General features: G+C 29.2%; 3 protein-coding genes, 1 non-coding gene and 1 pseudogene across 7 annotated transcripts; 2 read left to right on the plus strand and 3 right to left on the minus strand.

Annotated features, from left to right (window-relative positions):
* Window positions 1–17,369: 17,369 nt before the first annotated feature.
* Window positions 17,370–19,768, minus strand: LOC149515058 (xylan O-acetyltransferase 1-like). The gene is made up of 2 exons (XM_089742900.1): window positions 19,152–19,768; window positions 17,370–18,194 (listed from the first exon to the last, which is right to left on the minus strand). The coding sequence occupies exons 1-2, from the start codon at window positions 19,515–19,517 to the stop codon at window positions 17,967–17,969; spliced, it is 594 nt and encodes a 197-aa protein (XP_089599026.1). The 5' UTR covers window positions 19,518–19,768; the 3' UTR covers window positions 17,370–17,966.
* A 2,506-nt stretch (window positions 19,769–22,274) lies between these two features.
* TRNAA-AGC (transfer RNA alanine (anticodon AGC)) lies at window positions 22,275–22,347 on the minus strand. The gene has a single exon. It is a non-coding gene; the product is annotated as a tRNA-Ala (tRNA).
* Window positions 22,348–23,162: 815 nt separating this feature from the next.
* Window positions 23,163–27,731, minus strand: LOC111294398 (xylan O-acetyltransferase 1-like). Its single transcript, XM_022887691.2, has 5 exons — window positions 26,138–27,731; window positions 25,847–26,018; window positions 25,092–25,291; window positions 24,836–24,994; window positions 23,163–23,861 (listed from the first exon to the last, which is right to left on the minus strand). The coding sequence occupies exons 1-5, from the start codon at window positions 26,764–26,766 to the stop codon at window positions 23,513–23,515; spliced, it is 1,509 nt and encodes a 502-aa protein (XP_022743426.2). The 5' UTR covers window positions 26,767–27,731; the 3' UTR covers window positions 23,163–23,512.
* Window positions 27,732–32,366: 4,635 nt separating this feature from the next.
* LOC111295038 (uncharacterized) lies at window positions 32,367–41,920 on the plus strand. 4 transcript variants are annotated; one of them, XM_022888386.2, is made up of 24 exons: window positions 32,367–32,698; window positions 32,904–33,034; window positions 33,205–33,289; window positions 33,502–33,555; window positions 33,758–33,849; window positions 33,969–34,072; window positions 34,395–34,470; window positions 34,881–35,340; window positions 36,006–36,341; window positions 36,460–36,669; window positions 36,782–36,880; window positions 36,979–37,051; window positions 37,600–37,727; window positions 37,835–38,129; window positions 38,212–38,426; window positions 38,511–38,635; window positions 38,783–38,900; window positions 40,177–40,232; window positions 40,549–40,642; window positions 40,720–40,909; window positions 40,988–41,059; window positions 41,139–41,242; window positions 41,317–41,379; window positions 41,541–41,920. In XM_022888386.2, the coding sequence occupies exons 1-24, from the start codon at window positions 32,642–32,644 to the stop codon at window positions 41,646–41,648; spliced, it is 3,345 nt and encodes a 1,114-aa protein (XP_022744121.2). In that variant the 5' UTR covers window positions 32,367–32,641; the 3' UTR covers window positions 41,649–41,920. The 4 variants fall into 4 exon arrangements, 3 of the variants coding, with proteins under 3 accessions (XP_022744121.2, XP_089599701.1, XP_089599702.1); XM_089743575.1 differs by having other exon boundaries at window positions 32,526–32,698; window positions 33,758–33,798; XM_089743576.1 differs by lacking the exons at window positions 32,367–32,698; window positions 32,904–33,034; window positions 33,205–33,289 and having other exon boundaries at window positions 33,521–33,555; window positions 33,741–33,798.
* Window positions 41,921–48,872: 6,952 nt separating this feature from the next.
* LOC149515059 (uncharacterized) lies at window positions 48,873–51,882 on the plus strand (annotated as a pseudogene).
* Window positions 51,883–72,089: the final 20,207 nt, after the last annotated feature.

The following is a 72,089-nucleotide window of genomic DNA, read 5'->3' on the forward strand; positions in this document are numbered from 1 at the left end:
ATGATTCCTGAAAAAGAATCATTATAAGTTTCTCAATATATATTTACATGTTCATAAATATTCATATACGAGTATAAAACAAGCGTTTAAATACTTACAAGATTATGCTTGACATTTGCATAACACTTTTTCAATGTCCGATAGTGATATAATTGTTGGGCATGAATGTTTTTTTGTTGTTATTTGATTTTGTAAAAAAAATAAATAAATAAGATAAATCACATATTAAGATATCGAATATATTAAACCAAATATTATAAACAATTAATAAACTAGGTAAGCATGTCGAGAATTCATTTAATAGATGATCTCAAACAAACTACGACCACTATTTATAACTGATAACATATGCATATGCTATTAGAAGATCAGCCGATAATTCAAAATTATCAGTGAATGATCAAATATGTTGGGTTATCAATCTACTTTTAAAGTTTTTAAATGTTTTTTCAGCTGATTGCAATACAAACTTTTTATATTTGGTTGGAGCGTCAAACAATTCCTAAAAAATTGAATACATTAAAATCAACACATTAATTCAATTCAATTAATAATTAACAAAAATTTAGATATTGTTGAATAAATATACGATAAGTGAATCCAATATACTACCTTTCTTATTATCAAGAACCATTTACCAATTAGGGTATATATACTGTCAAACGATAGCTCCAATGTGGTTAACCAACTTTGCACCTCCATTTAACATAGGTTGCCCATCTCGATTGAACTCGATGCGGATTTTCATCCCACTCACTTTAATTTGTTTGCTACATCTCATTAATTTTTTTTCACAACAGGTGTTCTTCTTCTTGTTCAGTAAAAAGAGACATGTTTTTCGGATCCATAATACTGATAATTTTGATCAAAATTATATGAAATACATCAAACTGTCTCTCTATATATCCCACATAATAAAAACAACCAATATCCAATATAGTAAATAGACCAATATACATAAAATAGAACAAAACCAATAATATTACATAAGGTACAAGCCATACTATGTTTCATCATATCATAAGAGTTCTATGAAAAAAAATTAGAAAAAATATAACAGCTATTTTTCATAAAATCATCAATCAAACAACAACAAAAAAAATACCATACGTGCAATGCAGGGAAAGTGTGTGATGTTAGTGACGGTGGTAAATGCTTATATAAATAAAAATAAATATATATATATATAGTAAAGAAGGAAAAAAATAACATAGATGGATGAATAAGCGTTGCATAAAAAGGATTAAATTCGCATATACTAAGTAAAAACTATGTGCGATGACATTGAGTGGTTCACAATCGATAGTGATGAGGGAGATAAAAAAACCAAAATGCCAAGTGAATAGGTTGATGTGTTTAGGGAAATACACGCGTTGTAGCTTTTATAGTTCAACTATATTAACCATTTGGTTTTTGAAGGTTTAAGAAAGGGGAATGAATTTTTTAAAATGATCAATTAAGGCATTTGTTAACACAAACGCCTTAATTGATCAATTTTAAAAATTATAATTTAGATCAATTAAGTCGTTTATGTATAGAAATGCTTTAATTGATCTAAAATATAATTTTTAAAACATATCAATTAAGGTATTTCTACACATAAATGCCTTAATTGATTAGTTTTATAATTTATAAGTTAGATCAGTTAAGGCGTTTGTGTACAGGAACAAACGCCTTAATTGATAATTGATCTAAAATATAATTTTTAAATTAGATAAATTAAGGCATTCCTAAATACAAACGCCTTAATTGATCCATTTTATAATTTAAAAGTTAGATTAATTGAGGCATTTGTGTACAAAAATGTCATAATTGATCTAAATTATAATTTTTAAAACAAATCAATTGAGGCGATTCTGTACACGAACGCCTTAATTGATCAATTTTATAATTAAAAACATCATCAATTAAGACATTTGTATATAGAAACGCCTTAATTGATCTAAAAAATAATTTTTTGATATTTAATAGATAAATATCATAACAAATTGATCATTTTAAAAACCATCAATTATAATTATTAAAATATATCAATTAAGGCATTTGGTACTTTGAACACTTTTATTGATATGTTTTAAAATTTTAAAACAGATCAATTAAGGCATCTGTAAAATCAAATGCCTTAATTAATTTGTTTTATAGTTTAAGGCGTTTAAAGTACCAAATGCCTTAATTGATCTTTTTTGTAAATAAAATTTACCCTATCAATTAAGGCGTTCATGTATATAAAACGCCTTATTGATAATATTTTATAAATTAAAACAACAATCAATTAAAATATTCATTTTCTTTTGCTACTAAAGATATCATTTGTCGTTTTGATGTTTATTATTAATAAAATAAAATAAAAAGTTGTCATCATATATGTCAAAAAGATTATGGTAATTATACAAGAATTAATATACATAGATTCTCTCCAATCAAATGAGTGAATCTGAATACAAGATGCCTTGAAAATGAAAGAAAATCTTAGATATCACACTTTTTCAGATATCACACTTTTCTCTGGAATTCATGATTTTGTGAACCAAACATTCATTTAGGGGTATTTTTGTAATTTGATCTTTTCGAAGTTGATTTTTTTCTAGGACTTTCTAGATCACACTTTTAAAATATTTGATGATTTTTGGTGAATTCAAAACCACTAAGTACCTTGGGAGGTGTGAAATGACCAAAATACCCCATTAGAGGTAATTTCATAATTTCACCTTTCCGATTCGAAATTTTTACGAAAATTTTAAGATCTTAATTCTATAATATTCCATTATTTTTTGGGCTTTAAAATGCCAAAAATGATTAAAGGAGCATTGATTTCTAAGAAAATGACCTAAAAGCTGAAAATTTTATAAAATGGCAAAATGGTCTTTTCATTTAATTTTAATGACTGTAAAAATTCAGCCTTTGATAGTGTGCATCCTGGATCATTGGATCAACTTGAGGAGCTTAATCTAAGGGTGAAAGTTTGCTCATTGGAAATTAAATAAGGGTGAAATATAGACCATTGCTAGGATTTAATTTTTTGAAGATATTTCATCATCTTCTTGGAAAAAGGGGTCATATTTTCTATAATTTTAGAACAAAGAAGAAAAGAAGGTTGGAAATAAAGAAAACTAAAGAGAGAAAAAAAAGAGGAAAAAAAGAGAAAAAATCTTTGTTAGTTTGAAGGTATAATTCATTTACTTGTTATCTTGCATTTCTTGCATTTTCAATACATTTTTCATAACATTTTCATATAAGTTTTTCATTTTATTTGTTTTCTTGAAAGTTCATAATTCATATTTTATTTTGCTCAAAACTTGAATCAAACTTTATTCAACTAGTTCATAGCTTATATTGAAGTTAGAAAATCAAGCAACAAAAACTCAAAGGCCATCATTGATGCCGTTTAGAGATTCGGCCAACCTCTCATTTTGGTTCCTTTTATTATTTTCTTGCTTCAAAAAGTTATTTATGATGATGATTAAATGATGAATTTGTTGATGTTTTACATGATCTTTGATTCGTTAATGATATGGTAGTGTTTCTTTTATGTCCAAATTGTTCATGATTTATTTACTATTTTTAGTTTGTTTTATGCTTGCTAAAATTCTTCTTATGATGTAAATGCCCTTACATGGTGATTTGGAAGGTAAATGATGTATGTTTGGAATGAAAATATGGGTGGAAAAATGCTAAGAAGATTCAAACATGGTGGTTTCTTGTTTGGCTAAACCTTTTTCTTCCTTTGGTAAATAATTGTTGCTTGATTTCACATGTTTGCTTGTTGTTTTTGTTATATTTACTAAGTTTTTAATGTGTTGGTTAATTTTTCAATGAAAAAAATGCTATTTAATAAATTGTTTGATTGATCTTGGTGTTTGTTTGGTTGGTTTTTAAAGAAAAAATGGTGGAACATCTATTTAAAGTTTGAAAATTTGTTATATATGATCCTTTTTTTTTTCTTGATTTCTCATGCACAACTTATTTGTAATTTAGTTTTGTAAGTACCTAGGTTTGAAATTAGTTTATCCTCATGTTATGCATTGGTCATGTGCATTTTTATGACATTTTTTTAATTTGATTTTGTCACATGCATTATCCCACGAAACCTTAAATTCTCATAAAACCTATATTCCATAAAACCTCAAACCCTAAAACTTAAACTTTAAACTTTAAACCATAAACCTAAATCGTAAACCTTAAAACCCAACCTTCCTTTTGGTTCCTTTCATAGTTTTTTTGCTTCTAAAAGTTGTTCATGATGATTAAAATGATGAATTTGTTAATGTTTTACATGATCCTTGATTGGTTAGTGATAAGGTAGTGTTTAATTATGTCCAAATTGTTAATAATTTCTTTACTATTCTTGGTTTGTTTTATGCTTGGTAAAATTCTTCTTATAAAGTGAATGCCCTTACATGATGATTTAAAAGTTAAATGATGTATGTTTGGAATAAAATATAGGTGGAAAAATGCCATGAAGGTTCCGACATGGTGGTTTCTTATTTGGCCAAACCTTTTTTCTTCTTTTGGTAAGTAATTGTTGCTTGATTTCACATGTTTGATTGTTGTTTTTGTTATGTTTACTAAGTTTTTAATGTGTTGGGTTAATTTTTCAATGAAAAGAAATGCTAGTTTAATAAATTGTTTGTTTGATCTTATTGTTTGATTGGTTGGGTTTTAAAGAAAAAAAAAAAGGTGAAACAACTTTTTAAAGTTTGAGAATTTGTTATGTTTGATCTTTTTTTTTCTTGATTTCTCATGCACAACTTACTTGTAATTTAGTTTTGTATATACCTAGGTTTGAAATTAGTTTGTCCTCATGTCATGTATTTATCACATGCATTTTTTATGGCATTTTTATAATTTTATTTTGTCACATGCATTATTCCGGTTTTAAAGAAAAAAAAAAAAGGTGAAACAGCTTTTTAAAGTTTGAGAATTTGTTATGTTTGATCCTTTTTTTTCTTGATTTCTCATGCACAACTTACTTGTAATTTAGTTTTGTATATACCTAGGTTTGAAATTAGTTTGTCCTCATGTCATGTATTTATCACATGCATTTTTTTATGGCATTTTTATAATTTTATTTTGTCACATGCATTATTTCATGAAACCCTAAATTCTCATGAAACCTCAAATTTCATGAAAACCTAAACCACAAATCCTAAAACCCAAAACCTAAATCTTAAATCTTAAACCTTAAATCCGAAACCTCATTTCAGTTCCTTTCATTTCCAAAAATTGTTCATGATGATTAAATGATGAATTTGTTGATGTTTGTTTTATGTATTTGAGTGGTTAGTTATATGTTAGTGTTTGTTTTATGTCTAAATTGTTCATGATTTCTTTAATATTCCTAGTTTGCTTTATGCTTGGTAAAATTTTTCTTATGATATGAATGCCCTTACATGGTGATTTGGAAGGTAAATGATGTATGTTTGGAATGAAAATATGGGTGGAAAAATGCCATAAAGGTATTTTCTTATTTGGTCAAACCTTGTTCTTCATTTGGTAAGTTGCTTGATTTCACAAGTTTGATTGTTGTTTTTGTTATAAGTTTTTAATGTGTTGGGTTAATGTTTCAATGAAAAAAAAATGCTAGTTTACTAAATTGTTTGGCTAATCTTGGTATTTATTTGGTTGGGTTTTAAAAAAAAAAATGGCGGAACATCATTTTAAAGTTTGAAAAATTGTTGTGTTTGATTCATTTTTTCTTGATTTCTCATACACAACTTATTTGTTATTTAGTTTTGTAAATATACCTAGGTTTGAAATTAGTTTGCCCTCATGTTATGCATTTATCACATACATTTTTAATGGCATTTTTGTAATTTGATTTTGTCACATGCATTATTCCATGAAACCCCAAATTCTCATAAAACACAAATTTCATAAAATTCTAAACTCTAAACCCTAAACCCTAAACCATAATATCCAAACCCTAAATTTTAAACCCTAAACCATAATATCCAAACCCTAAATTTTAAACCCTAAACCATAAATCCTAAACCCTAAATCCCAAACCTCAAACCTTAAAACCTAAAACCTAAACTTTAAACCCTAAAACATAAACCCTAAACCCTAACATATACCTCAAACATACTCCAAAACCTAAATACCCAAACCAACCTCTAAACCCTAAAATCAATCCTTAACCCCATCCATGCAGCTGCATTTCATTTTTATTTTGTCATACATTCTTGAATCATTGTGCATTCATATCATGTCATTCATGCATTCATTCATTTTTATTATGTTCATGCATACCATGCATATGTTTTCTAAATATGTTTTCAAAGGAAAAATGTTTTCAAATAAAATAATATCTCAACTAATTATATTATCAAGATTTGGCCTAACTATAGGAGGATTGTCAGTGGTTATTATTTATGTGAGATGTTATCTTGAGTTTTATGAGGTAATTTAGAAACCTTTAAATTAGAGATATTTTCGAAGCTCTACCTAAATATAGGAGAGTGAAAAAAAGTGTTTTCACATTTAAAATGTTTTCACTTTGATTCAAAAATAAAATGTTTTGTTTCCAAAAGATTAATTTACTTTTAAAAAAAAGAAATTCAAGTTATTGGAACAAAAAAAGAGATTAATTTCTAAACACTATAATAGGACCATGTTTACCAAAATTCAAGGATAGCATGTAATCAATTAGTATCATCTTTAATGGATGCTATAAGAATGCTAATTATTCCTCACGCATAACTGATTCCCAAACCTTAATCTGATTTCACAAATCATAAATTTATTCTTTTTATAAAAGTTTTAAATCTTTTAAATATTTATTAAGAGGACAAAACTTTTGATTGACCAATCACACTTTAAAAAAAGTTTAATGGTGAATACTTGTTTTGATTTTTACTAAAAATGTTTTTTAAGTCCCTCATTTTTCAAATTCCCCATTTACCCAACTTTCAAGTCACCCATCTAGGGTTCCAAGACGTTGCAACACATGTTGCCCATACAAAATTTTTATGTTTTCTTTATGATATGCATTAGAAAAGTGTTCATGCATTATCGCAAGTAAATCTGATAATTCGTGCATTTGCATTGTGTAAACTAGTAAAAATTCTTGTATCACATTGTGTTTTATACAAAAATTATGTGTCATAATTCATGTTGATAGAAAAAATATAAAATATATTTTTTGGTTTTTGTTAAACTCATATATGCTTTGGCCAAAATTTTAACCTATGTTATTTTCATATATTTTTTTATATTATTTTTGTGTTGTATCACCATATCATGTTTTAAATTGCTTGGTTCAGTTGCAACTCAAAAATTTTTTGTTTTGCCATATTTATTCATCATATTTTTGTTGCAAAATTTATCAAATTAAAAAGAAAGATGGAAAGGAAGAAAAAAACGGGAAATGAAATGCATATATCTTAATTGACCCATTTTTTTCATAAAATTAATCTAAAAAATGCAAAAAAAACAAGAGCAAAAAGATAAAAAAAAAAAAAGGATAAACGAAAAAAAGTAAAAAAAAAAAAACTAAAACTGAGTAAAAAAGAAGGTAATAAAGGGTGCTACATTACATCTAATATTGAGTTTAAAATATAAAATTCTTAAATTAAGATAAAAAATTACTTTAGTAATATAATACATATACTTATATGAAATGAAATTAATAATAAAATATATATTTTTACATACACCTCAAAATAGGTCGAGACAAAACACAATACACATGCTACCGACCCAATCTTTTATTTCTTTAAAAAATTCTTTCAATCTTAATTTAATCTCAATTTTAAAAAAAAATACCTCTTATCGAATTGAAATGGATTGAAACCCATGTGATACTTATTGTTTTGGTATTTTTATCAATTGACACATTGCTTTGCAAAATTTATTTAATTAAAAATTATAAAAAATAAAGGTAAAAAAATCAAATTGGTGCTATGTGAACACATCCATTATGTTTGTTACAAAATTACTTTTATTAAAACACAAAAAAAAAAAATGGTAAAAGCAAAAAATTAAAAAAAAAAAGATAAAGCAAAAAAAAATTAAAAAGGAAACAAAGAAAAAAAAAAGCTTATTGGGATACTATGTGGACATCCTAATTGAGTAGGACCCATTGATTTCAAACAATTTTGCCATTTTTATCAATCAACTCCTTTTGTTGTAAAATTTATCTAATTAAAAAGCAAATTGGGGTGTTATGTGAGCACCTATATTATTCTTTTTACAAAATTTAGCTAAATAAAAAATAAAAATATATAAAAAGTTAAAACTTCGAATGAGGATCAAATTTATATAATAGATGAATGGATTGATAATTATATCTTAATTATGCACAATATAGTATTTAATATATAATTTAATAAATAGTTAAGGCAGGATGAAATACCATAATTACACCTTTGCTTGACCTTAATTTTTTATGACAAAACTTTGATTCGATCCCAAATAAATAAAAAAAAAGCACCTATTAGACCCGGATATATCAAAACCTATCAAACATAAGTTGTTTTATTATTTACACCTTTATTAAAATTTTTCTTAAAAATTAATTTACCATTTGTTTTTTTTCTTAATTATATGATTAACATAAAAAACCAAAAAAGACAAAAAAATGAAATAGGGTGCCTTGTGTGCATATACATTGCTTTATTTTTTTTAAAAAAATTATCTAACTAGAAAACAAAAGAATGAAAAAAGGACAAAAATGAAAAAAATGAAAAAAAATTTTTTTAAAAAAGTTAAGTTGTCACACGACATTAGCAATAATGAGTTTTCCTTGCAAAATTTATATTTTTTTTTTTAATTTACTTCTTTTCTTTTTTATATTTAATATTTTTTGTTTATATTGTAATTTTTTAGAGCCAATTTGATATTATTGATTAAAAGTACTTTTTCCTTACACAAAAAAATTATAAAAATGGTCCCAAAAAAATCAAATCTAAATGCCATGTTGACACCTCCATTAATATGTTTTTTAACAAAATTATCTAATTATAAAAAGGAATAAAAAGATATTTTTAATTATTAATATAAAATTGACTTTATCTATAACAAAAAAAATATTAAATATAAAAAAAAGAAAAAAAAAAGAAAGGAAGAGAAATACTTATGAAAATGAAAAAAAAAAAGACGAAAAACAAACAAGTAAAAAAAAAGAAATTGAGTTGACAAAATATCAGTAATAATTATTTTATTTTTGAAAATTTTATCATCATAAAGAACAAGTCCAAAAATTCGCTAGACATAAGGCATGGAATCGTCACCAATTGTTTTTTATCAATGTGTGATTGATCATTTAATTGAATCTACTCTTTTTAATGATATTCTAAACTTGACTAAGGCTCTTAAAAGAAGTAAGTTTCAATCTATATGAAAACTAAGATTGGGAGTTTAGTTACATAGAAAAGGTTTTAACACCCTTATAACCCTCATCCAAAGATGGACCAATTTCTAAATTGATCTTTATTGAATATCTTTTTATCCTTAGCTTGATTATTTTCCAAAATTTTTAAGCAAATGAAAATTCCTTTTTTTGACAAAATTCGTAAATTATCTTCTCAATGTTCTTGGCAAAATCAATTTGAAAAAAAATGCCTCATCTAAGAATTTTCAAGGAAATAATCTTCGTGTTTCCCTCTTATTCCATCATTGGAGAATTTTTGCTTACAATTAAGAATTTAAATTTTATGAAAAGGGAAAGAAAAATTCCATTTTATTGGAACATTCTCAAATAATCTTTTCAACATTCTTGACAAAATCAATTTAAAAAAAATTTTCTACCTAGAAATTCTCGAGGTGATCATTTTCATATTCATCTCTTAATTCCATCAATGAAGATTTTTACTTACCATTAAGAATTAATTTAATTTATTAGCAAATAAATGATCATTCTTTTGTATGGGAAAATTTATAAAAATTTTCTCAACTTCTTGATAGAATTAATTTAGAAAAATTCCTCACTTAAAAATTAAAAAAAAAAAAACATTTATGTTCTTCTCTTAATTTCATTATAGAAAACTTTTATTTACCTTTAAATTTTATGTTTATTAATTTATTGGTAATGGAGAAGTAAATAAAATTTTTATATTGAAAAGTTCTTAAAAATTCTTCAAAATTTTTTGATAGAATTAATTTGAAAATTCTCAATAAAAATTTTTTAGAAAATCGCATTTGCGTTGTCCTCTTAATTCCATCCTTAGAGATAACTTTACTTATGTTTAAAATTAATTCAATCACATGTTAGAAATGCAAAGTCTTCTAACTTATCAAGCATATCATAATAAATTAGAATTTTGTATATAATCTTTTCTATGTGTGTGTTTTTTTATAGTTTTATTGTCAAATATTTAAATTTGCATGACATAAACAAAATAAATGAATAAACGAAAACCATATAAATAAATAAGATAAAAAATACCAAATGTTTGGGCTGGAAGGAAATCCAAGGCAATAGAGCTGGTTGAAGTAAATTTATTGGTTATGAAACCGGCTTTTTCAATCCTAAGTTACCCTCTTTCTTATCTTCTTTTTCTTTTTCAGTAAAACAACAAACCCCACTTCTAATGGGAACGCTGACAACTAAGGGTTTATTTAGATGAATGATAATATTAGTTTCAATAAAATTAAAATTAATGATAAAATAAGATTAATTATTATAATAATAAGATTAAAATTAGTAATAAGATATGTATTTGAATATAAAAATAATTATAACAATGAAGTAAATTATAGTGAAAATAAAAAATAATTATTAAAGATATTAAAATAAAAATTGTATGTAATAAAAAGTTTACATAATTGAATATTTATAAAATTAATAAAAAATTAAAAAATTAATTTTTATCAAATAATAATTTTATTGATAAATAATTAAAAATTAATAAAAAATAATATATCAAATAATATTTTTATTATATCACTTTAATAAAATTATTTATTATTCCTAAACAAAAATGAAAAGAAAAAAATTATTAAGAAAAGATATTTTAATAGTTATAATATTCTATAAAAGATAAAAATAGAATAAAAAAAAGTGGTCAGTTAGCCACTGAAGGTTCACTTATCAGTGACTAAAAGTCACAAAAAACACTGGATGTTTGACATCCAAATGGGTACGATGCTCAGTTGGTACAAATTTTTATAACTTGCCTTCCACTGGAGGTCCTGTTGATTCAAAACAAAGCCTAAAGTGCTTTTTTTTTTTTTTTCTTTTTGGTTCCTTGCTTCTCTTATTTGCCAAAATCGAACCTTCCTTCACTAAGCAACATTGGCGTTGCCTTTAACCACTATTCGACCACCTGTCGCCAGAAGACTCAAGCCTAAAATGTCCCAAAATCACCAGAAGAATCTCCCTTTCTCCTTTTGCACTCCTACCCAACCAGATTAACCAAACTCTTTTTCAAATTGCCTAGTTCTAAATTTCAGTCAAAACTGTTTTTGGCCAAAAAAACAAAGCAGAAAACTATTTTTGAACATTTTTACCAACTGCTGAAGTTTTCTCCATATAATTTCTACCTACTGCTTGTGTATTTTTTTTCTCTCCCTATTGTGTTGTGCGATGGGGCTTATATAGGGATCAGATTCGAACCAAGATTCCAAATTAGGCAGGAATTAAAAATTTGCTTTTATTTTTGAAAAATCTTATCATCTGCTATTCTTAAAATTCAAATGAGATCAAATCTTTTTATTTCAAACTATCTTGTCATGAACGCGATATACAAATTAATTTTATCTATTTAAATATATGTATAATGCATAAATAAATTTTATTTAATTTACATGTATAATGTACATATAAAATACATGTAATAGTTTAGGTTAATTTATTAAAAGTGAGATAATTATGAAAGAATGAAAATGTGAATTAAAAATATCAATTGTTAAAATTAAAAATATATATATTCATTTGCATTGTCTAATTTTCATTTAAAATAGAAATAATATAAATATGTAAAACAAAAATTTTAAGAAATTTCATTCACCCAAAAAAAAATAAAAAATATTATGATTCATAATTTATCAATTCTGTAACACTTGAATAAGAAGATTCACAAGTTTGGAATCAACATAAAGGAAAAAAAACTAGATATAATAGTCAACTTAAGAGCATAATAAAGAGGAGATTTAACAATTATAAACTAATATACTTATCTTTAAAAGATTGATTTGATGCAAAAATAAAAACAAAAAAATATATATCTTACAAAGTACACTACGATCTTTATTTAATGACAAAATTATAGTTATCTACGATTTTCATTAAAAATGAGATGTTGTTAATAATTCATAAATGATAAGATAATTTTTTTAAAAAAATTAATAAATGTATGTGATTTTAAATTGAGAGAGAATATATTTTATTTTAAATTAAAAACAGATAAAATAATTACTAATATTCCTAATGAATTTTACTACTACTTGAGAAATAATAATTTCTAAGATGTCTTATATATTATTTAAAACTACTATATAAATTGAAAGAATTGAATAAGTATATTTTTAAATTTCAAAAGTATTTAAAATTTGAATAATTGAATGAAAATACTTAAATGATATGAGATGCTTATAATTATCTAATAAAAAAATACAAATTTGAAGTAGTTTATTGTTCATTTAAGAAAGACCATATCATATATATAGCTAATATTTTCTTTTAACTTAAAAAAATTATAAATTTGACAGTAATATATGTAGCAACTATATCATTTCTTAATCAAGAATTTCAACATAAAAAAAAAAAAAAAAAAAACTTACCCCTTTCTCTATCGTAGCATGTTTATATAGAAAAAGAAAGTAATGTCTAGTTTATGTAGACAATTATTTTAATGAACTTCTATAAATATATATATATATAAATATATATATTTTACCTCGTCACTTATATCCCAATAAAATTTCCTTTTCAACCTAAATCACAACCATAAAAAGAAAGACATTATGAAGAAAAGCAATGAACGAATGAAAATGAAAAGAAGTGAAAATTGAGATAAAATAGTTAAAAGATTTGAATTAATCTAATATTTTTAAATTAAATAATTAATTGAATAAATTTATTTGTTAGAGAATTTAAATTATTATCCTATCCTATGTGTGAAAATTATAAGTTCTTCACGAAAACATCCATATGGCATACTTTATTAGGTATGCATGTATTTTGTAATTTAATATATATGCTATGATATGATATGATATGATATGATATATGATATGATTATTAAGAAATATATTTTAAAAGATAATATATCATCACATTTGAAATTTTTAAGTTTAAAAATATATATGTAGATTATTATTAAATTTATCTAAAAAGATATTATATTTCAATTAGATTATATAAGAATGGTCCACCCAAATGGATGGATAAATCCTACTTGATAATAGCTATATGTAGTGGTTATATTTTTGGTTTGAACCAATAAAAGGAAACTGTCATGGGCAGTTTTTAATGTATGCTGGTTTTTTTTAACTAAAACCATGAATACAAACTGCCATACTTCCCCACTTTCTCTAATATGGCAATTGACCATAACAAAAGTAAAAGAAAAATGGCAGTGGGTCATTGTATGAAGTATATAAAAAGGGTTCTAGTCGTGGTCTTTTCCTTTCTCGATGAGACATCGCATTCACCATTGTGAGAAACAAAAAGGACGAATATGTTCATCCAAATCAAGTATAAAATAAGTCTTATTTATATGGGACTATGTGATGAATCACATAAAAAACAAAAGAGGAAAAAAAAGAAAAAGGTCGGCATAGAAAAGGAAACTCTTGGAGGAATCTATTGCATTGGTGTTTAGAGACTTGTGTTATGGATAATGATTAATTTTTGAATGTGCAATCTTATCCCTAACCAATGAATGAAGTCAATGTTGCTTTTGTAACACTTCTGTAAAAGTGCTTTCACTGTACTTCCATAAAGCAAGTAAGTTTTCTTTATTATTTATGATATATGATATTGTTCATATATTATTATATTATCCTTTCGTTGTTTCAAAGCTAGGGCAGTTTGATTCACAGTTGTTTTGATGTTTGTCTTGAAACACCAAAATTGTTTACAAGTTCTTGAGTTTTTATCGAAATACATTCGAAAATCTATGAAAGTATTACACAAAAAGTGTATAATTTTATAGAACAAAGTCGTTATGAATGTTTTGGAACATTCAAAATGCAAGTTGCCAATGTTTGAAATATTTGAATCGAGTTTTCAATTTACAAAATTCATGCATTTGAATTCTTGACAAGGCATTGAATGCCCTAAGTAAATTTTTTAAAAATTAACTATTATTTTTTAAATAAAAAAGAGGCATTCAAATGCTTTTTAAGGTATTCGAATACCCAATATATATTTTTTGAAAACATGTTGCAATTTTAAAAAAAAAAAGGAAACTTTTAAAATTATTTTATCCTTGATTAATTTTGAAAGGTCAGATCACACAAAAATGATTGAGATAAGTCTTAATCATTTTTTGACTTGCGTTGACTTATGGATTCATAATTTTTTTTCTCATATTTTGTTACAAAAAATCATGATTATTTTTGTAAGAACTCCTATTGTTATAAATACTTAGGGCAATTGCTTTTAGAGTCATAAGGCTACTAATTGAATTATCGTTGCACCAAATGGATCCAAATTATGATGATATTATGTGTCATATACTTAAAGGTTAATGACATGATTAAAAAGTTGATCTTATGGGTTAACATGCATGAAAGGAGGATGTAAACATATATATGATATTAAATAGATACACTCTTTACACTTTGACAAAAAAAAAATTTCATAAATTTTTGATGTTGAATGAGAGGAAACATTTTAATGCTACAATTTTGATAAAAAAATTTATAATTTTTTGAGAAAAGGGCAAGAAAGAATGTGACCTTCTTTATTGGCTTAAGTCTCCATAGTGGCATTCAAAAAATTCTTGAATCTCTGTGTATGGCTAATAAGAATGTGAAAATTGTCATAGGAATTTATAGATTCAATCCTAGTCACTAGACAAGTGATACGTACTGATTGAGAACATAGTTTAATAAACAATACGTATGTTTAATAATGAAACTTGTTCATGTGTTCAATATGTACATACTTTATGAGACTTGTTATTTGAATTCAATCAATGTATGTTATTGATTGAGTTCTTCCTTGTGGTTAAAGGGAGTTTTAAGGTATTAATTAATTAGTTACCTTAGAATAATAAATTTTACACAATAAAATAGAATAAATGAGAATCAAACACATTAAAAATTAAATTTGATTGTGAACATAATGACTTTTTGGTTTCATTTTTATTTAAATGATTGTCATTATTTTATTTATGACATTGTAACAAAATAAATGTCTGTAATACTAGGCATTAATTAGTGCATGGATCTCTCAATATTGAATTATCTTTTGAATATGGTTTTTATATTTAAGTATATGTTTATTGAATGGGGATAATTATAGAATTTAGAATATAAAAATCTAGTATGTGTTAGAAGAACAAGAGATTTTTTAAATTCTTAATAGTCCTAGTGGAGTCTAAATATAGAAATACGTCATAAAATAGAAAGAACTAAGGGTTTGTGAAGCCTGGATAGAGAAGACTCCACTATTCATATTACATTACTAACTAGTATAAAGAATGATATCATGCATAAGTTTAGATAGCATGATATTGCTAAAAGAGATGTGGAGTGCCTTGACACTAAAGTTTGTTCAAAAAGGAGGTTAATCACACTTTGATAACTGAACAAGAGATTTAAGCTATAATTCAATCCATGCTAAATAATTAAAAGAACATAAAGGTGCACTTGACCCACAATGAGAGTATAAGACTATCAATGATGCTTCTCGTTATCTTCAATTAGAGGAAGATTGTATAAGAAGCATCTGAGCCTAGTGTTAATGTATATATGGCATACACATGTTTAAAAGAAGTTATGGGTTCAAGCATAGGCCATATGGTGAAAACAAGGAGAAAACTCCTAAAAAACCAAAGATTGGTTAAAGTGGCAAAGAAAATGGTCGCAAAGCTTAATCTAAGAAGAACACAATTAAATCAAGTGCGTTAATTGTGGTAAAGAAATTTACTTTGCTTGTGAATGTAACAAGATGAAGAAGACTCAGGAACCGCAAGCCACATACACGAAATATAAACAAAATATATTTATTTAGGAAACAATCAAATGATTGAAGTAAAGAGCATTGATAATTATAAGTTAAGTGTGTAGGTGGAAAAATCTCATCCTATATAATCTCTTGTTTGCTCTTTATATTTGATGGAATTCAGTTTCTATCATTGTTCTTCTTTGTTCAAGATTTGTTATGAATTTTAATAACACAAATATGGATTTATTTTTTAAAAAATAAATCATTATGGATCTGGATGTTTATTAAATGGTTTTGTGATGCCAATATCAATATGAATGTTTGGCATGCTATACTTGGTCATATGGGTCAATAAATAATAGATAAATTAGCAAAAGAGGGATTACAAGGTCTTATATGATAAGGTTAATCAACCATTATGTGTAACTATCTAGCAAGAGAACTGATAAGAAAACCATTTGATAAAAAACTACATTTGAAGGTCTATTACAATTGATACATTTTGATATTTGTATCCCAATGTATGTTAATACTTCATATCACATTTATTGATGATAACAAACTTTTCAATTTTGTCTACTTGATTTTCACAAGTTTAAAGCTTTAAAGTGCTTTAAAAAGTATTTGTACCTAGTAAAAAACCAATTACATAAAAATGTTAAGATGTTGAAAACTGATTATGGATGTGAGTACTTGTTTGATTAGTTCAAACAGATATGTGATGAAAATGGTACTGATAGGCTATTAACCATTCCAATGACTTCGCAATAAAAAGCTGTCGTAGAGATAAAAAATAAAACTCTTTTGAAATGGTTTGATCAATATTGACCCAAGTGAGTTTGCAAATTATTTTTAGGATGAAGTATTGTTATCAACCGTCTATATATTCAATTGAGTGTCATCCAAGTCAATTACAACCATTCCTTATGAATTGTGGATTAATAGAAAACTCAGTCTCAGTTACTTAAGAACTTAAGGTTGTACTGCCTATGTTCTTAAGTTCGCTCATTAACATGGCAAGTTAGGTCCATAATGCAAAAAGAGTATATTTGTAAGATACTCTAAACATTCTGAAAGGATATATGTTCATAAGTAAACAATCGAGTATAAGTGCAATTGAATTTTGAAACACTTTTTTGAAAAATAAATTTCCAAAATAAAAGTGAGATAAGTTAGGAAATATCTCTTTACAAGATTGGGGATGCAAATGATTTGGTAAGTTACAAATTAATTAATGCATATTCTTGATCAATAACCAACAATATCTAATCCAAGTGAGAGCATAACTAAAGTTAATGAATTTGTTGAATTTTTTTCACAAGAATCACAAGTAAGGCAAAAGAAAAGTGGATTAAAGGAATTGAAAAAGAAAGATAGAGTCTAAAGACTAAACAATGTATGAGAATTGATTAATCTATCCAACAAAACACAAATCTAGCCATTGTAACATGTTTAGATTTGTAGTTACATCATATGGATGTGAGAAATATTTTTCTAAACGAAAAATTGAAAGAGAAAATTTATATAGAATGACTTATAGGTTTCATTAATAGAGGTTAATTATACAGATGATTAACCTCTTTTTTTTTTCTCATGCTGCATCCTTTTATGTATAAAAAAATAAAATAAAATAAAATAAGTTGGCTTGCAACATTTAAATTGATCTAGCTAAAGTGTAACTTTCCTTTATTTGAAGGAATTAGCAGCCTTGAAAAATGCCTGGATTGCAACATTTTCTTCGACCCACTTGGCCCATCTCTTCAGAACTCTCCCATAAGTAATAGGGTGTTCGATTTCATCATATTCAATGGGGTCTGCATCAAATGATCCTCGCCTTCCCGTAGAACATCACGGTGAAAATGTATTAACGTCATGAATTATTTTAATGCTTTGGATTTTGCAGATAAGCTCATGGAAGAATCAAACAGCTGGTTTTAATACTTACAGGGCTTTCATGTGTCCAGTGTCCATCCACCAAATATGAGTTAAATATCAAGAAATCTACACCCTTCCAATATTCTCCACTATTCTTAATAAGTATGATTATACGATCTTTTATGCTGTGCCTCCATGGATTGTCTGAATTAGATTCAACCAGAAATGGTGCCCAATAGAACTCCACTGCGTTGTTGTATTCCTATGCCAGCATTTTTAAGAAATATGTCAAATCCACCTGTGAATGTTAATTGACAACAGAAACTAGCTCAAGGAATTACTAATGGAGTGTGGGTTCTATTTAAAAAGTGGTCATTTTCAATTGTCTCATTTCTTTTATGTGCACATCTTTTCATGTAAGTGCATTAAAAGATTTTTCCACCGGACGTGTATCATAATCATTTCAACATGGAAACAATCAGACAGTTGTCGGTAAGACAAAGTCCTCTTAAAGATTCTTCAACTGGTTTCTATTATTTCACTGGTTAAGCATGAATGATTTTGATTTTTGAGCAAAAACTATAAACTTTCCAAAAGATCTAAAACCCAGCATCTTAAACTGAATACAGAGTAACGAAGGAAGAAATATTTCTCGTTGCTAAAGATTAATTATATATAAAAAAATTATTTATAATTTAAATTTGATCGATATTTATTCAATAATAAAAATTTAACTAATATTTTTATTAAAAATGTTTATATAAAAATATATATATCAAAATTTATTAAATTTTTTTCAAATTTTATGCACTTAATTTATAAAATAAAATCTTTTAATTTATTCAATTTTATTTTTAATTTTTTTTAATAAAAAATTTTACAAACTTCACTTAAATAACTATATATATTTTTATATAAATATTTTTAATAAAAATATTGATAAAATTTTTATCATTGAATAAATATCAATCAAATTTAAATTATAAATAATATTTTTAATAAAATTTTTTATTTTTTATTGATCTTTATATTAAATTCTATCAATATATCAATTTAAATTTTTTATTAAAATTTTTATTAAATCATTTTAAAAAAATTTACAAACGTCACCAAAAATATTTTAGTTTTGTCCACGATAAAGTAGCTCAGTATCTAACTGATTATACCCTTTTTTTAATTCCTCAAGAAACAACTCAAAAATGTTACTAACAGAACTTACTTGGGCCCTGGGTTGCCATCTCCAATTCTGATAAAGAGAATCCTGTCTTCCATTCCTAATGCAACTCACTTGTTCTGAGACTGACAGAAACTTACATTCATCTTCTTTATACAAAGGATGGGTTATATTATCGAAAACCCAGTTCCCAGTGAAGAGATCACAGTCCATTGGTGGCAGCTTAACCTCCTCCTCATCTTCCTCCAGGATTCCTAGAGTTTTAAACCATGACAAGAAAATCGACCTTGCCACCTGTATAAAATCTCCTTTGTAGATAAACAATTTGACTAGAAGTAACAATATCAGGGAAACCAGAACAAGTACTTGATAGCTTTTACTTTTATGGCCGATGCTGCAGCTGTGCTTCATAGCTTGAAGAAATGAAAGGCTTGAAAGAGAAACGGACTAACCTGGAGTAGTTACCTTCAAGTAGCAGCTGGTTCAGCTATCTGCAAAAGTAAAGATTCGTCTTTCCCACTTTTTCTTTTTCATCGATTTCTGACTACATTCTTCATATCTGACAGAACCGAATTCATTCAGGATATGTTGATATCACTGCGGTGTTGGAGAAAGAATTCAGAATCTCTATGATTCTATTACACCACTTCAGATCAAGAATTCAAATTACGGACACGTTTTCGATGCTCATTTATCATGATTTATCGTAATTTTGTATATAACGAAGATTATTGCGATCATTACGGTTATTTTTTTTTAATTTCTTACAATTTATTATAAAATATAATAATTATAATTATAATAATAATAATAATTAATACTTATAATTTTTAAAGTAATTTATGATATTTTAATTTTTATTTATAAAGTAAAATAATTTTTTCATATTTTATAGTTATAATTTAGAACGAAAATGTATGTTATAAATGTTTTTCTTTATTATACGCATGAAGTTCAAAAACATAAATATTATAAATATATATGATGAAAAATATATATCTTATATGAAGTTAATAAAGATTATGATTAATTTAATTAAAAAATTAATGATGAATATTTTAGATATTTTTGTAATATATGTTTATTGGGAGAAGATGATAAACTATCTGATTGACTATAGATAAATATATTTTACTATTAAATCAAATTATCAAGTACAACATTTTAAATAACTAAATTAAACCAAAATAATATAATAGTAGCAAACTAATCTTTATTAATTAATAAAAATATACAATTAACAATAACATTAATAATATTAAAATTATTTAAAAAACTACTAATTACTTTAAAATGATGGCAAATAAAAATAAATTCACTAATTAATAGCTCACATTCCCCTTAAATTTTTATCAAAATCAATAAAAAAAATTTCTAAAATATTCAATTTCTTACCAAATCATTTGTTTTTTCCTTTCCATATTTTCACCTAAATAAGAAAAAACAAAATATAATGTACTTTTAAATATCACACGTACCTAAGAAAATAAAATACTATGATTGGTTGATTTGGTTCAGCTGAACCTAAACCTACCAAACCTTTCTCACATCCGTACATTCTTCAAATTTAACGATTAAATCTTTTTGTATTACACTCTATTGCTCACTCTCTTTTTTAAAAAATTGACAAGCATATCCCATGCTTCCTCTATCTTCTAACCTCTTCCAAGTTTCATCTACGCTATTTTTGTCTTCTTCCTCAACCCAAGCCACTGGCAATGCTACTATTGAACCTAAGCCTCTTATCTTCCCATTTTGGCAATTAAAAAATGTTTTGCTTCTTCTTAACTCTTAAGGTTTGAGATAGTTATTGATTAACTTCAACAATATATTATTTGATCTTAATTGAGGTTTGTATTTGCTGATTGAATCATAAATTTAAAGGTTTTTCTTGTTTAGAATGTAATTTTTTATATGAAACTCTTTAACTACTGAAAAAGAATAAGTTTTCGAATTACATTTTGAACTGAAAATGAAAATTACGGCTATAACGTCCTACAAAACAACAATAAGGAAGGAGAACTCACTGTTCTCCCATTGAAATTAGTGGAATAAGCAAGCAAAGAACCCAACCAAGTGCTTCTCCTTGACCCGACAAAGAAAAAAAGGAATGAACGGACTTCGCACCGGGCATAACTCCCTTTTCAGGAAACAAGAAGAAATGAAGAGGGAAGTCTGAGCTTTTCTACAAGCTCATGTCAAAATCTCTCTGAAATCTAGAACGAAAAAGAATGACCTACCTATTGGGGTTAGGAAACACCCCATCCGATCGAGATTGATCGACTGTAATGGTTGCTCGCGATCGTAAAATAAAAATGTAATAAACAATAACGACCCATTATAATCATTATTGTTGTTACACTGTTATTTTACGACCACGAGCAGTTGTTATGATTGTGAATTCCGTTCACAGCCCAATTTCGAGTATGTAACGATGACGGAGGTTACCGAAACCACAAAATAGCAACCACAATGCCACTACACAATTGCTATTTGAAACCCTGCTTCAGACTTGAGAACTATATGGTGGATACCTTATACTATATAATTTCTTATTAGTGCTTGCCTCATTCAATTCTAGAGAACCTTTAGAATATAGACTAATGCTATAAAAGTAAGGTCTTCACTCTTCAATGACCACTGTTAAGTCAATCTTTTATGCTTTTTTTTTTTTTTTGGAGATCGTAATCACTAGCCACTTATTTATTCCATGCCCTGAAAATATGGGGTATGGCATTTGGCGTGCATTAAACAATAAGATCCAAGTCTAGTGTTAAAAGTTCAAAAATTACCTGTCTTTCTCTATGTGTCTTTTCTTTATTTTTGGGTTTATTTTTACATCAGTCATTCACATATTGCTTCCCACGCCACAAATTAAGCGACCGTCCCTACTATTCTATGCCAACGTAGCAGGAGATCGTGCCTGCTTTCACTACAGTTTCCTTCTTAAAAATCAATGTTGGATGAGGTAAAAGTAAAAATTAAGTTGCACCATTTGAAGTCATTGCGGTAGCTGCAAGCTGAGCAGCTTTGCTTTCTTTTTGCTAATCAGCATGGCTCAAGTTTTCTTCATTTTTGAGAATAAAAAAAGTGTAGTCTCCAGTTTTCTTCCAGAGTTGAAATGCCATTGAAAACGGATATTTCAAGGATTTGAGAAAAAAGATCAGATGGAGATGCGGGGTATCGATCCCCGTACCTCTCGCATGCTAAGCGAGCGCTCTACCATCTGAGCTACATCCCCAATTGACGTGGTTTCATCATAAATATTATATTAGTATTATATTTCAACAATTATCTTCTTTTTTCCATCGTAATTCATGATCAACACATTTTTCAATATCAAACAAATGAGTATTATACTATTTCTACTGCCAAATCATCCAGAGCAAGGAACCTTTGTCTTTTCCTAAGAAAAAAATGAAAATTATGGAGCGCCGCTATGGAAATGGATTAATTAATATAGGTAATCTGTCAACAAAATGTGTGATTATAGTATCTTAATTGGTGAATCCAAAATTAAAATAAGGCTAAGAGAGATTAGTGGACGTCTTAACTTGATTATCAAGAATATTGTTGATGGTCAGATTATGAGTCGACAATGCAGTCATTCCTCTGCAAACTTAAAGGAACTCTTCCTGACCGACATGCTATCAAAAGGAGTCCTAGAAAGTAGGGAATAGAGACTGTTTTTCTTTTTCTTTGTTAATGGGCCAAGTTTAACATTATTAAAGCTTTTCGTTTTATCAAAGGCTGGTTAGTTATATATAAGAAACAACCTAGAAAATGTGACATGTTTTAACTAATGACAATGGTTTGTCTTAATTAGCCTATTATTTTCTTGTCCGTATAATTGCGGCTGATGAGGCAGTTTCTTACCATTTTAAAAGATTAGTGTTTTTTTTTTTTTTTGGGCAATGGGACTAATTAATCTTCATGGATTCTTGTTGGAGCGATTTCTATGAATTGAATTGACTCTATTGAGGTACAAGAAACTAGATGAAGAAGCTCTAGTATCCAAAGAAACAAAAACAAAGAAAAAGAAAGGAAGAAAAGCCAAGAATTGATAGTGAATGGAGAGGAAATTGTGCTTGTATAAACCTTTATTTCCTTTTTCAAAGTTTCCAACATATGCATTATACAATTTTGTGCATTGGCTTTGGCCAGGTTTTGCTCAGTGAGTGATGAAATTTGGCATTCTTGGCCCCCGCACCTTAGTCCCCATTAAATCAACAAAGGAAAAATAAAAATTTTTTTGATTGTCCATCCCCCTATGAAGCTACATCCGATCAAATGTTGAAGACTAAATTACAGATGCTTACAGGAAAACCGATGTCCAAGGTAACGAAGCCACACCAAAAAATAAAATAAAAGAAAGTAATAAGGATAATGTGAATTATGTCTACGTGTCACGAGCGAGCAATGATACGTGCGTAGAGGAATTCGTTCCACGTGTCCGGTAACCCGGGAAGGCACCAATGGATACAATCTGCATAAGTGGCTGGATCAGCCTGCTGTTCCGGGGTCAGCGTTTTGCCTTGGCGGATGGTATAGACTGAGGTATGTGCATCTTTTCTGTATTCCGAAAGACTTGTAATGTTAATAAAATGGACGACGACTTTCATGTTTTGAGTAATGTTGCTGGCTATGACAAAGAGCCTGCGGTCAGTGCCAACATTTAGGTACATTGACTGGTTGAGAATTGGGGTAGTCTCCAGGGCACATTTGATCCCATCTGGGTTGTTCCAATCCAAGCTCCTGCAGACATTGATAGGTTGCATATAATTATGTCACCTTTGAATAAAAAATGCATCAAAAGAAATATGCTTTTGATAATTGGATTTTATTTGTGTTTAATTCTCTTCTCGAACTATTTTAATAACACATGCATTCAAAATTTTATTTCCAAAGTACTTCTAAAAAAGGATTCTTCTTACCAACTGCACTAACTTTTCGTATGGGCCTTAAAAGAAATATTTTGGATTGAAACATAAGCTCTTAATAATTGAGAAACACATAAAAATGGTTGTTTCATTTACCAACCAAAAGATTAGGAGAATATTTTGGTCCAAGTATTGTTGGATGAGAGGTCATAGGCCAACTGTCTACCACTGGCAGACTGTACTAAGTTGGAAACTTTATCCCAACAACTATGTGAGTTAATGACAATCAGAAGAAGATAAAACACCTAATTAATTTCCTACAAGAGGACATTTACATTGGATTAAAAGTGCATGCACAAGGGGAATCTGTCGTATGCAAATGTGATACTGCATAAAATATACAATGCATAGCAATATTTTTGGGTTTGGTTTTAAGTAGTTCTTTTCATCAAAGAGACCGTGATTGGTTAAAAATTTTAAAAGGTTAGGTTATCATTTTGGTGAAGTTAGTTATATTTGCCAATGCTGTTAAAGTACTGAATTTTTAGTTTTAGTGATTAAAGTTTAATTTTTGACAATTTGATTATAAAAAAAATTAATTATATCTACTCAAAAATTATTAAAAATATTGTTGGCTCACATGTTTTCGTTATAATTAGAAAACAAAAAATGCAGTAATAAAAAATAAAAACCAAAACATATCAGCTGGTTATGAGTTTGATTCATTCATCAGGTGGAAAAAAATGGCACATCAGTTTTGCAAAATAACTTTTGACCAAACAGGGAATAGAAGGAAAGCAAGTACTAGAATATGACAGAAATTTAAAAGGATGGCAAGTGATTTATTACTTGATATGAAGAGGAGAGATGCTGCTGAAGAAGACAGTGGTTCGATTTGGATTCACGTTTCTATCAACCCATTTAGACCATGTATTCAATACTCTCCTATATGCTACTGGCCGATCGATCTCATCATATTCTGTGTCCCCTCTATCGAACGATCCTCGTCTGTTACATCAATCCGAGAACACCCACATCAGATCACTTCAATTAAAGTACAGAACATAATTAAATCAAACATTGGTTTAATGTTCTAATTACTTACAAAACTTTCATAGTGAAAGTGTTCATCCACCAGATATATGTGTTGAAGACCAAATAGTCCACCTCCTTCCAGTTCTTGCCGTGTTTCTCGATTGATTCAGGCATGATTATACGATTCAAGATGCTGTGCCTGTTCGGGTCGTCTGAATTTGATTGCACCAGAAAAGGGGCCCAGTAAAACTCCACTGTGGCATTGTAGTCCTGCAAAGTCGAATGTTCACAATCACAATTACTCCTTGGGACATTTTTTTTTTTTTCCATAATACGATCAGGAGCCTTGCCTACATCTAATCTCTTGGTCAAACAATCTTAAAAACACATTCTCTCGGCCTAATGCCTTTATGATTTTATTATTGAAGTACATTGATATTATGATATAGTTCTTAAGCAAACGTCCATGAACTTATTTTTCTTTCCGTTTTTGCTTTTCCTGGAAATGAGGGGAAATTTTTTTTTAAAAAGGTAAAATTGAAGCCTATCTTTTTGCTGCCACTGCTTCTGAGTAAACAAAATACTAAGAAAATGCTTAGTTTTTTGTCCAAATGCTTAAATATTCGGCAAAACTTGTATTTGACACATTCGCTCCCGAACTTTTATACATAAGTAAAGCACCCGTGTGATATTATTATGATTATTAATCATCACGAAACACAAATGCATGAACTTCAATTATACTAAACAAATTTTGTTAGAAAGATGAATGAATACGAGAAGAAAGTGACATCCAGCAAATCTTTGCCAAGTGGGAATTTTTACCTCAATTCTGAACACAGATAGGGACCCTGACTTGTTCAAGCTCTTCCTTCCAGGAGGGACAACAGATTGAACCAGACAAACCATGGATTCCCATTGATTTCTGTTCAATGAATCTCCAACAAACATAAGCCTTTTATTCCTCAGCTTCTCAAGCAATACTCTTGGTTTGTACCTTGTAACAGAAAAACATGTCAGAATCACCAACATCTTCAAATTTTAACAAAGAAATAAGAAAAAAGTATATATAATTACATTTCAAGAACTCAAAAAAAAAAAAAAAAATGGTCTTACTTGGGTAAATTACAATCTCTAGGCTGCCATCTCCAATTTTGATACATAGAATCCCTTCTTCCATTCCTCATGCAAGTAACTTGTGCTGTAAGAAACTCACACTCATCTTCTTTGTATAAAGGATATGTTTCATTGTCCAAAACCCACTGTCCTGTGAAGAGGTCACAGTCCTTCGGAGGCAATTCAACATCCTCATCATCTTCTTCAACAACTGGTAGCTCAATCTTTTGTTCTTCTTCTTTCTTTTCTATCTTCTGCTCATCATTTTCTTTGTCTTCTGCAAGCCTTTGCTCATCATCTTTCGCAACTATGGATTTCATGTCATGATCAGTTTTCTTTGTTGTTTCCTCAGGTGAAGTTTTTGAGTTCAATGAAGCCACTTTTTCTTTCTCATTCTTGATAGATTCTTGAACTGAGTTGCCTTGTTTGGATTGATCATCTTGGATTTCACTAGCCTTAGGCCTTGAAAATGGGAACTCCGCTATGGACTTCACGTCCTCATTGTACATGAAAATCCCGAACAAAAATACAGAGAAAACTACAACAAATATGGAAAGATTATTGTTTTTGCGGTGCTTCATGATTCCTGCTTCACTGAAGAGAGTCTTACGACGACCTGGCAGCTGCATGAGAAGAATATTATTGCTTTCAGCAGATAAGAAGAGAAAGGGATGAAAATATAGGGAGGAAAGAAATGAACAAATACATATGTTGAGGTTTATTATTTTAATTTGTTTGGTGAGAAGATTTTTTCTTCAAGAAACTGGTTAGGATTTCAGTTGGAGGGAGAGTTGTCTTTCTCAGGTTTTATTTTTCTCTATAATTCCCATTGCTAACTACTTTCTTTTTCACCCATTGTTTGATCAAAACAATCTCTCCCATGAAGAAAGCTGATGAGTGATTTCAAAGTTTTGGCAAGTTGGTCTTAGTCTACCTCAGATTGGGACTTGAATGAGAGGGTAAGGTGTGGTGTTGTAAACTATCTGGTTGACCCCATGTCAATTAGATTCTGATATGGAAGCTTCATCAGACTTGGAAACTTGTTGGCTATCCTGTACAATTTCAGGTTCCCCCGGACATTGGAAGTCAAAACCCTTTGGTCAACCACCTGGAGAGGATAATCAATGTATGGTAATCAGATAGTTTGAGAGTGTCATTAGATGGCGTCAGATGAAATGAAGGGCTCTGATGCATTTCAGAAACTGTTTCCTAGGTGGGGTCAGCTTATGTTGCAAATGCTGCAGAAGATTATGCAAAAACAACCATTCAATCATTTTCTTGCAGAAAGCTTGAGACCAGATCAATGACATTAAAGACATCGAATACAAGGTAAATTTTCTCTGCAGGAATTGTAGCTTTTTCTATTTCTATTCCTTAAAACTGGTTATTGCTACTGATATTAATTAAATTATGTCTAATCATGTTTGTTATTTTGTGGGGTTACTCTAAATAAAATTTGAGAATGGTGGGCAGCTCCGACAATCCTTTGGACCACGGCAGAGCAGAGGCAGAGAAATAAAAAATTCAGAAAACAACTGTGTGAGTTCTTTAAAAACGAATCTTCGTGTATTAACTAAAACCTTTTTTACTCGAAAAAGGGAGAATTCTAATCATATTCTTTGAATAGGATTGGAGATTATGCATTAATCGTTAAACTAAATGTTCAGGCGAAAACTATTATTGAATACTATGGAACAATGAACAGGCTCTTTGTTTTTTTTTCCACCTCCTCAATTATGCTCTGCTTTTAACCAAACCTTGCATTCTGATTCCATTTTGTGAATAAAGATATAGCACTAATTTTAATTCCTTTTCTTTTATTATCTCCGACTCTTTACTAATCTTAATGATAGAAACTTGATTTTGACTTGTTATATTCACCCTTTTCAATCTATCATTAACCAAAAAAAAAAAAAAAAAAAGCACAACAAAATCCAATAAGTAATCTCCTCATTCAAATGGTATTATTTGTTTGTAAGAATGATTGTGGTAAAAAAATTCTCCTAATCATCCTTTCAAAGGGCAATGTTTTTAGTTGGTGCAATGTTAATAAGCCTCTCTAATCATAATTATTAACTTCCCCAATCTAAAAAATATTATATCTACTTTTTTTTTCACAATAAAATCTCAATAAATGATAAACATCATGTGATCTTTCTTTGTCCACAACAACTATACGCAATGGCTGTTTTGATGCATTATCAAGCTCTTGATAATTATGATGTTATTGGTTAATTTCCCAAAAAAAAAAAAACCCTAAATTTCCGAATTATTAGTAACTTTATGTTTGAGAAAAGTAAAGACTAAGGAAACTTTTTTTTTTTTTTGGGCTGTGAGTTCATCAGAAATCATGTTTGGGTTTGTGTGCTTTCTCACTTCACTCCCTTTTTGGTGGTAGTTTGAAGGGTAAACCATCACTTTTATTCCAAACCAAGGCAGCTATACTGAGTATAATATACATTTTCTTACAAAGAAAGATTTTTACACTCTGTTTTAAGTTTTCTTAGCCACTATTATATTTTTTCTAACCATCTCTATCAACATAATTCACTCGACTCATCAAAAATATTTTCATACTCAATATCCCTGGAGACACGCTAGCCTTGTAATATGTCTTGTCATATAATACATGTCCCAATATGGATGTTCCCTATATTAATATGGTTAATGTTAATATGCTTTATAATTTTGAGTTTTTTATTCAAAATTTATCATGTGCAAATTTAATTTAATTTTTTATCAGATTTATTCAAATATATGTTGGTTTAACTCTATGATATCAAATCTTTAACTGAAATCACCCCTCCCCCCCCCCCCCCCCAAAAAAAAAAAATAAAACAAAAAAACCTTTGGTTAATTGTCCATTTTGGAATTTAACTTTCTGAAAGTTTTGAAAACCAATAAAGTATTCATGTCGAATAGTTTGAAAATGAAAAAGGTGAATGATAGGCAAAATCAACTGACGAATTTCTCAATCATAATGGAAACTTGGACGGCTTTCCTTCAATTTAAGATTCTCATTTCTCAATTTGATAAAAAAAAAATCCAAATCCAAATTCAAATTCAAATTCGAATCTAATGAGTTTTATCTTGCTTGGGTTTAGAATTAATGGGTGAATCAAAAGGACAAAGTTATGGACAGAATACTTACACTAGAGCTTGCTTTGATAATTGGACTTCTTTTGGGCCTCTTAGATGTTTTGTTGTAGGCCCCTTTACGTCTCAATAACTCTATTTCAAAGCTGCAAGCCTTATGAATAATGAGTGGGACATTTTTTTTTTTTTTAAGTTTGTGATGAGTGGGATTTTAGCTTTGAGAAATTGCTCTTTAGCCATACTATTTTAGAATGGGTTAAGGATTCCAAGCCAAGATTTTTACAAGCTTTTTTTTTTTCTTCTTCTGCTTTTTGTGATTGCAAATAGACTTTAAATTTTGATATTTTCTCTTTAATTTCACATCTTGGGAATTCATTTTTGTTCACCGCAAACATATATATGGACAGGAGATTCGAAACCAGTTATTTAAATAAGAAAATAATGCACTAATCTTTGGATCAAATAAATAATAAATTATAGATTCTTTGAAAAGCTCAATGATAGAATTTTTTTTTTTGAATTTTTTCGAATTTTTTGGCCTGATAAAAAACACTACCTTACCATCATCTTGTAGCTAATTTCTCTGCTGGTTTTTCTTTTTTTTTTTTTTTTTTGAAAATTAAATTGTGTTTAATCCTTTTGCAATGAAACTTGTCTTTTGTCACAAAATCTAACAAAATGAACTAATAAAAACATATATATACACACACATAAAAGAGAGAGAAGAAACCAAAACAAAATTATACTACTATTTCATTGGAAAAAAATTCCGTTACTTAGAAAAGATATGAAAAATTAATTTATTGAAACTTTAGATGCGGTATCTATCACGTGGATCTTCAAAGAGGAAGCATTCATGATAAAGTCTCCATGCCCAGTCTTCAAAGGAAAATGAATTAAACAATCTCTTTTCTTTCTGTTCCTTATTGCCACAAGCTTGACTTTCATCATAATCGCCAATTCCTATATCCTCATTCATGACCGGAGAAGGAAAGAAGTGACTGTGCCATCACTTGGAAGTGTGAGGAACAGCGGCATTAATACGCAACGGGAGCTGTTTCCGTTACCTAAATATGACATTCGTCCTTCTCTCACTTTTCTCACAACACATTTGGTTCATAAAATGAAAATAGAGTGGAAATAAAATTTATAATTTGTGGGAATAGAAAATAGGAGGAATAGAATAGAATATGTATGATTAAGTTTGATTCATTGGAATGGAATAGAGGATGAATTATTATTAAGATGTTTCATTTGTTCAAAAAATATGGATGGAGTAAGTTTAAAGGATCATCTTACCCATGTAATTTATTAGCAAAATAACTAATTAATAAAATGAATAAAATAATAACAATTTAATATAATAATTAAATATTATTTATTAATATTACACATTAATATTTTAATTAATATTAAATTAATAAAAATAAATATTTTTCAAAATATTAAAAATTAACTTAATCATATTAAATATTAATTAATAATATTTTATATTAATTTAATAATATTCTTATCTGATTTAATAATATTAAATATTAAATTATTATTATTTAATATATATTTAATACTATAAAACTGTTATTTAATAATATCAAATATTATTTATTTATATATATTTAAGAATATTAAATATTCCATTTAATATTATTAAAATATTATTTTAATAATATTAACTCTTAAAATTAACAATATTAAATATTTTAATATTTGTTTATTATTTAATATTATTTTAATAATATTTTCATATTCTAGATCAAAGAAAATATAATATTTTAATATTATTTTCATTCTAAATAAGGAATAAAATTGATATTTTGTGGGAATATAAAATAGAAGGAATAGAATAGAATATGTATGATTATTAAATCCAAATTTTTATATAAAAATAATGTTTATTAATTTTCAGTGATTTTAATTTTAAATAAATTATAAAATCACATGTAAACTAATGTTAGTCTAATAATTTTAATGATTATTTTCTTTTCTCTTCTCACCACTTCTCATCACACTGCTATTATTATTAATTTTTAGCAAACAAAAACTATTCCACTACTGTAAATTTCAACATCATCCCTGGACTATCAATCTTATTACTGTCAATCTCATCCAGGAGCACAACTTATGTATACATTGATTCAAGATCAATTAGAATACTATTGTGGCGACTTGATTTGCGCAATATAAATCAATTAGTCCATATTCTACAAATCAATAATTATTATTATGTACATATAGTAATGTAATGTGTCATACTTTGTTTTAAAAAAAATTAAAAAGATGAAGACAAATACAAACAAAGAGAAATTGTGAGATCGTGCCATGTTTGAAACGGGCTACTTCCCTCTATTTCACTCTATTCTTTGAAATTATCATACATATCGATTCATTATGTATAAACGTTACGATTTATGAATTTTATTATTTAACTATAAAATTCATGGAAATTCAATATGTCAAATGAACAAAAACTAATTTGAAAACTGTCCCAGCACGGTATGCGATGAACTTGGTGCAAGATGCTATCTAAATGATAGAGGTATAGCTATTACCAAAATCAAGAGACTGATTTTTTTTTTTTTTAAATCACTCCCAAAAATGTAAAATTTTAAATCTAATTAATAAATACGAAGAGTGCGTTCTTCAAGTTTTTTACAAAACAATATCTTCGATGATTTTATCAAAAAATATTTTGGTTATTATATTCTTGTAATTAACTCTATTAATCCATTGAATTGCATGATGTTTTTCTCAAATCTAATATTTCATTCTTTTCATTTTTTGTCTATTTTCTAAATGTTCCCAAATTATGTTATCTTTTTTTTTTAAAAATATTTAAACTCTTACTTTTATATTTAAAATTTTTTTATTTTAAAAATTTTTGACATTTAAAATCATAAATATTTAGTATTATAAAAAAATTTAAAATTTAATATTAAATATACTAAAATTAAAAATTTTTTAAACTCCTTCAAGGTTAAAAAAATCTTATACAATTTGTGACGGCAGAGTAATAAGTAATATACATTTATGAGTAATAGTTGATTAAAAAAAAGGTGAAAGTGATTTTTTTTGGCCAATTAATAGTGATTTTAGGTGTAATAAATCCAATTAATCTAGGACAAGAAAAAAAAATGATAATCGCATGAGATACAAATAAAGGGTGGCGGGCCATTTTCTTAGTGGGTCCCTACCTTCTTCTCAAAATTAGCCGGAGAATCCGATGGTCCCTGAAACCCCACTCTCTTTCGCATCACCGTCGACTTTTTGAATCCGCAATTCCCAACAAAGATCCCCTTCCGCATCTCATCATCGTCACCATTTGCACCATACTAAAACACAAACAAACAAAATTATAAAAAAAAAAAAAAACTTGTACAAAGACAGAGACTCGGCATAATCGATTCGCCAATGTTCTCCAAATTCTTCCAAAAACATGCCGCGTCGCCACATTGTCCAACATCTAAGGTTTAATCGGGAATTTCTTTCTTTTTTTGATCGTTCTTAAATGAAAATTACAAAAAAAAAAAGTTACAATTTTAATTGCATACCTAAATTGAAAATATTTAATTAAACATAATTCAGCTAGAACTTCAATGAAATGCTGAAAATTTCCAGTTTTTATTTTGAATTATTCAGTGAAACTTTTTTTTTTTTAATTTATATTTGGCAGAGTAATGTTTCGAAAGGAAGCTTGACGTCAGCTGATTTGAATCCGCGTCTGACCGTACACTATGGAATTCCGGCAACTGCCTCAATTCTGACTTGTGATCTGATTCAACGCCTCGTGGCAGTTGGAACATTGTTAGTAATTTTGTTTTAATTATCTCGAATTTTAAGCATTCATTGAAATCAAACATTGTTTGCTTAGCCAAAAAAGCAGCAATTTTGCAAAATTATTAATTTTGTTTGATTCTGTTTTGGTTAAATTTTTGTTTTCATAATGAATTGTATGATTTTTATAATTGGTTTAGGGATGGGAGGATTAAAGTGATTGGTGGCGAAAATGTAGAAGCTCTTCTAGTATCTCCTAAGCAGTTACCTTTCAAACACTTGGAGGTTTGCAAGTTCAAACGTTTAGACTGATATGTTGGATTGTTGGTATTCATGTTTGTTCTATTTGGTTAAATTTGTGGTGACTTTCAACAACTGTACGGTGAATTTTGTTTCTGTTTCAAATTCTTAAAGGATTCTAGCTTTAAGAATGCCTTCTTTTGTGCATTTCTTTCTGTTGGCTTTCCTGTCTTTGATACATTTTTTTTTCTTGACAGTTTCTACAAAATCAAGGTTTTCTTGTTAGCATGTCAAACGAAAATGAGATTCAGGTATTTGATTGTTTCTATGCGTTACAGCATGTTTCGTTGAAGAGGTGCTTGAATTAGTGGCACCATTTCTAGCTGCATGCCTTTGCTGTTTAGAAGGAGTGTATATATATACATACATATGTTATCTTCTCTATTGTTTCTCTACTTTATCAGTATGCTGACTTATATGATTGCCTTAATAATAGGTTATTGATGCTGGCAGGTGTGGGATTTGGAACAAAGGCAAATAGTTTCCATTATACGGTGGGAGTCCAATATAACTGCTTTCAAAGTCATTCATGATACCAGCTACATGTATATATCACTTTGTACCCTGTTACATTAACAATTTAACATCATCATTTAGCATTACTTTACTGCAAATGTAAGTGACATAGTTGATTATTAACATTGTTACCTTTCATTATATTCAGGTATCTCGGAGATGAGCATGGAATGGTGTCTGTTGTAAAGTATGATGCTGAACGACGCAAGCTTGCCCAACTGCCCTATTATGTTCCCACTAATGTTATAGCTGGTAGTGCATTCATTATTTTACAAATTATGTAGTCTTTATAATTGAATGTTCAGGCTTCCCCCCCCCCCCCCCCCCCTTCCTTGCCTCCTTGTTTTGCCCATGAACCCTGTTATGCCAAGATGAAAATATAGAATTTTTTAATCAGTATGATTCTGCACTTTAAGCTTTCTGGTCTTCTACTCTGAAATTAAGAATGTAGAATGCAAATTGACCTTTGGATGCCTGTATCTTTGGCTATCTAACTTGATATCAATGTCTGAGTATTTATTTAGCTCTATAATGTGGAATGTCTTCTTAATATTACATTTTCTCAACTATGCAGAAGTGGCTGGGATTTCATCACCTAATCATCCTTCTGTAGTCGGAGTTCTCCCCCAACCTTGTTCTCAGGGAAACAGGTAAGAATACTTACTGGAAGTTTCTATTGTTTATTCTGGTTTTGCAATACAAAACTGTAATTTTAGTGTAAAATGACATCTCTGTTGTAAAAATCTTCTTTTCATGCTGAATGAGCTGAAATAACAAATAGTTACATTGTTATGTCTTCTATAAATCTGTTATATTGAGCAACCTCTATGCTAATCTGTGTATATGTCAGTCAGTTACTAGTCTCTCCACACCATCTCTGTGCATGTATATGGGGTGTGGCAGAAGCAGGGTTGTGCCTGCATAGGAGCCTGACCTCTTAAAAGTTTAAGGTTGTACTCTTCTGTAAAAACAGGGCAAAAGTTAATGTTTAAAATGCATCATATACTTTCTGGTTCATTTTCCGTTGTCTGTTTGCATTAAAAATTGCATTCTTTTGTAGAGTACTAATTGCTTATGAGAATGGGTTGCTTGTCATCTGGGATGTTTCTGAAGATCGAGTTGTTCTAGTTAGAGGCAATAAGGATCTCCAATTGCAAGGCAGAACATCATCTGGTTCTGCAAAAGAGAAAAAACTTGAGGTTTCTGATTGCACAGCAGACAATGATGAAGTGGAGAAACAGATAAGCTCTCTTTGTTGGGCATCCAATGATGGGTCAATTCTTGCAGTTGGTTATGTAGATGGGGATATCATGTTTTGGAACTTATCAACTGCTATCCCTAAAAAGAATCAGCAAGCTGAAAAATCACCCAATAATGTTGTTAAACTACAATTATCATTAGGGGAGAAAAGGCTTCCCGTCATTGTTTTGCATTGGTCCGCAAATCAATCCCACAGTGATCGTGGTTGCAAGCTCTTTGTATGTGGAGGTGATAAAATTGGACCAGATGAAGTTCTGACGGTGTGCTTCTAACTCAAGTTATTTTTTTGTAAATATTGATTTTACTTGTTTGTTCTTGCTTGTTATAATGATGGAAGATGTCTTGTTCCACTTTTTTTTGGCTTAGGTACATCATAATTCATATAAATCCTTAATAGACAATGAATAAAATTGGACTAAATCGGCTTAGGGAGGGTGTATTCTACAACCATAATATCTCAACTTCTAAATATGATGCAAATATGAGGTGTGATTGGCAAGGAAAAATCCTTTTATTGGTAATAAAAATTCCAATTTTGAGTCATGCTATCAAACTGATATTTCCATCAATACAATCTTCACCTAAAACTCCAGGATGAAATACATTATTTAGCCAGCTATCTTATTGTAATATTTATAAGTGAACTGTGGCACATATTCTTTTTCTCCCAGAGAACTTGGTTCTTTATCTCAAAGGTAGAGTTTCAGCCTTAGCATTCTTTTCTGTTATTTGTATAGGTCTTATTTACCACATTCACCCTCTTGTGCCTTTTACAAAAGTTTTTCGTGTTATTCCTTTTTCACCAAGAGCAGATGTGAATCAGGAGTCCTGCAAATCAAAACAACGAGAACTATCATTCTGTTGACTGCAAGTATTAAAACTTTAATCCTACAAATTTTTCATGAATAATTTCTGTCTTTTACAGATCTTGAGCCTTGAATGGTCTTCTGGAATAGAAAGTCTGAAATGTATCAACCGTGTAGACCTTATACTTAATGGCTCATTTGTGGATATGGTTTTGTTACCAACTATGGGGGAGATGGAGAGTGGTGGCAATTTGCTATTTGTGTTGTCAAACCCAGGGCAGTTGCATGTTTATGATGATGTATGCTTGGCCACCTTCATGTCTCAGAAAGAGAAAAAGCCTTGTGTTTCTTCAGGACAGTATGTTATGCCGATACCAACTGTTGCTCCATGCATGACTGTAAGTAAGCTTGGTTTAGTTGACAGAGATGGGGAATTTTCGAAGGCTCTTTCCAAGGTATTGTTTGTGACCATGTTTAAAGCATGTTATGTGGTTTTTGACCTTTAGTGACAGATTGTTTGTTGTTTTAACACTCATTTTCACTTACTAATTCAGGTTATCTTTGTTTAATTAGATAGTATCAACTGCAAAGCTTAAAGCACCACATACTCCAACTACACCGACTAGAAAGTGGGCTTTGACTGGTGGTATTCCTAGCCTTCTTTCTGAAGCTGCAGATTATCAAGTTGAAAGAGTATATGTGACAGGTTACCAGGATGGATCTGTTCGAATATGGGATGCTACCTATCCAGCTCCTTTGCTTATCTTTGTTTTAGGAACTGAGGTCAGTTCATCTTCAAATGTTTTATATGATTTTCATCTTTCAAATTAGAACTTCTGATTCATAACCCACTGTTTAGTTTAATTGGCAAAGTCATCCTAAGATAAATGGACAGGTGCCAGGTATTGACATTGCGGGTACAAATGCATCAGTATCAGCATTGGATATTTGCTCCTTCACTCACAGTGTAGCCATTGGCAATGAATGTGGTATGGTAAGAGTTGATTGTTTCTATGGGTGTCTTTTTTCTTCTAAGACAATCAAGATTTAATGTTATATTGATTATATCTCTTGCTTTTGGGGGAAATGTAGGTTCGTCTATACAAACTAACGGGAACTTATGATGGAATGAGTTTGAACATTGTGAAGGAAACTGAGAAAGAAGGTGCCTACTTGTAGATACTTATTACCTCATGCAGATGTCCTTGTACATCTCTTTTGACTATCAGACCAGTTTTCCAATACAGATTTCTTGAGATTTGGTTGCTATTTGCAAAAGTAATGAGCAAATGAGCTGTAGGATTCAAAATGAGGTCAAGGGTTTAATAGTTATCAGATAACTGACATTCAAAGTTTTGTGGTCTGGATTGATTTATGAACTCTTAAATAATTGTGATTAAAACTTTGATTGTCTAGAGTAGTCTTGTTGAGATTTTTTTTTTGTATTCCATGGAAACAATCCATACTGTTCATTCTTCAGAATTCAAGCTGGTTAATTTGGGAAAATTTCTTATTCTTCACAAAGATTTGGATTTAATTTGGTTTTATTTGTGAAGCTGTCTTTTAGAAATGTGTTGAGATTTAGTTACAACGATATGCTAGTGAAAGCTGGTCATTATCTTCTTTGATGTATTATTGAAGCTTTGACAATTATATGCTATAGTTTCAAATTTCCGCCAATTGGATTTTAATTAATTCTTATGTTCCTTGCAGTCCATAGCTTGCCCCAAGCAGATGGATCTCGATGCATTGCTGTTTTTTCACTCTTCAGTTCTCCTGTATGTGTGCTACAGTTTGCAAAATTTGGTACAAGACTTGCAGTGGGATTTAAGTGTGGCAGGGTGAGAATCATCTGTGCTGTCTTGATAATTAAAACCACATTCACTAGCTGATTGGAGGTATCAACTGAATGACTTTCAAGTTCATATTTTTCAATTCCTTATTTCAGGTTGCAATGCTTGATGTTAGTACATTTTCAGTGTTGTTCATTACAGACAGTCTATCACACTCAAATTGCCCTGTCAGTTCTTTTGCTATGAAATCATTTGCAGACACTGATACCTTAGTAAACAGTCCAAAAGATTCTACATACACTATTCTGAATGATGACAAAAAGTGGTTAGCATTCATAATGACCAAGGATGCATACCTAGCTGTCTTAGATGGCACAACTGGCCATGTGGTTAGCTCTCAGTCAATACCTCTGAAAACGGAGTCAAGTGCCATCTCTATGTACATTTTAGGCAAGTACTTTCCAGTGGGGAGAAAAAGAAGGTTTCCATTCATTTTTTTCCTGTTATTTTTCTGAAAATTCTCTATGTGCAGAGGGAGGCAATATAGTCTCTGCAGTGTCATCGGTGATCAGCGAAACTAAATATGAACCCACACATTCTAGTACCCACCATGGAAGTGCTTCAGTGGAAGCTAAATCTGATATTTCTGCTGAAGTGGCATATTTTGGGGAGAGATCAAATGGTTCACTTATATTACTTTGTTTTGAGGATGCACTGCATTTATGTCCTTTGAAGTCAGTGATTCAGGTGTCTTATATCATCCTTTTTCTTTTTAACAAAGTTCAGTATACCTGCATATTCTTTACCAACAGTGTAACTGCTTTATAATAGGGGAAAACTGACTCCATCTGGGCTGTTCATCTTTCAAAACAATGTTGTTGGACTTCAACCTTCAAGACAGATGACAAAGAGTGTGGGTTGGTTCTGCTTTATAGGACTGGGATCCTTGAAATAAGGTCACTTTAATGCTGCAGATTCTCATATTGTGTTATCTGATCATGTCAAGTGCTTGTGTTAATCTTATATCCAAAATGGTATATTTATCTAAAGTAGTGTAGCATAATTGTATTATTTGTTAAGTGGAAGTTGGTTTCTGTGGACAGGTCTTTGACAACTCTTGAATTGGTGGGAGAAAGTTCTTTGGTGACTTTTCTTAGATGGAACTTCAAAACGAACATGGAAAAGATGATATGTTCTTCAAATAGAGGGCAAATTATAATGGTTAGTTTTTCCCTTTGTTCAACCTTTTGATAATTTTCTTGATTTTTGAGTTGTGGTGTGTCACTCAAGTAAAACATCTACAGCCTCTTCATTGCATCAAAATGGTCCTAGTAAAATATACAAGTAACATATGCTCATAATCATCAAATTTAGACTCTCTTTATACAGCGCCACTAATTGCATCAAAATGGTCCATGATCTTTCAGAAATATACTCTTCATTGTTTAATGCAACTAGAAATGTCCCAACTCCTGAAACTAGCTAAACATTTCCTTTTACTTGTAGGGACTTCTTTTTTGGTATTATTTATATACAGTGCAAAAATAAAATGCTCCATACCAACTTATAGAAAATCTGCCTTGAGGCTTCTCTCATAAGGGTATACCAAGGATCTGAAAGTAATTTTTACATACATTGGTCGTCTCTAACTTGCTCATTTTGTTTTGTTGGGGATGGGGGCAACCGGCGAGGTTTTTATGACCACTGTCTAGCCCATTGTTGGCTTTGCAAGTGCCAAGATTTAAAAGGAATTTTTTACATCTTAAGGCTGGTTTATTAGAATAAAAAGTAATGTTTATAAACATGAAGAATTATTCTTGGTTGAATGTGCATATTTTATGGCATATTCCTCTCTCATTTCTTGTTTTTTTCTTTTTTCCTAAAATTTTGGGGTTCTTGCATCGATTCTTGTTAATTAGTAGCCTGTTGGCTTATATTAATTGATGCCAAGTTACCAACCATTTCTTAAACAGGAAGAGTTCTAAATCATTCTAACAAATACTTGTCAAAGATTCATTAGAAGTACTCAGGTGTAGGTTGTAGGCTGGAGAACATTTTGCAACAACAGATTGGGATTTGATTTGGCAATGATAAATGAAGTTTGATAATTTTATAGCCAGAATGATGGTGTGCATAGAAAGTAGCACATATTTATGTTCATGTAAACTAATACCTGAGACTATAGATATATTTTAATGTTTACCAGTCATTATATGTAATAAATTTCACATGCTGTTTTTATTTCAATGTTTTCTAATCCAGACAAGTACCGAAAATTTCCAGGGCACATCATGGTATAAGTGTATATGACTTAGATGCTCTTTCTCCTTTAACCTTCATATGATAATCTTCTTTTACGATACTTGCATTTGATTTTGAAATCTCAGTAATAGCCAATGCTTCTTACTCCTTTTGTGCCTGTCATGAGAATAAATCTTATTGATGTAGTTTTATACTACAGTATCTGATGCAAGTTTAATATATTTTGAATTTATAGATACATGGGTGTGAATTTGCTGCTATATCTCTTCTGGCCCTTGAGAATGACTTCAGGTCTCTCTCTCTCTCTCTCTCTCTCTCTCTCTATCTATCTATCTATTTATCTATCTATGTTTGTGTGTTCATGTATGCATATGGTATTTATTCCATCAATGGTCTTTAACTCTAAAGTCGACCACTTGTTACTGTCTAATGCTTTGCTTGGTTGGAAGGATGAAAAGAGGTGAGGATGGAAAATTTGTTAATCTAATGGTTAAGCTACAAAGTAAGAAAGTTGTTATAAATTTGAACCATTAGATTAACAGGTTTTCCTTTCTCACCTCTTTCCAGTCTTCCTACCAAGCAAAGCCTAAATGTCTTCATGTTGTAGGATTCCGGATTCTTTGCCTTGCATTCATGATACAGTCCTTGCAGCTGCTTTTGATGCAACTGTTAGTTTATCTCCAAGTCAGAATAAAAGTCAGGTTGTCTACATTATTCTTTGCTTTCTTTTTCATTAGTTTTTTCCCTTTCCCCACCAGCCTAAATTCTGTGGCCACAGGATACTGCCCCTGGGATTTTAGGTGGTATTTTTAAGGGCTTAAAAGTAGGTAAGCTGGATCAAAATGTGCATATTCTGGAAGCTTGCAAGAGCGATTTCTCGCATTTGGAAAGCATATTTTCTACTCCCCCATTCTTAAAGCCTTCCATGGCCTGCACAGATGGGCAAGAAGTTATCAATCTTAACATAGGTTTTCCTACCCTTTACCTCTAACATCTGTTTCCTTGCTACTTTCTTTTTCCTCACTAGACCACCTTTTCTTATGCAGATGATATCCAAATTGACGAATCTGTAACCATCTCATCTCTATCATCTGAGAAAATCAAGAATGATGGGAAAGGTCTGTCAGTGGTTTCTTAATACTCTTCTACATTTGTTCTTATCTCAGACTTCTAAACACTCTTATTGCCATCTTTCAGAGAAAGGAACAGAGAGAGAAAGATTGTTTGAGGGTGCCTGTCCTGATGCAAAACCAAGGCTCAGAACACCTGAGGAAATCAGGGCTAAGTATAAAGGGGCTGAGGTAAATTTTCTGGAATAATTGGGTAAATGCATAGGATCAACCAATTGTATTTCTAACACAAAAAATGGTTCTAGAATGCTGCGGCCGCAGCTGCACGCGCAAGGGACAGGCTTGTACAGCGGCAGGAAAAACTTGAGGTAGCATTACTTCATGTTGAACCCTTGCATACAATTTTTTTTTATTATTATCTTGGATGTACTCTTCCTAGCAAGAGATATTCTCTCCTGGGGACTGAATTTTCTCTCAGTAAGCTGCTTAACTTATCGAATCTTTCTTATATTTGGTCTGTCTACACCAGAGGATCAACGAACGTACTCAAGAGCTACAAAGTGGGGCTGAGAACTTTGCTTCGATGGCAAAAGAACTTGCCAACAGAATGGAAAAGAGAAAGTGGTGGAACATATGAACTTGGACGGTTAGCAACCAACATTGAGCATTCTGCTAAGGTAGTTGTGATTATCATAATCAAGTTCGTATGGTTTGAAATTATAGTTATTAAAGGATATAAAATACCAAAATCCTCAATGTAGAAACATTCGCATTTTACTGACACGAGAATATTACTTGTTATGTCCACATTTATGCTTCATTTGGGGGAGCGGTGGAAAGCGAAAGGATTCCCACCGGCCATCCAAATGAAGCATTGACCAATAAGAGATGCATAATTTTTACTCAGAAGGTTGAGTTCGAATCCTTTCTTTGAAGCAAGAGAATTGCTTTTTGACCCTGCTTCTTGAAGATGACAAAGTGCTTGTCATAATCGTTTCCACGTTTTTTTTCTTCTCTAATCACCAATTTATTCTAATTGGGAAGAACAATGACATCATTTCCACGTTTTCCTTCTTCAATTATATTACGCAATTGGGAACAATAATTTCTTGAAAGGACAACCTGCTTAAATTTGCATGGCTACATTTGGAGGATGCCACAATTTACTTACGATTTACCAAACAAAAAAAATTGAAGCAATGAACGAAAAAGGTGAATTTTTTGGACGGTGGTGAATTCGTGAAATCATGTTTTTGCTTTGTTGGAAATATTTTGACACATAAATTTACCATTAAGCTTGAAAAATAAAAAATGAAAAATCTTCCCTGATACAGAGCTTTCTTCTCTTGTTACAAGCGTTTAAAATTCGATTTTAATTAAATTAATTAATCAAATCAATTTAACTCGATTAATTGATTAATCATCAAATTAATTTTGATTGATTATTAAAAATAATATTAAAGAAAATTTTGTTTTTTGATTAATTAGATTTAAAAATAAAAAATAAAAAAAATTAAAATTTTAATCGAAATATAATAAAATATATATATATATAACTAAAAATATACGAAATTATTTTAAAGTTATTAAAGTTTTTAACATAATATTTTAGTATTTGAATATTTTTGTTGGATGATTTTATTTAATTTATTTTAAATATAAAAAGTTAAGAATTTAAAATATAATATATTTTGTTTTATTTTATTATTCAATTAATAAAAAAATTAATCTAATTGATTGAATTAATTTCGGTCTGTCAATGTTTATAATTAAGAAATTCAGTTCAATTAACATAAAATATAATAACATAATTTGGTTATTTTAGTTTTTGATAATTAAGTTTGAAATTAACCGAATATACCGAATGAATACTCTTATGCATAGTCTATTAAATGGAGGTTTACTCCCTTTTGCTGTTAAAGAACTATTTTTTTATATAAAATTATGTATCAATAAAAATTATAATTATAATCAAATAATTTTTAATATATTTCTAGAAGAATATAACATAATAACACAATATTAAAAACAATGTAAAAAAAAATAGAGCTATAAGTGAACTAAATTGAGCAAGTGATACACAAAAACAATACGAAAAATTAGGGTTACAAATGAAGTAAACCGAGCTAATGCGAAAAAATTAAAGCTATAAATAAATCAAGAGTTGAGTTTTTTTTTATTCAAATATATTCAACTTCAAATCAATTAAAAATTAACAAACTTATAAATAAATAAATTTTTAATAAATTTAAAAATTTAAATTCGATTCAATTATTTTTATGAAATTTTAACCAAACTCTTTAGTCAAACACAAATAAGCTCTTAATTTAAATCTCAATAAATAGATTTAATGCTTACTGAAGCCAAAACCAATTCGTGGATTGGCTTGTTGGCTTCTAAATTTTGACCATTGATTTATGCATAAAAGATTGATAAAGGGTGTACTTATTTATAGACTTTATCCATCCATTGTCTCGACTATTTTATTGACATGGGATTGATAAAAATAGATTTATGTTCTTTTAAATTTGTACATTCAAAGTTATTATTCATTTTTTAAATATATAAAAAAAATTATTTTATAATAATATTTTTAAAAAATTAATTATTTTTAATTTATGTCATATCACTGTCAGAATTATAATTTATAACGATAAAATTTTTCTGTAGTAACCATCAATATCGATAGAATATATCAATAAATTTAATTTTATCGATAATTCACAAGTGATTTGACACCAATTGCTATAAATTTTATTACCGAAATTTTCGATCAATAATTCTGTGAATAAAATTTTTTTATGAAATTACTGAGAAAAATTTCATCGGTAAAAAAATTTGCAAAGAAAAATTTCACGTTACCGATGGAATTTCCATTGGTAGATTCGTCGACAAAAAAAATTTTGAACTCCCATCACAACAGAAGTATGTAATTTTAATGACTTTATTTTTTGAGGGTTTGAGGAACCGCCGCAGCTTTCCTTTAATATTTTGTATTTTCCTAACAAAAATGAAAATGCCGTTAGGCAGTAATGATTTAAAGACACTAATAGCCTCTAATAATAAAAACTCTCCTTACAAAAAAAATAAAAAAACCCTCACGCGATTTTGTTTTTTTTTTTTTTTTTCTCAGTTTTACTCTCTCTCCTTTTGTTTTTTTATCTCTTCTTTACCGATTGAAAAATTAGAATATTTAAAAATCAAAATCTCTCTCAAATCACTCTTCTCCAATACGATTTCAAGTTATTATCCATAAATTTTTAAAATCAAACCCTAACTTTTGAATCTCTAGTTTCAGCTCGATCCTCATTATCTTCTTCATCATCGTTTGGTAACTAACTGTAATGAAATCCCTAATCTGCTACAGACTACAAATCTCTCTTCGATTCCCTTTGCTTTTCTTGGATTTTCATCTATTGTTTCTCAAATCTAATGAATCTTTCCTTAATTTTTAAAATCCTTGATTTTTTTGCTCAATTTTTGTGCAGAAGTAGTTCCTCTTTAGTTCATTAGTTGTTCATCTGTTAGTGCAGAAGCAGACAATGTATCTTTCCAGCTTTTTTTATTTTTATTTTTTAAGTTTGTGAAAGTTGTTTAAAACTGTGATATTATATTAGGTCTCATCTGTTTAGTTATATTAGGTGCATGTTTTGTTTTATCCCAATTTGTGAACATTTCTGCGTTTGATTGTTGATTCGTATCTGTTAGTTTTTCTTTCTCTATAAAAACATAAACAAAAGGTACAACAGTGACGAGTGTGTTCAAGATTTTATTCCTAAAACTATCAATAAATTTGTCAATATAGCAATGATCATATGAATTTTCCAAGTTTCCAATTAAACAAAAAGTATATTTTAACAACATTTTTTTTTGCCTTAATTGTAACATAAAAATCAAGTAGTGGACCAATGCTAGAGAGCAGAGTTTGAATTGAATGTTTGATAGCAAACCAAATATATATGTATATATGTATATATATTATATATCAAATATATATATGTATATATTTGATATATACATATATATACATATATACATATATATACATATATACATATATATATGTATATATATATACATATATATATTTTGGTAATCAAGCAATTGCCCATTTTCAAAACTATAAAGTGAGGAACAAGCGTGATCATTATCCATTACAATACACTACTACTAAGGTAGAATACTACACTTGGGATAAATTAAGCAAAAGGGCATCATTACAAAAATCTGGCTTTATATTTATGCCTCTTGTTGTGATTAGGAAAATAGCAATATCTGTCTACCTAATATTCATGGATAAAATCTATCCTAAGTTCATTGAATAGCATCAAATTGCTTTTTTGGGAGCATTTTGTCTTAATTGCTTTTTTGAGGTTAAGAGTGGCTTATTTACCATCAGTTTGGATGTTACATGTATCCAACATTTTCTTATTGTCTCTGCATTGACCTTAATTTGTTAAAACAATCTGTTGTCTTATATTCTTGGTGGTAACACATTTTAGATTGCTGAGACAGACTTGTTTTCTTTCATTTTTTGGATAATTCTGCAATTTTATTTATCCAATGCTAGCAGTGATTTGCTACAAAACAACAGTTTCCAACTTAACAAGGTATCAAAGAATAAAATTCTACTAGCAGCCTATTCAAAGACAGACTCATTTTCTTTCAAGATTAAAGGTTTTCTTTACTATTGCTGTACAACTTGGTTGTCAATCATATTATGAAATGATTAACTTTCTTCATATTTTTTCATGAAGAAATATATTTAACTCTGCATAATCTCCCTTAAATATTCACCAAACTGTTGCTACTTTAAGCAAGCTTTTGGTATAGCCTTGACCATGTTTTAGTCAGTCATGGATGTTGACTCTAGGGTTGATGCGCAAATCTGTAGCGTGTTGAATTTATATTTATTGTCTGACGTTTGAAAGAGTAAAAGAGCTATACGATGGCCTTCCTTCTTTTTTTTTTTATTTTGTGCTTTTATAGATAGATTGTTAACATTTTATTAATCACTTGCCAGGGGTCATATCAAGTGGCAAAATGGAATGGCACAAAGGTTGTTGTAAAGATACTAGATAAAGACAGCTATCCAGACCTTAAGATAATGTATGTGTCACGGGTCGAGATTTAAGTTTTGAATTCGCGCGATTTCGGAATTCGGACATTCATCCTTTTAACGTCTCAGATCAACCTACCTGTCACGGTTCACACCCTTGTAAGGTATTGTTCGCTCTGGCCCTCTGGCATCACCCGGGCATTCACCCTTCCGACGTCTCAAATCAACTTACTTACCATGGTTCACACCTTTGTAAGGTATTGTTCGCTCTGACCCCCTGGCCTCACGGTTTTATCCTACAAAAGGTATCTCACAAGATTGAGATGGTGTGAACCCTTTTATACCTCAGTGACCCACGGAGGCTAGCCACCTTGCCTACCTTCCTCGAGGTGTTTGGTATGGATCGAACGGTTTAGGGCTGGCTCTGATACCACTTGTCAAGGGTCAAGACTTAAGCTTCGAATTCGCACGACTCCGGGACCCGGGTATTCACCCTTCCGACGTCTCAGATCAGCCTACCTATCACGGTTCACACTCTTGTAAGGTATTATCCGTTCTGGCCTAATGACCTCACGGTTTTATCCTACAAAATGTGACTCACAAGGTTGAGATGGTGTGAACCCTTTTATACTTCAGTGACCCTCCTATTATATTCGATATGAGATTCAAGATTCCCTCATAAGTCCGTGACATATGCACTTATCTTGTTCTTATGTGTACTTCTTTTCTAATATTTTGGTTGATATTGCCCAAATGCCTTGTGACTGCACTTAACTAGAGCAATTGCATGCTTTCCAACGTGCATTTTTAGTATTATATATAGACAAAATAATTGATTATATACGCTCAAAATAACAGTAAGTATGGAATTATATATTAGTACGTCATAAGAGTTGAGAGAAAAACACCAAAAGCAAAAGTTGGGCTGTACCAAAAAAGAAAGTCCAAAGTGTACTGTCACATTATTAGTATTATATTTTTCACATACATATTTTTTCAAAAAGCAGATCCATGCCCACGATTTCTAGGAAATCTCCTTTGTTCAAATCACTCTCTTATTGAGGTGAAATGTGGTGATGGGATGGGAAGGGATGGGTCGAGTGGCGAAATTAAGAAAACGTGGGGATATATCATATACTTTATTTATGTGCACAAGTGGATGAACTTTTTATGCAAATTCAGGTCAATTTCAAGTATTCAACTGGTGGCATTGAATGCCTAAATATTTTGGTAACAACTGGACTTCAAAAGTTTATTGGAACACAACAAGTAGATTTTAGCGTTTTACTTGGTCAAAACTGAACCACTCAAACCCAGTTCATTACAGTGCTTCTAGGCAACCATATTTTTCCCTTCCCCTTTGTATCTCTATTTAAACCTTTAAGTGATCTTCTATTTTGCTTTGGATTATATCCCATAGTGTAATTATATCCCATAGTGATCTTCTATTTAACCTTTAAGTAATCGTCGGTTAATAATAGACAAAATCTATCACAAAAATTCATCATATGGTTTAACATCCATTATCCAAAGTTAGCACAAAAAAAATTACCAGAACCTGAAGTAAATAGTAAAGAGAAAAAAAAGCAAAGTATGTCTCAAGTCAGAAATCCCCCTACACTTGACCAGCTTCTCAACAACTCTGCAACGTACAGTACAAGACAAAGTAAGAAACCTGAATAGGCAAATCTGGTTCTGGAAGGAGTAAAAATTGGAGCTGAAATGGTAGTCGTAAAAATAGTATTTAATTAAAAAAGAATGGCGGAAGCCACTAAGTAAAGGCAGAAATGGCAGAAGAAAAAGAATAAGCCAAGGTCTTCGCTTGGGACCCACCTTCAAATCTGTGACAGAAATGGCAGTTTCATTTCCTCAGCTCTTATTCTGCTAGCTGCTCAAAACACTCTCTTTTAATCTAAAACTTAAATTCAGAAAATATTTACATCATAAATGCTTCTTTTTTTTTTAAATTTTGTCCAACAGTAAGTAGTCGAACATAGGCCAGCTAGAAATGCTAACTATATTTTTCTAAATGAGATTTCCTTGCTTCTCATCTTGAGCAAAAGAGATTTGCCCATTATACTGCCTAAATCTTAGAAGTTTACAAAGGGTTTTCACCTACTTTTGTAAGTAATAATGGAATTATGAAAATCAGTAACAAATAGTTTCATTAAGTCAAATAGGATTTGGAATTTAATATGTGATCATCATTCAACAAAGTGGGTAGAAACAAAAGAAATGTGCATACAAGTTGCAGGAAACAAAAGAAATGTTCAACAAAGTGGTAGAAACAAAATCATATCTCTGCAATTGTCAAGCTGTATTCTATATTCTGTATTCTGCTATAAGTTCTATTGCTACTGTCTCTATGCTATATTTTTGGGTGAGTGAGAATCTAATAGTAACATTTTTCAGCTTATTTTCCCATTCAACCGACGGCTTATGAAGAACAATATTTTAATTTTGATTCATTTTTTCAGGGAGAAAGTAATTGTCCTAAGTTTCAAGGCATATTTGATTTAACCCCTCTCCAGGTAATATTCATATGCAAATAACTTTTAAGAATAAATTTGATTTCTATTATGTTATAATTCTTAAAAGTTGCTTTATTTTTTAAGTTGTGTCCTCCTTTGTCATTGCTTGGTTTCTTTTCCCATAAGTATTCCAACCATCGATAAGAGTTGGATTAAAAAGTCTAGGTTTAGAAGTGAATATATGCAAGGGGTTAGCAAATTTTTAAGATTTGCATTTGAGAATACATGTCGAGATGGTATGATTTTATATCCATGCATGAAATGTGTCAATATGCATTGGATACCATTAGAAGTTGTACAAGAGCATTTGATTTGCAATGGGTTTTTGTCAAGTTATACTAATTGGATTTGTCATGATGAAGCTTCATTGCCTGCTTATGAGTCTCATTTATCGAAACGATTATTTCAATTTGAAAGCCCTCAAGAATTTAGATTTTCTAATGTTGAAGAGAGATTAAGAGTTGATGACAATGAAAATATGATTGATTTTTCTCAATTTTCTAGTGGTGGAATGAGTGATGGTAAACAATCCCAAAAAGAGCCAAATATTGAAATTGCTAAGTTTTATAAGTTGTTAGAGGATTATAACCAAGAATTGTATCCGGGATTTAAAAAACAATCTAGATTATCTGTCATCTTAGAATTATTTTAGATAAAAATTTCTAGTGGGATCAATAATGAGTCATGTGAAAAAACTAAGAAATAAAATTGTCTGGAAAACTAAGAATAAAATTGATTGTATCTTGAAAAAATTGCTCATTTAGAATTATACAAGAACCTTAGGTTTATATACAACTAACTAGGGGTTAAATTAGGAAACTAAATCTTCCTAAAAGCTGATCCTATAATTGAGGAATTGTCTATTATAATATTTTGTCCTTAATTCTAGGGGTCTAAGGTTACAAATACTTAATTCTAGAGATACAAATATAAATATATAGATTACATGATTACAACCAGCTGTAAATAAGTGTTTTCCAACAAGTCATTCAATTCTCTCCTTTCACTAATGAAAAGAATTCTTCACGAGGGTCAAACCTTACCTAAATCCTATCGTGAAACTAAGAATATGATTAAGGAATTAGGTCTTAGGTATGAAAAGATTCATGCTTGTCCAAATGATTGTATGTTATACCTAGATGAAAAACCAAATGAAGTCTCATGTTATGTGTGTGGTGTTTCTAGGTGCATGCAAAATGATAATGTTGATTTATATGGCAATTTTTTTGGTAAAAAGAGAACCTATAAAGGTGTTATGTCATTTTCCCTTGAAACCTAGACTCCAAAAATTGTTCATGTCTTAAAAAATGGCTTCTGACATGGTATGGCATGATAAAGGTCATAAAAAAGATGGAAAGGCTAGGCATCCAGCAATCTTTCTTGCTTGAAAATCTTTTGATTTGCGGTATCATGATTTTCCCTAAAACCTTCATAATGTGAGGCTAGGGTTAGCTACTGATGGATTTAATCCATTTAGGACAATGAATAATAAGTATAGTGTTTGGTGTGTTATGGTGATACCATATAATTTGGCCCCTTGGTTGTCTATGAATGAGTCAAGTTTTATTCTTTCCTAAGTGATTCTAGGTAAGAGTGGACCTGGAAATGATATTGACTTACAACCTCTAGTAAAAGAATTAAAAGAATTGTGGGAAGTTGGTGTAAACACCTTTGATGCTTTTGCTGGAGATAATTTTCAGTTACGTGCTGCTTTATTATGGACAATAAACGACTTTCCTACATAGGGTGATTTATCTGGTTGGGTCAATTTGCTTGTCTTCATTGCTTTGAGGATACATGCCATTTATGGCTAGATCATGAGGCAAATAGTGTTTCATAGGTCATCGTCGATTTTTAGATATTAATCATAAGTTTTGAACTAATTCCTCTTTTGATGGCACTCAAGAACTAAGGACTACCCCAATTTCACCTTTAAAAACTATGATTTTAAGCCAAGTAGAAAACATGCATGTTACTTTTGGAAAGAAAAATTCAGTTTATTCTGATACTTGGAAAAAAGAAAAGCATTCTTTTTAGTTTACTGTATTGAAAGCATAGTTTATTGTATCATAATCTAGATGTGATGCATGTAAAAAAAATATGTGATAATGTTTTGAGTACTTTATTAAATATCAAAGGGAAGACTAAGGATAATTTGAAAGCACATCTAGACTTGCAAGCATCGAGGCATACGACAAGAACTACATCCAGAAGAAGATGGGGATGGAAGACTTCATATACCTCTTGCATGCTATTGGATGTCAACAAAGGAGAAGGATGTTTTTTTAAAAGTTTTAGAAAGTATCAAAGTTCCTGATGGTTACTTTTCAAATATATCCTAATGTGTCAGTCTCAAAGATTGCGAAGTTCTACCTTTGAAAAGTCACAATAACCACATATTGATAGAGAAGTTTCTTGGACTTGTATTGCGTATGCTTTTACCTCGGCATGTGACCATGGTTGTGGTTGAATTGGGTCACTTTTTCAAGCCATTATATGCTAAAGTTCTCCAAGTAGATGAGCTTAAGCAACTTCAGTCTAAAATTGTTCTCACTCTTTGTCAATTAGAGAAGATTTTTCCTCCTTTATTCTTCACCATCATGGCACATTTGGTGGTTCATTTGGCTGAAGAGGTAAAACTTGCAAGACCTGGTTACTATAGATAGATGCATCCAGTTGAAAGGTATAGTTTAATAGTTTTTTTTTTTTTTTTTGCATATTCAATTTGGTCTTTCAATTATTCAATTTGATCTTTTCTTTATTTTTGGTCCTTTTATTATAGGTTTCTTTGTAAATTGAAGTCTTATAAGACTAATAAAGCTCACCCAAAAGGTTTGATTGCAGAGGTTCACTTGGCTGAAGAGTGTATTGTCTTCCGTTCAAGATACTTGGAAGAGTTTGAAGCTCTATTCCATCCCTTAGTTAGAAATTATGATATTCCTAATGAACCACGACAAAGCTCCAGTTTATTTCCATGTTTAGGTAGACCATTAAGAAAGGCAATAGGAACTTGATTAAGTTCTTTATAGAGAATTTGAGAAAAGTGTAAAGAGGCAACAAAGGCATAGTCAAGCTCGTCCAATTGAAATAAATGATATGATGAATTCTACATTTCATGAATGATTTCATGATCGGGTTAGTAATTTTCTAATTTATCATTTTTTTTTCTAATTTGAGGTCAAAATAACAAGTTTTATACGTTTCAATGTTAAATTAGGTTACAAAAATGGATCATTTGGAAACTACAAAAGACATTAGATATCTTTCTCAAGGTCCTAATAGGGTCGCAACAAGATATACAAGTTATGTTATCAATGGGATTAGGTTTCATACCAAAAGTCGTGAAAGGGATAGAAAAACTCAAAATAGTGAAGGAGCTGTGATTGCAAAAACCACTCATTATTCAAATGTTCAAAGTGGAGATGCTGTTGTTATGGAAGATACCTATTATGGAGCACTAACAGATATAATAGAACTTAATTACTTTGATAGATTTAAGATTATATTGTTTAGATGTGATTGGGTTAGCCTTATTGAAGGTAAGGGCATGAAAAAAGAGCAACATGGATTTACCCTTATGAATTTCTCAAATTTAATTCATATGGGCAAGGATATAAAAGATGAACCTTTTGTATTTGTATCCCAAGCTAAACAAGTATTTTATGTACAAGATCCTTGGTATGAGAATTGGAAAATTGTATTGAATGCAATACCAAGAGATTTGTATGACATGGGTGTGGAATCAAATAAGAAAAAAGGTTGAATCTACTATGATTTTGTTTTCTTGTAATTAAGAGATTTCTTTGATGATCAAATAGGTAAGTCCTAAATTTGTGTTTTTCTCTTCACTTTATTTTTATATATGTATTCCTTCTAACCTGTTTTGTCTTTTTTGTGCAGGTTTTTTTAGCAGTGCAAAGGCCTATTCTAAGTTTACCATTCTTTGGCTGTCTTCTAAGGTAACCTTTGTAACATATTCTCTGTAAAATATCTTACTGTTATGTAAAATATCTTTCTAGTGCTTAGATAGTATGCCAGTCGACATCTTTTGAGCTATATGCTGGATTGGCATAGCATGGCTTCATTGTTCATATTTATAGCTTCCTTGTTCATAATTATGTAACCTTTTTTTTTTCTCTTGTGTAGGTTTATTTCATCAATCATTATGGTGAAAACTAGAAAGAAGTATGTAAAATTGTGTAATTGTGACTGAAGATACTCAATAAGAACAACACCATGAGAATGCTTCACAACAACATCAACATCAACCTTAACAAGATGCTACTGAACAAAGTAATGCATAACTTATTTTTTCTGTGAGTTGATTAAATTTTCATGTTTAATTTTCTTGCTAACTTTTCTCTTTTTAACTATTATTGAAAGATCGTACTAGGAAGCGTGGCACTCATTGTCGTAACAAGATGGTTGATGTATAGAATCTTCCTTTTAGACAGAGAATTAAAGTACAGTTTAATAATAAAAGTCAGCCCGTTGGATGTGAAGCCCGTATCCTGTCATCTTGTCTTGGGTTCTTAGCAAGAAATTGGTATTTACTCCCTTTGAACTATAAAACTTGGAGGAAGGTGCCTCAAATGAACAAGATGGACACCTTGAATCATATAAAGGTTCAATTACGTAATTTGCAAATACGCACACTATGTGATTTTTTTACCTAATTTGAATTCATTTTATCTTCTAGCTTCTTAAAGAACTCCCTTGTTTTGATTAGATATTTCAATAACTTTTTATTGTTTATATGAAAAATTTTTGTTTCCTGAACATCGCACTAATTCGTTATTCAAGTCACTAGGAAAGAAATGGAACGATTATAAAGTTGAGCTAGAAGCAAGTACTTCCACTTCAACAATGAAGATGACTTGTTGTAGAACAAACCTCCTGATGTCCTGAGAGATGAATGGGCATTTCTTGTAGCATATTGGCTTTCACATTAAGGAAAAGTAAGATTTACATATATTGTCAAAATTGATTGTGTTTAAATTTCACTATTTATTGTTTCTTGTATTTTCATGATTATAGACTCTTGTTGAATAGTGATTGACAAGCCAAACAAGTTATGCTTCACGTTATAGGCTCAAAAGCTTTGCTACTCTTGTAGATGAAAAGGTATTTTGTTTCATTCTTTATTTTTAACTTTTTCTGTTTTCTTATTGAACACACAAAGAAAGTTCTGGTCATTGAGGATGGGGAAGATTATATTCATTTTGTAACAAGTTAATGGGAAATGTTAAGGTGATTAGCAACCTTGCATATCTTATTTTGTTGCATTCTACAAATTTGCAATATGTAAATATATTTGGGGATTCATTGAATCTACTTTTGATGCAAATAGTGTTAGTATCTTCAGTAATGGACTAGTAGTAGTACTACCACTAAAATATATATTTGTATCGTTAGTGGCAAAAAAATGGTCAATTATAATTATATATGTGCTGATTTGTTAAAGCTAGTGATTGATGATGTCATTTTACTGTAGAAAATGTGACAGACAATATTCATATATAACTTCTATATAACACTTTTAATTAATTTACTAGATTTTCATTGTATATATTATCTGATTTACAAGAAATGCATTTTTTATAATGTGGGAAAAAACAAAAAAAAAAGGAAACTGGAAATTACTGTGAGCGTGACCATTTTGGTTTATTTAATTTAATCATGCATAAACAACTTAAACAATCATTGATGTTTGATTTTTGGATCTTTTGAATTGAAATTTTTTGATAATAGAAACAAAGCAGTGGGTAGGAACCAAACAAAATAGAACTATTTGTGATGACTCGTCATCATAAAGATGGAAGCTTTGTGGATGTTGCTGCTACACAAGCTGCTGTAAGTGGTTACTTGATTATAAAATTACATTTACTGGTTGAATATCCATTGCTGCCCTTACTTATTGGTTGAATACTTTATAAGAGAAGTTAAAGGAGTTGTTATCTCAACATTCTACCAACTTGGAGCAATCACAAGCAACAACTTCTTCAGTGGATAAGATTTTTGAAGTCATGGGAAAAGAACATCTTAGTCGTGTACGAGGCTTGGTATTGGGCCCTACACCAACAGAGATTTAGGGTTAGTCTTTTCGCCATTTCCAAGTCTTGAATGAGGTTGAAAATAGTAGAGATGAAGAAGTACTTAGGCTGCAAGAGAAGTTGGACATTATGACGCATAAGGTTGCCAATATGGAAGAAGAAGCAGCTAAAGTGTTAGAGTTGGAAAACAAAGTTTCAAAAGTGAGCGAAATTGAGGTCACAATAGCTTCACTTAAAAAGGTGAATGCTGAGTTAGTTAAATTTGCAACTGCCATGCAAAGTAGATTTCCGCATATGCCAAGCATGGACGTCAACTTAGCTACTATACCGATGGGCAGTAGATAGGTAATAACAATAAGTAGTATTATTACTTAGTAAATAACAGTTATTTACTAATTCAAAATTGTATATATTGTAGGTTACAGATGCATCGAATTCATTGGGATCAGTACATGCAAATAACTAAGGAAAAATGAAAGCTTTCAGGATAATGCTATTGCATTGGTATTTTGATAATTTTTGGTAATTTGATAGCTTTAGAACGTTCACTGTTATACTTTGAGGATGATACTACTACATTATTGTTGATAATTGGTAGTTTGATAACTTTTTGGTGTATTGATAGTTTCAGTATTTGTAATAGGATTGCTATTAGGTTGCAATTTGCCTTTGATGGTTATCTGATGTTCTTAACAGTTTGTAGACATTGACAAATGACAATACTATTGACAACCTCATTCCTAAGTCTTATTTCTATAGTTGTTGAGGAAAAGAAGAAAAAATAGTGGGATGGTATGCAAATATTTAGGTTGTTTAAAGTTGGAATGCTCTAATGTTATGAACCATTTTGTAGTTGTGTTTGAGGACTTTTGTTAACTAGTTTGTGCCCAAGTAAGTACAAGAACAGGAAGTCCTGTTGGTTCTCTAATCAAGCAACCTCTCTCAAGCAAAGACTTTTTAAATGAATGATTGTCTCAAGCAATCTCTAATAAGGTCACTTCTGTTTGAGAGTTTTGCCATTCAGCATGTTTATTTTCTTTTAGAAGTCAATGCATCTAGGTGTGTTAAATTAAGGGTCTAGGATTGCATTTTTTTTTGGGTCATGGAGGAAGTGGATTAGGATGGTTTAAGAGAAATTGGGATTGCATTCTGGTGTGGTTTTCTGCAAGTTTAGTTGTTGGATGACAACACTTGAAGATATCTCAAGTGCTGCGTTTCACCATAATTTCAATTGTGACCAAAATCAAGCATTAATAAATTATCTGATTTTTTTAATATGAAAATTATTTTTTTAAAAATAAAATAATACTTTTAAGAGCGATTTTAAGTGTCAATATAGCTCACTTAATAAATATAAAAGTTTTGAATAAAATGTGATTTTTATGGATATTTTAAAATATTTTAAAAATTTTTTTACTTAAAACGTAATTTAAAGCATCGAAAAAAATCATCTCATCAAATATGTATGTAATTTCGGTAACGATGGTTTGATTGTTAAAAAGTTTTCATCAATACTCATTTAATCGGTGGTAAAATATTACCGGTAATAGTAATAGCGACAGTTTTTTAATCTTTGTAATTTTCTTTTTGTTGTGCATATTCAAGAATTGATTAAACCCACTTGTTCTCCGAATTAAACCTTCAAATCCTTAACCCCTCTCTTTTCTCCCCTCTTCCACTCTTCCCTTTCGTCTTTCCTTACTATTGACATCCCTTCCCCATTGTGCGCCTGTGTTGGCTAAGTCGATAAAGTGACCCTTTTGTCGGTACATCAAGTTTATTTATTAAATATTTTCATTTCTCATGTATTTTGTGTAGTATTTTTGTTGAGTTTAGGGTTTAATTTTTTGTTATAAATTTGTTAAAATTTATTTGGGTTTTTGGTTATATATTTGTTGAGTTTTTGTTGGGTTAAACTTTTAATTTATTTTTGTTGAATTTTTTGTTGAGTATTAATGTTGAGTATTAATATTAAGTACTGTTATTTTTTTTTTTGGGTTTATTTTTATTATTGTTGAGGAATTTTTTTTATTTGTGAAAGTATTATTAATATTTGTTAGGTTTTGTTACATATTTATTAATTTTTAGATGTGTAAAATTTATATTGGTCAATTTGGATTTAATGTATATTAAGATTTATATATGTTTTGATGAATATTTTATATTTAATATTTTCTAAATTTTAATAACAATTATAGAAATTAAAATTATTTATGTTGATTTGATGTTATAATTAGGTTTGATATAGAATAAGATTTATATTTGTTTTGAGGTAATTTATATATTTGATAGTTTAGTGAAATTTATATATTACAAATTATTGAATATTATGGTTTTATTATATTGATCAAACTTAATATAAATAAATTAAATTGTTTTATTTTATTCTTTTTTTCTGTAATCTATATGTGAATATGTGTTTTGAAAGTGAGTTTAGGTGGACGTATATTCTATAATGAATATGATTTTTTTTATTTATTTTCATGATACTAACTTATTTTATTTTTCACTCCTTATACGTTGAAATTAGAATAAGTTTCATACGTATTTTTCATTCCACCTATCTAGATGAGATCACATTTATGAAATGTGAAAATTATTGTATATTTTTATTTGTGATTCTGTTTATATATTGTGATTGTTGATAAAGTATATAGTAAAGTAATTGAAAGCAACAACATTGTAGAAAACTCTGTATTGAACTAGATAGTGTTTTATGCATATTGAAATTCAATGATTTTGTAAAATGTAAAAACTATTGCGCATGTAATAATCAAATATTGACATTGTAAATTGTTTGAAGTTATGATATTTTAGTAAACTATATAGGTCCTATAGTAATGATTATTGTTTTAAACTTTTTGTAGAAAAGTTATGCTATTGCATTATCTCAGATATACAATGAAAACTCTTCCAATAATCTAGATTTCGGTCCATAAGAATGAACTTAAACTATTGGAAGGGTTGAAACTACACTCATTCATTTATATGGCTTTGGATTAGTAAATAGATTTAGGAACCTCCTTCACTTAACTTAGTTTATTGCTGTAGCAAGATCATCTCACTCTGTATGTGGTTTGTTATCTGTACATTGTCAAGCTCATTAGCATTAGATAGAATAACGAATTGATGAGTTGAAGACCGAGTTAAAGGCTAAGCTTAGGTCATTCATGGATCAGATGATATAGTTAATGGGATTTAGACAAACTTCATCATCACAATGTTTTAGACCTGATGATGGCAATAAAGATTACGGATAAGGAGGGGTAACAACAACATAATGATTTTTTTTTTTTTTGGATTTGTATGAGGTATTTGATGGATGGATGCTATGGATGTTTTATGAATGAATGTTTTATGATGTTTTACAGATGCTATGAATATTTAATGGATGTTTTATGATTTATTTAATGGATATTATTTGGATTTGATATTTTAATTAATAATAATATAATATTTAAATAATTACATATGTTTAAATTGTAATTTATAAGTTTCTTAAATAATTATCGATTTTTTGAATAATTATAAATGCTTTTATTTAAATTATTGATAAAATTGTACTTTTATCAATGAAATTTCATTATTATCGATGGAATTTTATCATTATCGATGAATTATCGATGAAAAAAAAATCCTTTTGTGACCATTTTCATGTTTATTATCGACGAAAATTACTAACAATTTTTCGTTGGTAAATTCATTGGTAAAAATTTCATCAATAATTAGGAATTTATCAACAAAAAATGTCGGTAATTATCAACAAATTTCAGTCATTACCAATGGAATAGCAGTATCAACTTAGTTGCCACTAATGAAATATTTTCATCATTATTGTTGTTATTGATGGAATTTTAGCTTTAACCGATGAAAAATTCAATAAGTTAAGGTCAATGTTCTAGTAGTATATGTGATTTTCAAATATATTAATTGTATATGATAATTTGTAGATAGGTAAAAGATATTAAATCTTAAAATAATAAACTTTTAATGTTTTAAATAAATTATAATCAAATTCATTTAAGAACACTTAACAAGTTTGTTCGCAAATATAAATAAACCAAACATACCTTTGTTCATATTCGATTCGTTTGATAAACAAATATAAAAATACTTGTCATAACATTTAGGTTGGGATAACCTATTCATTAGACATAAAAATCATGGAGTTGTCATCAATCTTTTTTACCAAGGTGCGATAGGTCACGTATATGAATATATCTTTTTTAAGTTTGCCTTTACTATAAACTAAGAGTCCCTAAAAAAAATAGATTCTAATCTACATCATCAAAACTAAGGTTCGAGAGTTAGTTACGTGCAAGGAAGGTATCAACACCCCTTTATGCCCAAAATTGATACCAAATTAATTATGTGTTATCTTACTTAAGCTTTAACCAAATATGGTTTTATCATGCAAACCAAAATCAATTCCAATCCTTTTATTTATTTACAACACATGGTGATACAAAAATTCCATCAAGGGTATTAAGCAATCATGCAATCATGTAATAAATATTAAATCATACCATGTAAAAATTATCATGCAAATATATTATAAATCATACCAAATATCATGTAATAATATCATGCTTAGATCATGCTAAAATATTCATGTAATAATATCATGCAAATATATTAATTATCATGCAATAATAACAATCATGTAAATATGCAAATCAAATATAATTACACAAATATGTTAATAATATAATCATGCAATTATGCATACAATAAATAGAAAAATATGCAATTAGATATCATTCAAAATTAATATAATATTATATCTTGCAATAAATATAAAATCATGCAAATAAAAATATTAATAATCATACAATCACACAAATAAATAAATTAATACTCATGCAAATAGACATGCAATTAAATATATAACCATACAATTAACAATGTAAACATGTCATTAAATATCTAATCATGCAATTAACAATGTAAAACATAGAATTAAATATATGATCATACAATTAAATATATAATCATGCAATTAAATATACAACCATGCAATTAACAATATAAATCATGTAATTAAATATATAATCATGCAATTAACAATATAAAACTTGCAATTAAATATATAATTATGCAATTAACAAAAAACATGCAATTAGATATATTATCATGCAATTAACAATATAACACATGCAATTAAATATATTATTAAATAGATAATCATGCAATTAATAAAACAATGCAATTAAATATATAATAATACAAATAATAATATAAATCATGCAAATAAACATGCAATTAAATATATAATAATAATCATGCAATCACATAAATAAATAAATTGATAATCATGCAAATAAATTAATAATCATGAAAACATATTAATAGTCATGCAAATATATTAATAAATCACAAGGACATATTAATCATGTAAATAAAATATTAAATAAATAAATTATCATGCAAATTCATGCAAAAATAAATACTATGTAATAAATATAAAAATAAAAGTAAGTAATTAAATATTATAAAAGTTATGCAAAAATCACAAAAACAGAAAGTAAACATTACCTCAATGGATCACCGGTTCTAACAATATTTCAACTTTTAAAAACTAATGTTTTTTACTATAAATCTTAGCTTTCCTTCCAAAAACTTTAACTAGATTTTCTTGCAAAACTTTTTTGCTTGATTGCTTTTTCCTTTGTTGACTCAATGACTTCTAGTTGATATTGACATCAACTGTTGTGAGGCCCCCTTTTGATGTTATATTCAAGGTCTTTATATAAGGATTGAATCCCTTTTAATTTGAAAAAAAATTAATTTAACCGAATTTAATATTTCTCTCCAAATTTTATTCTCTGTATAATCTTCTCTTTTTCAATAGATTGAGCCCTAAGTCTTTCTAAAAATATTCAACCATTAAAGTTAAAATCTGATATAAAATCCAAGTGTTGAACTAAATCCAAAATTTTCCATGCAAAATCCCACATTTTCTTTTTTTTTCTTTTTAAAATTTTTTTCCCAATTGAGTTTAACTCTTTTAACTAAAAAAAACTAAAATATTAAAACACAAATAAAATTTAAGGCTTAATCTTTGGGTCCAAAATTTACTTTTCTAATTAAACCTAATTGCACATTCAAAATCAAAATTAGAAGCCCAACGAATTTCAAAAAATCATTGGACAAAATAGGGTATTTACAATTACCCTTTTTTTTTGCATTTTCTATGAAACAAGAATTATACAAAGACAAAAGACATCCATTTTGTTCGGGTCAAGAAATATTGAAAAAGAAAATTGTAAAGGCTCCTCCTTAGAGGTTTGAAACTTTTTTTTTTTGAAAAATGCACCCCCACAACTGAGGTTTTGGAACTTTTGAAAATAAAATGCTTTCTCACATCTAAGGCTTTGAAACTTTGAAAAATAAAATACTTTCCCACAACTGAAGCTTTGGAACTTCGAAAAAGTAAAATGCTCTTCTACAACTAAGGCTTTGAAACTTTAGAAAATGAAATACTCCTCCATAACTGAGGCTTTGAAACTTTTGAACACATGAGGCTTTAAAACTTAGGAAAATAAAATGCTGCTCCACAACTGAGGCTTTTAAACTTTTGAAAAATAAAGTACCCACAACTGAGGTTTTGAAACTTTTGAAAAGTAAAATACACAATTGAAGCTTTGAAAACTTTGGAAAATAAAATGTTCCCTTACAACCGAGGCTTTAAAACTTTTGACAAATAACATGCTTCCCCACAACTAAGACTTTGGAACTTAAGAAAATAAAATGCTCCCCCATAACTGAGGCTTTGAAGCTTTTGAAAAGTAAAATACTCTCCCACAACTGAAGCTTTGAAACTTTTGAAAAATAAAGGCCTTGAAACTTTTGAAAAATAAAATGCTCCCCCACAACTAAGGCTTTGGAACTTAGGAAAATAAAATGCTCCCTCACAACCAAGGTCTTAAAACTTTTGAAAAATAACATGAGATCATTCTTATCTTAAAAAAAGCTTAACCCTGATAGAGGCATTGAAACTTAAAACATCTTACCTTAAATTGAGTTCATGCATCTCATCTGAATCATAATTTATTGCCTTCCAATGTCTCTTCTCAAAATTATTTCTTAATCTAGTTTTCCTATCCTATTTTCCAAACATATGCAATGAATACATGTAATGAATGAAACGATTCTCCATAATTCTCAAATTCAATTTCAAGATTCAAATTTTAATTATTCTTTCTTTCAAGCATGCATGATGCATGGGATGAATATGATAAACACAATGTATGCATACAATGAATGCATGAGCCAAAGATTTTTTAAAAGTCCATCATAATTTCGCAACTTAAACTTTGATCTTTCTTTTCTAAACAAGAAGTGCATGAGTGCAATAAATGCGATAATATATGCAACATGTAATGAATGCAATGAATGTAATGCATGAATACAAAATTTCTACCCAATTTCAAACTTTAGACTTTTTTTTCAAATATGCATGATGAATGCCATGAATGAATGTAATATTCTTAATATGATGCATGCATGTAATGCATGTGGTGAATGCAATGTATGCTATACAATTCATTTATTTTTCAATTGTGGTAAATCAGAGGGTTCTTAAAACTCTTGATTTATCTTCTCACTTTTTTTAACTTTCAACACTTGTGATTTTTAACAAAAGCTATCATGCATCATCAAGTAGTCTCATCCATTATATCATCCAAATCCAAAGTTTCGTTCTTTTAATAGGATCTTAAGACTCTTCTTCATGCCTTTTCTTCAGCTTCTCATTATGTTTTTTTTTCAGCTTCTCATCATGTTTTTCTTTAACTTCTTTGGAACTGGCAAGCAAATGTATTAACTGATTTATGATGCAAAGCTCCTCTTCATCAGCTTTATCATTTGATTTCAACATTTGGAATGTTTTTTTTCATTTGTAAGCCACAATGATCAATATCATTTTAAATTTCTTTCACCTTTCACATTTCATTTTCTATATGCCCTAATGACTTCCAACTTTTTTAAAACAATACAAGGATATATCATAACGGTCATTTATTCATTCAACATCATTTCAATTCAATGCCAAATGTAATCCATCATATTTCTTTAATTCATCATGGGAAGAAATAAATAGTAAAAAACAAGAAAAATCAAAGAAAAGGTATTCATTATAAGAACAAGCTTGGTAAAGAATAAATAAGCAAGGAGATCATTTTAAGATGAATCAAGATAAATGTTGGAAATGGTACGTAATATCTAAAATAATGAATATTTAGATAATTCTAGACAAATTAATTCTAAATTCTTTTTGAAAAACTTATTCCATTGATATTCTTAATCCTTCATCAATTCAAGCATTATCACTATTTCTTGGGGATCTTTATTAAGGTTGTTTTTCCAAGTTTCTTTTTTATTACTTAAACCATTCTAGTTTTCAGTTTAAGTTTTTCTTCTTTTTTTTTTATTTTTTTAGTTTTTATTTTTTTGCACATCCTTTCTTTCTTATTGCCCCTTTTTTCTTTAATCCATTAGTGACATTTTGATCAAAATTTTTAACATTCCTATTAGAATTTTATTTTAGTTCAATTAATAATTCTCCACTTTAGGCATTCACATTTAATCAAAATAAACTTTTAAGGGATGTAACGTAGGCTAGGGTGAGAGGGTTATGAAAAAAATGAGTAAAGTAGGCAAAAAATTAATTCGAAAGGTTATAAACCAAATGATCATTTATTATCATATGGAGCAGCTTGATTTTTTTTTTTTTGCCTCATTCTTTATCAATTTTCTCTTTTTCTTTTTTTCTTTTCTTCACATTTATTCGATTTGCATTTTTCATCTTTTTTAGAAAAGATTTGAGCACTAAAGAGGTTTTTTCTCCTCTTGAAGTCATTAGGGACTTTTACTTTTTTTTTTTTTTTCTTTTTGTGACCAAACCTTTTTCAAATTTTACCCTTCAGTGTAAAAGGTGGTCATTGGTTAAGAGTTTCTTCTAAAGAAAATTCAATAAGCTTAAATAGGATAGCAAATGGATAATTTTATTTTTTATGTGAAGGGTAGAAAATGATAGTTATTTCTCATTTCAAATATGAATAGTCTCAATGAAGAACATTTATTGACTAAGAGCAAACTTGTGAGTAAATCATCATAAAAAAAATCACACTACATCACTTCCATCTATGAATGAGCAAAATCCTATACTAGTTTTATTTTATGAAACCTATCCTCTTTTACTTCAATGATCCCAGTAGATTAAGAGTATCAACTTATCAATTCTATTAATATGAATGATGCTTTCAAAATCAAATTCTGAATTATTGTCATGATTGTCTGAACATTCATTATTTAGAAAATGAGAGTGGGTGAAATATGAACGGCATTTACATAAAAGCAATGAAATAAATAAAGAAATGTGATGAAAATGTATGTCACTTTATTGAAATGATGAAAAATAAATAAAAGACTGACATAAAATACTTGAATGTGTCAAACTTGCATTATTTTTTAAAGTTCCTAAAGTGATAGACATTTATAAAAACTCTTTCAAAATTATACCTTAGTGTGGTTAAGCAAATAGTTTTTGATGACACATGTCTCTGCTTTTTGATCAAAATTTACCAATCAATTTTTTTACCAAACTTTATACTTTATACTTTAATACTATGCAATTTTCTATAGAATGGCCAGCAATCCTAGTATGATAGTCATAAATAGCATTAGCATTATGCCACTTGGGGTAAGAAGGCTTTATAGGTTTTGAATAGACTTACAATAGATTGTGAAAGGTTTGACCCAAGCCCTATAAGGTCTTTCTTCCGCTACTACATTCACCATGTCTTATTTAACTTCTTCATAAAACTCAATTTGAGAAGCATCCATCATCTTTTATAGCTTTTGATGAAAAGTATCACAATGCTAGATAGAATGCCTTAAAGCCCTTTTATGATATTTGCAAGACTAGTTTAAATCCATTTTATCACAATAGTTTTTTATGACTTAAAGGTATTGGACAAATCATGTTTGCTTTAACCAGAGCTTCAAAAACTTGTTCCAATAGAGTTTTGACATCATCGACACTTCTCTTAATGTGATAAGTTTTACCACTATTTATAGCATTAGTTGTTCCAGTAAGAGTTGGTAGGGGATTCCCACTGATGTTTGGTCCTCCAGAGATATCAAATTTGAACACACCTTGGTCAATGAGATGTTACATCTTGTATTTCAAAGCAGGATAATTTTCAGTTGAATAACTTATATATCTAGCATGATAGTCACATCTAGCAGTAGCATTATACCATTTGAGGTAAGGGGCTTTAATGGTGCCATATGGTAAGGTATTATAAGGTAACTTTCTACTAGCTAAGGGAATAATTTAGTATAAGTCATAAGGATGGGATCAATCTGGGTCATTTCTTAGGTAGCTCAAGATACCCTTGAATAACTAACTTGTGTATTTGGCTAGGTAGTGGGAAAAAGGGCAAGGCCACATATAGGAGTTATAGGTTGGACACTAGGTTGATAAGTAAGTGGTGCGGGGTGGTAAGGATAGGTGTTTAGTAAAATGTTATGGGTGAAATAGTAAGGGTCTTAGTATATGGGGTATAGAGGATATCGATGGTACCCTTTGAATTGTGGCCCTTCACAAAATACAGCCTGAGCATTAACCTCTTTTTTTTTTTGTGCAACTTCTTTCTTTGCACTAGATGTTTCACCCCATTTCTAGTTTTTTATTTTTAATAGCATATTCAATGATTTTCTCAGAGATTACCATATCAATAAAATTCTTGGTGGCATTGCCAATCATTCTCTCACAGTAAGAAACCTTGAAAGTATTGACAACTTGAAAGTATTGACAAATAAAACCATGATTTTTTTCAATCAATAGGGGTTGAACTTGGGCAGCCATATCCCTTTACTTTTAGCATATTCTTTGAACATTTCGCTTACTTTTTCTCCATGCTTTAGAGAGACATACGATCTAGTGCCATGTCTATAATATACTTATATTATGCAACAAAAGTCCTTGCAAGTTCTTTCCATCCACGGACATGAGATCTATCCAGTTGCACCTACCATTTAGCTATTGAACCATAAAACTATCTTGAAAAATATAAATGAGCACTTTTTTATTATAAGCATATGCAGTCATTTTGCAACAATACATCTTGATATGTGTAATAGGGCATTTGATCCCATCATACTTCTCGAACTCAAGCACTTTAAATCTTGGTAGAATCACCACATCAGGAACTAAGTAGAATTCAGTAGCATCCATTGACTCATAAAAATTTATCCCTTCGATAGCTCTAAGCCTTTATTCAATAATGTACATTTTTTGGGTTTTCAAATTTCTTTTAATTTCAATAGAGCTAATCTTTAACTTTTCTTGCTCTTTGGGATCATTAAGATTTGAAACTTATTTAGGATCAGGCATTATGATGTTAAGAGCAAGGGTAAAGGAAACATGAGCAACAGTAGTTGGCATACTAGTTTACACATAGGGATAGTTTGTAATGAATGACATTTGGTGTTGGGCCTCTTGAGACACATGCACTGAACATGGGCCAAAACCTAGGGGATATAATGGATCAGCCTCATCTTGTATCACCACATCTTCCACTTTCTTCCTCTTGCTTATATTTTTCAACAATTCAATAATAGTTTTCAACTACCTTTTCAATTATTCTTATGATTTTTCTAGCTTTTGGAGGTGAAGAGTGTTTTCTTTTTCCATGATCCTTGGCTAGTATCTAGTATTGTAACGCCTCAAATTATTTAAAAATTGAGCTATCCTTGAACCTTAATTTATCACAAATTTTAAAAAAATTAAGATGACTTATTATCATGCACTTTGGAAATATATTTATGTATGAATGTAATAAGGAGGATTTACCACATAACAATTATTAACAAAGAAAATCTTTATTGAATTGAAAGTTATTTCTAACCAAATCCAACATTACATCCATGAAAAATCTAAAATTTATTGTAAAAAAAATCCCTAATTTGTTGATATTGGCCTTGTACTTCATTAAGGAAAGCTAGCAACTCTCGGTCACATGTTTTTTCATTTTCAACTTTTTCTACCATGCCTTTGGCTTTATAGGTAGCCATAGTGATTTGATCAAACAACCACTCCAATTGGTTATGTTTTCTCACATATGCTTCATTGGCTTGTTCACATTCTTCATTCACAACACCCATTTGTGTTCCAATTTTGACCACTACCCCATGAGCATTTGGATGTGTTTTTATGTTTCGGTGAGTGTTTCATTTTTTCATTGCATCTTTGCTCGTAATTGTCCATTTTCTTTTAAAAGTCAAGCTAACTTAGGATTGTGGATGACTATGTGATGTTGAGATAAAAAAAAGATTCTTCCATTCATCATTTTCTTGTCTAACTGCTTGAATTCTTTGGTCTATTCTTCCCTCTAACTCCTTTTTTAGCCTTTTTTTTTCAAGCTCTAATTCATCTTTTTCAATTTTGAGTTTTCTTTTAGTGGTTTTCACTACCAATAGGGGATCAAGATGTGATGATTTCATTGGGCCATTTGGAGTTATTTCTTTACAGATTTTAATATCTTTACCTTGCCTAATGTGCCACATAAAGTACTTAGGAGTAACCTTATTTGAGCGTTTCCTCCTATCTTCCCTTTGAGGTAAATTTCAATCTTGTAGGGCTTTGGCTATCTTTATGGAGACGTCAATTTCAACATATGAGAACTCTATTTTACTAAGTCTGAAAGTGGCTAGGATAAATTGTTCATAGTCATATTGTCTTTGCACCATCATAGGAGAATAACTTATTACACCCCAAAGGCCTAAAAGAAAAACCCAAAGCTTATTTTCACAACCATATAATACTAGTCCATAAGGCATCCAAAAAGCTCTCCATAACACATATTAGCTAGTGAGCTTATGTAGAAATAAGATCCATGCTTCTTTGGATTTTTGTGTAGTCCATTAATTCTCACAAAATTATATAATGGGAGTGTTTGTACTGAAATAAGGCTTGTGAAATTTACCACCATTATTTTTGATATGACTTTTCATCCAAATGATTAATAATTGAGCACATCCAATAAAATGGCCCTCTTTATTTCGATGACAATGATTTAAAGATCTAATGGTCTCAACTAAAATAGCAAGAATAGGGTTCATTTGGTAACCAAGTTGATCAAAGAAATTCACCACTACAACATCAATATAACCCATTACTTTTGGAAATATCATCATCCCATATAAAGCTAATGCCATCAAATCTATTCCTTTTTCAGTGCCAAAATATTTGTATATAAAATTACGAACAATAAACTAAGGAATACTAACACTTTAACCTTTTCCTTCTACCTAATTATCAACAATTTGGACATCTACGGCCATCATTTGAGCAAACTTTTACAGTAACCAGTCTTTTTATTTTTCTAACATACCTTGTTAAGATTATGGAGATCTAAGTGAAGGAGAGTTGAATATTCTTCAATAGTTGGCACCATGTCAATCTCATTGAATACAAAGCAGTGATATGAATAGTCCTAAAATTAATCCATGGCTCTAATAAACTGATCATCCACAGAGACTAAAAGAAATAACGAAAGGTCCCCAAACTTCTTTTGAAAAATCTCCTTGGCAGTGACACTCCATTGGTTTCAAATACTAACCAAATCACTAAGATCATTTCGTTTGAGATTGAGATGGATTTTGGCAGATAGAGTAATTACATAATTGACTGGCAAATAATCACCTTCTTTAAGCTGAAATTCCTCAAACTTCATTTTTAGGCTTATAGGGAACTTTGATATATGTAATTAAGATTATTTTGTGACAATCACTCCTTATGTAAATCTAATGATGCATGCATGCAAAATAAAGTAAAGAAAAAGGTTAGTTAACATATACAAGGAATAACATAATATATATAAGGAACAATATAAAAGGTTAGTATGAAAAAATATATACAAGGAATAGCAAAAATTATAAGAATGATAACTATCCTATCATGTGTCTTATTTAGGTTTTTTTCTAATAAAGGGAAGGTATGACTCTAGCCTAGGTTTGGATTCTTATGGTTCATATACATGCTAGGTTCAAAGGCTTTACAATCTAAAAGGTCCTAAATTATTCTCTACATTATCGTCCATTATAGATTAGTAGGACACCCTAATCTTTGCTCATCACTATAGGCTTAAATGAAAAAGGTTCAATTTGAGTGAAAGTTTTCTTTAGCTCACACAGAGGTTATCACCTCACGAGAGTGTAGGTACTTGCTCCCTCCTGATAAAGGATAAAGCCTGGGTATAAAGCTCATGCATGAATGCAAATGTGGTGTGTGTAAAGGGACATACCAAATAATCAAATAAATTAATGCACATAAAAAATTAAAATCTGCAAAATAAGAAAACAATAACAAATAAGTTAGTAATATGAAAATCATAAATAATTACATAATAAAACCAACATTGCAAGGCTTAAAATAACACATGACTAACTAATGGCTTGACTCTCTAATATCTCCAATAGAGTCACCAAACTATCATAACATCTAGGTTGAGAGAACCTACCCATTAGACACAAAAATCATGAAGTCACCACCAATCTTTTTTACCTAGGTGTGATTGGCCACCTATATGAATCTATTCTTTTTAAGATTGTCTTACATATAAACTAAGGGTTCCTAAAAAGAATAGGTTTTGGTCTACATCATCAGAAATAAGGTTCGAGAGTTGGTTATATGCAGGAAAGGTATCAGCATCCCTTTATGCCTAAAATTAGTACCAAATAATTATGTGTTATCTTACCTAAGCCTTAATCAAAAATGATTTATCATGCAAACCAAAACCAATTCCAATCCTTTTATTTTTTTACAACACATGGTGATACAAAAATTCTATTAAGAATACCAAGCAATCATGCAATAAATATTAAATCATACCATGCAAAAATTATCATGTAAATATATTATATCATACCAAATATTATTTAATAATATTACGCCTAGATCATGCTAAAATATTCATGTAAGAATGTCATGCAAATATATTAATTATCATGTAATAATAATAATCATGCAAATAAAAATATTAATAATCATACAATCACACAAATAAATAAATTAATACTCATGCAAATAGACATGCAATTAAATATATAATCATGTAAACCATGCCACTAAATATCTAATCATGCAATTAACAATTAAAAACATGCAATTAAATATATGATCATGCAATTAAATGTATCAATCATGTAATTAAATATATAATCATGCAATTAACAATATAAATCATGCAATAAAATATATAATCATGCAATTAACAATATAAAACATGCTAAATATATTATCATGCAATTAACAATATAAAACATGCCAATATATATATATATATATATAATCATGCAATTAACAATATAAAACAAGCAACTAAATATATAATTATGCAATTAACAAAAAACATGCAATTAGATATATTATCATGCAATTAACAATATAAAACATGCAATTAAATATATTATCATGCAATTAACAATATAAAACATGCCAATATATATATATATATATATAATCATGCAATTAACAATATAAAACAAGCAACTAAATATATAATTATGCAATTAACAAAAAACATGCAATTAGATATATTATCATGCAATTAACAATATAAAACATGCAATTAAATATATTATCATGCAATTAACAATATAAAACATGCAATTAAATATATAATCATGCAATTAACAGAAAAATGCAATTAACAATATAAAACAAGCAATTAAATATGTTATCATGCAATTAAATATATAATAATACAAATAATAATATAAATCATGCAAATAAACATGCAATTAAATATATAATAATAATCATGCAATCACACAAATAAATAAATTGGTAATCATGCAAACATATTAATAGTCATGCCAATATATTAATAAATCACCAATATATTAATTATGTAAATAAAATATTAGGCAAATAAATTATCATGCAAATATAATATTAATCATTCAAATATGATAATAGTCATGCAAATTCATGCAAAAATAAATACTATGTAATAAATATAAAAATAAAAGTAAGCAATTAAATATTATAAAAGTTATAACACAAAAAAAAAATAAAAGCAAACATTACCTCAATGGATCACAGGTTTCAATAATTTTTCACATTTCAAAAACTAATGTTTCTTACTATAAATCTTAGCCTTCATTCTAAAAATTCTAACTGGATCTTCTTATAAATTTTTTTTGCTTGATTGCTTTATCCTTGTTGACTCCAAACTTTGCCCAATTTTTTTTCTTTTAATGACCTCTATTTGATGTTGACATCAATTGTTGTGAGCCCCCTATTTAATTTTATATTCAAGGTTCTTATATAAGGATTGGATCTTTTTCTATTTGGAATAAATTAATTTACCGAATCTAGAATTTCTCTCTAAATTTTATTTTTTGTGTAATTTTTTCTTTTTCAATAAATTGAACCCTAAGTGTTTCCAAAATTGTTCAACCATTAAATTTAAAATCTGATATAGAATCTAAGAGTTGAATTAAATCTAAGAGTTGAATTAAATCCAAGATTTTTCATGCAAAATCCCACATTTTCTTTTTTCTTTTTACTCATTTTTTAAAAATTTTTTTACTAATTGACTTTGACTCTTTTGTTTAAAAAAATAAAAATTAAACTAAAAAATTAAAACACAAGTAAAATTTATGGCTTAATCTTTGGATCCAAAATTCACTTTTTTGATTAAACTCAATTACACAATCAAAATCCAAATCAAAATTAGAAGCCCAATGAATTTCCAAAAATTCCTAGATAAAATAAGGTGTCTACAATATTATTTAAGATAATTTGTTAAGCTTAAAAAATGAATATAAATGAATAAAACTCGAATATATTCGTGAACAGTTCGTTGAAAGCTCTACTCGTTTACACCACTAGAAAAAATATGAAAGCTACATATTTTTAAATGTTGGTAAAAACTATGCATGAGTTTAACAAAAAAAAAAGTATTTCCTATTTTACTATCAATATAAATTATGATATGATAATTTTTTTTATTTTACATGTATTTAATATAAAACAAACACAATATAAATATATGAATTATTTTATTTAAAGAAATAATAATACATAAATTAATCAACATATAATTAAACACAATCTATGTTTGATGTAATTTTAAATTATCAAATCCACTATACAAAAGGTACTATCGCATCTTTTTTGCTTTTGAAATAATGTATGAAAGGAAAAAAAAAAATAGGGAGAAAACAAGAAATCTAATCCACAAAAAATTGGATTAATACCAGAATATAAGTATGATTGTGATTCTTTTTGTTATTAGTTTGAAAGAGGTGTTACAGCTCAAAATCAAAGTAACAGAACAGAGAGTAATCAAATAAGAGAAAGTAGAAGTGATAAGAAGAAGAAATGAATAACAGAGAGAAGAAGAATTTTAGAGAGAAAA

This window comes from Durio zibethinus, chromosome 14, assembly GCF_047325235.1.
Source record: "Durio zibethinus cultivar Kanyao isolate XHJ-2024 chromosome 14, ASM4732523v1, whole genome shotgun sequence".
NCBI classification, from domain to species: Eukaryota; Viridiplantae; Streptophyta; class Magnoliopsida; order Malvales; family Malvaceae; genus Durio; species Durio zibethinus.

Excerpts from the sequence above, each read along its gene's own strand:
- LOC149515058 (XM_089742900.1), bottom strand. The coding sequence starts at position 19,517 with ATGAAGCACAGCTGCAGCATCGGCCATAAAAGTAAAAGCTATCAAGTA. Across the intron at positions 18,195-19,151 it reads GATGGCAACCCAGGGCCCAA|GAATACAACAACGCAGTGGA; the intron begins GTAAGTTCTGTT and ends ATGCTGGCATAG.
- LOC111295038 (XM_022888386.2), top strand. The coding sequence starts at position 32,642 with ATGTTCTCCAAATTCTTCCAAAAACATGCCGCGTCGCCACATTGTCCA. Across the intron at positions 33,556-33,757 it reads CAAACGAAAATGAGATTCAG|GTGTGGGATTTGGAACAAAG; the intron begins GTATTTGATTGT and ends TGATGCTGGCAG. Across the intron at positions 41,380-41,540 it reads AGCGGCAGGAAAAACTTGAG|AGGATCAACGAACGTACTCA; the intron begins GTAGCATTACTT and ends TGTCTACACCAG.
- LOC111294398 (XM_022887691.2), bottom strand. The coding sequence starts at position 26,766 with ATGCAGCTGCCAGGTCGTCGTAAGACTCTCTTCAGTGAAGCAGGAATC. Across the intron at positions 26,019-26,137 it reads AGAGATTGTAATTTACCCAA|GTACAAACCAAGAGTATTGC; the intron begins GTAAGACCATTT and ends TTCTGTTACAAG. Across the intron at positions 23,862-24,835 it reads ATCTCTCCTCTTCATATCAA|GAGCTTGGATTGGAACAACC; the intron begins GTAATAAATCAC and ends CAATGTCTGCAG.